At 45.8% G+C, this 71,543-nt stretch overlaps 2 protein-coding genes across 4 annotated transcripts; both read left to right on the plus strand.

Annotated features, from left to right (window-relative positions):
- Nucleotides 1-2,185: 2,185 nt before the first annotated feature.
- Nucleotides 2,186-33,567, plus strand: CADM3 (cell adhesion molecule 3). 2 transcript variants are annotated; one of them, XM_079944803.1, is made up of 10 exons: nucleotides 2,268-2,484; nucleotides 20,292-20,393; nucleotides 22,444-22,584; nucleotides 23,094-23,246; nucleotides 23,931-24,068; nucleotides 24,439-24,609; nucleotides 27,116-27,206; nucleotides 27,648-27,817; nucleotides 30,472-30,597; nucleotides 31,478-33,567. In XM_079944803.1, the coding sequence occupies exons 1-10, from the start codon at nucleotides 2,403-2,405 to the stop codon at nucleotides 31,594-31,596; spliced, it is 1,293 nt and encodes a 430-aa protein (XP_079800929.1). In that variant the 5' UTR covers nucleotides 2,268-2,402; the 3' UTR covers nucleotides 31,597-33,567. The 2 variants fall into 2 exon arrangements, with proteins under 2 accessions (XP_079800928.1, XP_079800929.1); XM_079944802.1 differs by lacking the exon at nucleotides 20,292-20,393 and having other exon boundaries at nucleotides 2,186-2,484.
- A 1,380-nt stretch (nucleotides 33,568-34,947) lies between these two features.
- ACKR1 (atypical chemokine receptor 1 (Duffy blood group)) lies at nucleotides 34,948-37,214 on the plus strand. Of its 2 annotated transcripts, none has more exons than XM_079944846.1 (2): nucleotides 34,948-35,581; nucleotides 36,185-37,214. In XM_079944846.1, the coding sequence occupies exons 1-2, from the start codon at nucleotides 35,561-35,563 to the stop codon at nucleotides 37,166-37,168; spliced, it is 1,005 nt and encodes a 334-aa protein (XP_079800972.1). In that variant the 5' UTR covers nucleotides 34,948-35,560; the 3' UTR covers nucleotides 37,169-37,214. The 2 variants fall into 2 exon arrangements, with proteins under 2 accessions (XP_079800972.1, XP_079800973.1); XM_079944847.1 differs by having other exon boundaries at nucleotides 36,197-37,214.
- Nucleotides 37,215-71,543: the final 34,329 nt, after the last annotated feature.

Below are 71,543 nucleotides of genomic sequence, written 5' to 3' on the forward strand. Positions count from 1 at the left end.
TTGGGACCTAATTCCACATCCTGCCATCCCAATCCCACCCATGCCCACTCTCATTCCCCCCAACACTAACCTGTCCTCTCTTAATCCCACTTAGATGATCTCTAAAACTTCTTCTAGCTCCAAAGATAATACTCTTTATCCATCAAGACTCTTTAACTAGGATAGCCTGATCCTTCTTCTCCGAAGCCGTATTCTCTCTTTGAAAACACACCCACTCGTTCCTTTTCTCTGAAGGACTAAACTCATGCCGACCTAATCCCACCTCTGTCGGAAGGTCCAATTTTCCCCTTGTCTCCCCTCCTGCCCCACCCCATAGTCCAGTCTCACCTCTCTCTTACATCCAGGTGTCTGTATCCCTCAACCACACTCCTCCCTCTAGCTTTGCCTCTCACAGATATCAAGGTGTCAGAGAACCCCCAGGGAGGCAGAGAACCCCAGAGCAGTAGAACGGTTTGGAGTCACTAAGATGTGTCAAGGTAGGCAAGTCAGGCAACCCAAGGTGGTCAAAAACTCTACAAATAATTCTTAATAAACACCCAGACATTCAGTAAGTGTTCAAGAGGTAGGCAGAGCTCTTCTCCCAGAAACGATAGATAAACTCCACACACAGCGAGAAGAAAAACAGAGGGGCAGCTTTCTGGCTATCCTCAAGGGTCTTCCTGGAGAATATTCTCTCTCATCCTCTCCACCAGTGACTAACATTCATACAGAGCTTTACTGATTACTAAGTACTTTCCACATCCTTGTCCTTGAGTTACTAGGTGACAGAGACATTAAGTCCATCACAAACAGCTGTGAAGCCTATCTGAGAGGAGGAAAGATTACCCAAACGTTGAAGATTAGCACAGTGAGGTACAAGCAGTTCAGAGAGGGGACTGGTCCAGGGCTTAGAAAACAGGCACCCAAATCCCTCATCTAGGGAAAAAATTGGCCTCCCAAGATTGGACGGCACTTTAAAAATCATATGATTCCTTGTGTTTTCTACTATTAATTGTCAGTATAACCTTGGGTAGATCAATTCATACCCTTTGGGTCTCAGTTGCACCTGTGTAATAAGGGATTGGACCAAATATTTTCTAAGAATCCTTATATACATAAAATTCTTTGATTCAGAGATTCTAAAATTTAGGAATGTATTCCCAAAAGCTAAGTTTGAGCAAAACTGACTCAGAAGGATCTCTTTCTGAGACGTACCAAGACTCTTCCAGAGAACTTCAATCACAAAAAAAAAAAAAAACCCAAACCCCAGGGGGCTTGGCACTCAGGAGCCAAGAGCAAGTACAGACACCCCACCTCTCTCTTTCATCTTATATCTGGCCTCAGGGGCAAGAACTGCATTAGCCACAGATGCACTGGCCCTTAAGAGGGCAGCTTCCTGAGGGTCTGTAGATCAGATCGTTCACCCAGGAATCTTACTCACTAAAATTTGAGAAGGAAGGACAAACTCCTTTGAAATATTAAGAAGAAAAATATTGGGGGTAAGGGCTGGGAGTAAAGTGGGGGAATAGGAAGGATTAAGGGGGGAAACCACTGAGTTGCTTTGTAGGCAGCTTGGTTGGGCAGAGTCTGAAGGGAAGTCACTGTTTTTAGATGGGGAGTAATTTCTTTGAGGAGGGATTGAGAGAAGTGTTGATTCCCATGGCCTGGGGGCTTGCTGGAAGATGCCTGTCAAAGGAAATTGCCTGGGGCTACAAGTTGTTACTGGGCGTATAACTAGGGGCTCATTTGGTCAGAGGAACTAGGGATGTTAGTGCTTTGGAGATTGACCAGGGTAACTGGTTACCCATGGAAGAGATGTCCCTGGGCATACTGTTGATAGGGGAACCCCAGGGCTCCTGGGGATCCCGGGTTGCCAAAGGAGGGAGGGCGGGGCTGGAGGATCTCGGGCTAGTGGGCACACCCTTGCCCAGGCGGGCAGTGGCCGATCCCGCCAGTTGGCCCAGGGCCCTGCCCGACCCCCCCCTCCCTCCCTCCACCCCAAGCCTAAGAGGGGTGGGCGGCAGGTCCCACTGCTGAGCCAGCTCTCTCCCTCTGCTCCACGCCCGAGCCGGGCTGGTGGAGCTCCCGAGGGAGAAGGTGGAAGGCACCACGACTGCGCGCAGGGGGTGCGTGAGGCGGGGGGGGGGGGGCGTGGGGAATGCGGCAACCTGTCCCCCCCGCGACCAGCCCAGCCCCCGTCACCCCCCCTCCACCTCCAACCGAATGGTTTGCTCCGAGCGCCCTATTTAATCCCCGCGACTGCAGCAGCGCCGGCTCCCTCCCGGTCCCCGCCTCGGCCCCGGGCTCCGAAGCGGCTCGGGGGCGCCCTTTCGGTCAGTGTCGTCGTCTACCCCCTCCCCAGCCCCAGCCCCTGGGGATCCAGGCTCGCCAGCGCCCAGCCAGGGAGCCGGCCGGGAAGCGCGATGGGGGCCCCTTCCGCCCTGCCCCTGCTCCTGCTTTTCGCCAGCTGCTGGGCGCCCGGCGGGGCCAACCTCTCCCAGGACGGTGAGTGAGGGAGGGGGCGGCGCCAGGGGAGGGGGGGTGGGACCGGGGCGGGGGTTCCGACCGGCTGCGGGGGCGGAGGGAGCCTGTTGGCTTTGTTTGGAAGCGGGGGTTAAAGTCGCCAGTCGCTGCTGATACCCCTGTGTCTGTCTCTGAGCGTCCGTGTCTCTGTGGATCGTGGGGTGTGCCGGGTATGCCCCCTCCTTGTACACCGTCGAGTGTGTCTGCGTGTGCAGTCGGGGTTTGGGTCTGTTATAAGCATCCCGGGGTATGGATGTGTTGATGTCCGTGTGTGTGTCTGGGTGTGCGCGTCTGTGTTGGTGTCTGGTTCTGCGTTTCTGTGTCAGTATCTGTGTGTATGTCTGTGTCAGTGTGTGTTGGGGGCGGAGTGAGATTTGTCGCTGTTTCAGTCAGGGCGTGTGTCGGGTGTTTGTGTATGTATGTCTGGAGGGGTTGGGTAGCCAGTGCAATACCCCAAACTGCTGTATGCAAACATTTCTGCTCCCCAGCCCGTCCCCACCACCGGCGGCGGAGCTCCGAGTGGGCAGGGAAGGGAGCCTGGGTGAGGCTCTTGAGGGGGGCGTGGGCAAGGAAGTGGGGGGCTTCTTCTTGGAGCAAAACAACAACACTGGGCGGAGAGGGCCCCGGGATGGCAACATCCCTAGCGGTGGCAGAAGCTGGTAAAAGAAACCCAGACGAGAGCGGAGGAGGGGGATGGGGGGGGCAGTGGGGAGAGGCTGGGCAAAGGGAAGGATGAAGGTATTTGGGGAGGAGGATGCATAGAAAACCCAAAGCTTTCCTGGGCTAAGGATTGATTTTCCAAATTTGGGGTGGGGTGTCTTGCCTAGCCCCCTTTGCTTCAGTCAGGAACTCAAACCTTCTTGGGTTTGTCACGGTAGAAAGATGAAGGAAGAGAGTGGGGGGGGGGAGAAAGGAGGCGGGGCCAGGGGTGAGGGGACTTGGGGCCCCCTCCTGCCCTGGACCGGGCTATGTAGGTCAGCTCTGTCGGGGCACCTCAGCTTTCTTAAAGGCTGCTGACGATTAATGGGGTGGCAGGGGGCAGTTTGTAGGGAGACCAGGAAGGGAGCCACAGCTTCGAGCCTCAGGTTCCCGGAGGAGGGAGGGCAGGCTGTGAAGGGACTAAAGGAATGCATCCTTCGGTCTCCTCCGCCCCTATGTGAGGCAGGCTGGGCTGGGGGAGGGGAAGAGGGACCGGGACCTCTGCAGAGCCAAGGGATGTGGGGACAGTGAAGGGGAGGGTGGTGGCTATGCCCGGCCAGATGCCAACGGAAAACAGAAAGAACCGCAGGGGAGGAGAAAGGGGAGGCGGCTCCTGGGTGATGGACCCAGTGGCCAGAAGGGATGGGCACAGGGCGGGGCGGGGGTGGAGAGGGGAGGGGTTGAAACTGGGGATGATGATGTAGAGAATTTCATCTGAAGGAAACAGGCGAAGAGCCCGGGTGCTGGAGGAATAATTGCTCCATCTCGCCTGACCTGCTCCCCTAGCCCTGTCTCCATCATGATAAAGGAGTTTCTGCTGGTATGAGGACACTGGGGATCCCCTACCTACAGCTGGCTGGCTGAGTCCTTCTACTCTGTACCCATTAACCCTCCCCAGGGGAGTTCCTGCCCAAGTCACCATAGAGACAGCAGCCCCTCCTCTCCCCTGTGTGGAATCCCCCTTCCCCAGAGGACTGTCCTGATGACCCTACTCGCTGAGGAGGTGAAGAGAGTCCTGAGGGAGGGCAGGCTAAGTGCAAGGCAAGGAGAGGCTGCTGGGTGTATGGACCACAATAACGAGTCTCTACTAAGCCTTGACTTTCAGCTGCAGCCCCTGGCCTTCCCATCCTGGTAGCTGGGTTTAAGAGAGACAAGCATGACCCAAACTGCCCCTGTTCGGCCATGGGAACTGATGGGGCCACGCTGAGACCTAAACAGAATGAAGTCATCCCAGAAAGCTGTGAGCTCAATCCTAGGATGTAAACATTGGAGAAGAGAGAAAATCCATACCCTAGCCAAGTCTTTCTTCACCAACTGCACTATTCTTTCCTGATCTTCAATTCGGGCTCCAGCCCCTACTCAGGCTTTAAGGTTTAGAGGAAGAGAAATGCTTTATCCATATATATATATATATATATATATATATATATATATATATATATATATATATATATATATATATATATATATCAGAGCAGTGGCTTGAGGGAAGAGTGGAAGGCAGTACATTTTGAATGGAGAATGTCCGGAGGAGGGGTTGAGAATTTGGCGATGGGGAGGGAGATCTGTTCCCAAGACAGAGTCAAATCAAGCATCATTTTCCTTGTAGAGCATCATCTGTGCAGACAGTGGACATATGTCTGGTTGTAATGTCTCAGGATGTACTGATGTACAAGAGGCACAACCACATGTGATCTTCTATCTAAATTAATTCTACTTCTTAGCTTCAGGATCAAAAAAGACCCACTCTGACGGGGGAGGTAGGTGCATAGATTTAATGCTCATGGGTGGTGAACCTAAGGCCATTCTGCCCAGGATCATGAAGAAGGTGTGTCTAGTACCCCTGACTTGGCCTGAGGTCCCTGGGCAGGGAGCTAGGCAGTATATGGCTTACCTGGTAACATTTGACCAAAACAAGAAGAGACGTGGTGTGAAAGTTTAAGGACAAGATATCCTAATACACGGATGCTGGAGTGGTCAAGGGTGTATGGCAGAGAGGCTATTTCCATTTAGAATGAGGAAAACAAACTTCATATGCTGCTGGGGTATACAGCTCCCTGAAGTACAGCATACATTTTTTTTTTTTAGGTTTCATAAGGCTGAACAGGGATTGAGAGGTTGGAGAAGGGCAAACAACTGTTATCTGAACCCGGCCATGAGTGCTGTGGCTAGAAACTCAGGGATGGCTTAGATATTCAGAGTTTGCCACCTGCCCCTTCCTTCTCACGTTTCTCCACTAGTATTGGTAGAAGTTGGCAGTTCCAGCTTTGGGGGATACAAGGCCTGTGAACTTAATGTATTCTGTGGTTGTCTTTCTGGTGAGCAGCTCAACATTCAACATTGCAACCAGACTTCCTTGGATTCTTCCTTTTCAAGTTATTTCCAGCACTCTGTGAGCTGATCTAGTGCAGAGACAGACAGGTGGGCAGCCTCACTTTGCTTTATACCAGGATATAGCAGTTTAACTTTGGACTGCACTGCCTCACACATGAATATCTTTCCCTTCCCAATGACCTTCTGTCCACTGCCATCCATTCTGCAGCCCCCTGGCCAGGTGCCCAGTGCAGAGATCATGCCCAGTGTGCCGGAGAAATCCAGCAGGCATTCACTCTAGAGCTGCCCACAGATCTGCTTGGCAGACCTACTCCATCCAGTTTCTGTTCCTAGTTGCAGCTGTAGCTGTTCTGTTTCTGCTCCTGTTCTCTTCCCAGTTGCAGCTGGGAACCCCTGGGAAGGAGATGCTCTCCCCTCAGACATGTGCACTTTCTGGCACAAAGAAGCTGAAACCGTCAGAGAGACACTGGTATCATACAGTCTGTCTGATGTGGGGTCCAAGCTGTGGCATGTCAGCTGCCTATCCAGCAGTTACACCAAAGATTCTGTCCTAAGCTCTCCCTAGGGCTAGGCAGCACTGTTGGTTTTAGTAGTTTCTTTTAGTACAGTGGTTTTCTCACTTTTATCTTTAAAGATGTGAAATTCCTTTATCAAATAAATAAAACAGATCCAAGGAGAATTACTCTTATTGAAACAGATAAGACCTGGAGCCCTCTCACCCTTCTTCTTGGCTTCCCCTACACTCCCCCTAATCCTTAAGGCATAGACAGAGGTTCTGCCACATACAGTTTGAAATCCTCTGCCCTAGACTAACAGTAAATGAGACAGCTCACTACCCTTAGGTGTCTTCTCTCTCTCTCTCTCTCTCTCTCTCTCTCTCTTCTTCCAGCTGAGGAGAAAAGGAGGGCCAAATCTAATTTCAAGAGCGCCTTGTTGGAGACATTCACTATTCACTTGAAGAATGACTCATAGTTCTGCAGCCATAAAATTCCACAGATGGCATCTTTTTGGTGCTCTGGTCACTTTGAAACAGGAGACTAAGTAGTTGTGCCATTGCTCTGAAAATCCTTAGATCTGATTTTGGTACCCCTTGGTATTACTACTACTTTCTTGCAGTCCAAATAATATATACAATAGAATCAAAAGCTGCTTGTCCTTAGGTCACAAAAAAATAACCTAGGAAAAGATCCTCACAGTTCTCATCAGAGAAATAATAAAACCCCTGGGGCTGTGGCTAGTCACATTCTTTGTTGTTTCCTACTCCAACAGAACCAGCCCAACAATCCCTTTTTTGTCATCTATTTCTCAGTAATGGAATTTCACTGAAGGGTGGTAATCTAGCCTCCAGGTTCTCCATGAAAGCAAGCTGTGGACTGGACCAGCTCCTTACTGACTACTGAATGAAAAAGCCAGGGTATTAGATAGTTTTGTTAATTATATTTTCTCCTTTCATTTTTCATGCTAAAAGTTAATATTTCCTGTTTAATCATCGGCCATAGGTCAACGTACTGGAACAGTTTGTTTCCTGGATAAGGTCATGTCCTAGAAGTCCATCCATAAATTCCGAGAATAGCCATCCTCATGGGAATGCTTATAAGAAATAGAGAGAAACAAACCACCAGAAAAGCAAGCCATCAGAAAAAGATTCAGGGTCTCTAAGAACTCAGTCAAATTAAGAACAAACACTCCACGTAATTGTAAAATAGAGGAGAACAAGTCTCTGGGGCCAAAGATCTGCTTCTTCCTCTAGGATCAGCAGCAGAGATGATTCTTTACAGGGTCAGAACCAGCTGATGCTCAGAGGTTTTATAACCTAAGTAAAAACCCAATCCAATCCTGTTATAACAAGGAGATCCATCCATTCTAGCACTGAGAAGTCAAGTTGTCAAGAGTCTTGAACACATGAAGCTGCTGAGATTTTTTACAAAATATAAGCTCATTAAAGCTACATAGTCTTCATGGAAGCAACAAGTACTGAAAGAGAGAACTATCTGTCCCTTTACTGAAATTCCCCTAAGTCTAAAGAGAGTGGCCAAATTTCCCAACTAACACAGAGGCCTCTAAGTCCTGAGGACAATACCCTTTTTAAGAGTCATAATCCATTCCATTTTTCTGTGTATGATCAAGACTGGACGATTCACAGCAATTTGGGGTGCCTTAGAGCACCCGGACTCTGATACACCTCATACCCTATCTGACTGTAATACACATTTTGGTTTCCTCATGCCTAGCGTGTCTCTGAGGGGACACAGGCTTTGTGGTGCTCTTTTTCCCACACTGAAAGATACTATTAATTTCATGCATAATTGGTTGTAGCAAGTCAAAACCTCTTCCACCACCACTGATACTAATGTAATTTTCATAATTACTGAGGCTTATGTTGACAAACTCAGTCTGGTGGCGGTCCTCACTTTTTAGCACAGTCTCTTGGTTGTATGTGTGGCAGGTTCAAACAGAGTACTTCAGGAGGCCTTTGAGAGCAAGTGATGTGTGTGGTGTGATCCTAGCAGAAGCCCTGATGTCTGGCTTGAGAGCTGGCTGCCTTAACCTATGATCCTGGTCGCCCTGTTCTTTGTGGAACAAACCACAGGTGCTTTGAGCTCTCCATGGTGCTAGCCCCTGACAGGGATGCTCCAGGCTCTTCTTGCTGCTCTCCGTGGTCCTGCTCCCATCCAAGCTCCTAATCTCTTTACTCTCTACACTGCAGCCCTCAGAACAGGGCTGGAACTTCCCTCCCCCTACCACAAACACACACATGATCTTGGTTATGATCCCTGACCTGCTCCACCAGAAAGAGGTAAACAAGACCTGTAGATACAGCTCTGGAGAGTCTTCATAACCACCTAATCCCCTGTAGGAAGGGGACAGAAAGAGCAAATAATACTGAGGTTGAAAAGAAGTGTGGTTTGCAGTGTTCAGGAGACTAGGACATAGAGTGACCTCAAATGGCCTCAAAAAAACTGAATGTTTTGCCATATATGGACTCATAGATTTAAAACAGAACTACAAATAGTTGTGGTTTAGATCGAGACAGCATTGCTCATACACTATAACCACATATACACTATAAATGTGGAATGCAAAATGAGTCCTACTCAGTTTATGAGCATGTACCTCTTAACACCACTCTGAGCCTGACAACCAACTCTAATTGTCCTGTCATGGTACCCATTGTTCCTGTCCCCTCAGCCTTAGCAGTAAACGTAAAGACAACATATAGGATAGGTTATCAGAATAGATAATAGAGGAATTCGATATATGAGAGGCATAGAAGGTAAATATCAAATCCCTGACTCATGTCCCTCATCATTATAACCATCTAGTACAGACTACGTGGCCTTAAATATAACCATCCTATCCCAGAGTCCAAGTCCTTGGCCAGATCTCAGGAGCTGGATCTTTAAACTCTTTTGGGGTATCTGCCAATGATCCCAATGAGAATGCTCAGCCCCTGCCAGTCTGAGACTAGACAGCCAACATGTTCCTCCCATCACATCAAAGCTACACAAGCTTCTCTTCCCCTAAATGCTGATTTCCCCACGTCAGTTTTGCATAATAGTTCATAGAATAGTTAACACTTATGAATGACCTACACCAGAGTGAGGCTGGGGAAACAGGTTTCCAGAATTAATTTCCAGGACCCCTCTTCCATTTCCTTCTTTGATACAAGGAGAAACTTCATTCCTCAAGGACAGGTAATGGAAGTGATTTATCTCCATGAGAGAGCCTTCAAGAAGACAGAATTAGGGTTATGGTAACAGCTGGAGTTTCTCCCATCTACTCATCTCCCTGAGACCCCGTTCCCATAAAGAGCAGACATGTTTCTGAAAGGATTCTAATGCAGAGACTCCAACATTGTTTTCAATATGTGTATCATTTTTCTATGTGAGCTCTTACGTCTGGGATTCTTTAGCCCTCTCATCTCTCTCCATCTTTCTCCTGGACATCTCCAGGAGAATAAGAAAGCTAAATAATAAAAAGAACTAAAATGTTGTTTTCTCTAAGGATTTATTTTTCCTTACCCCAGCTAGACCTACACTAATTGTGTATTGATTGCTAATGATAAGCACCTTTGGCTCATTTACTTCCAGTTCAGGATCAGAAAGGTCAGATGCATCACCTCACCCTAGGGAAAAAAAGAAAAAGAAATGAAGGCTGACATCTCAGCCATTTATCTCTAAGCTAGCCACTACTTAGTTCTCCATTTCCTTCATATAGTCCCAGGTGTTAGCAAAATAGAATGGAGAACTATACTTCCAATAGCAGATTTCATTGGGAAGATGCAGATCCTTGTTTCTTGTGTTCATTTTTCTTCTGGGACCTGGCTCTTTGCTTCCAATTTGGATTCTAGAATTCCAGCCAAAGCCTCAGACAGAGTAAAAAGCTCCAGAAGGTGAACTGGTTTATTGAGTCTCTGACTTAAATACCCGATACTCCTTGGAAACCCAGCAAATCTCTAATAAATACATCGATGACAAGTAACTTATGACTTAGCCTAGCCTAGGTCAGTCTTTGAAGAGCCTAGAGTCAAGTTCTCTCATTATCATAAAATGAGGGGCCCGTTTTACCATCTGCTCCTAATCATTTGTCCCTCAGCAAATGTAAACTTAACAGTGAGACAGTTATACTCACTTGTTCTTACTAGTTCTTTTTGTTTGTTTGTTTTGTTTTTGCGGTTACGCGGGCCTCTCACTGTTGTGGCCTCTCCCGTTGCGGAGCACAGGCTCCGGACGCGCAGGCTCAGCGGCCATGGCTCACGGGGCCCAGCTGCTCCGCGGCACGTGGGATCTTCCCGGACTGGGGCACGAACCCGCGTCCCCTGCATCGGCAGGCGGACTCTCAACCACTGCGCCACCAGGGAAGCCCTACTAGTTCTTACTCTAGTTCTTAAGGATGAGATATTTCCAAACACATATTATATATTCCCTCCTCTAATCTCCATCCTGTAATCTCAAACAAATATAAAAACCACCATCACTAAACCCATGGGCCTCACACATTCTCATTTATCCTCAACTGCTGCTTCATGCCAACTCTCTTCTGGTTTCCAAGCCCCGGAGTCCAGTGTCAGTGACAGATGGACTGAGCCTCAGCCCTGGGGAGAAGAGGATTCTGGCCCTCTCCTGGGGAGTTTGAGCAGGAGAGAGAGCCTGAATTCTGCTTTGGGGAGGATCTCTGAGTTTAAACCATATGGTTTGCTGGACATTAGGGATTTTGATTAATAACGGGCTTGTGAAAAGGGCTCTGTATCTGGGTCATAAGAAAATGCTATGTTTATGACCAAAAAATAATGAAAACAGGGATACAAATAGTGAAAATTGTAGTTGTCATGTGTGTAGTGAGGGACACATCCTGAAGGAGAAAAAGAGAGTCACCAGGTTGGAATATATGTGCATCTTGGGGAACAAAATCAAATGTATATCCACACTGAAGAAGAGACTCTCAAGAAGATTTAAGGAGAGGAGCTCTTTGGGTCAGAACGGAATTATTTGCCATATCGGGAACTGTGAGGTCTGCAGACTTGGAAGAATGTGTCTATCTCACAGAAGGGTTAAATTCCCAGGAAGGCCCAAAGTAAGGCCAACTGAACAACAACCTGCCGAAAAATACATTTTTAGGTGAGAAAAGTGAAGGGCAGAGACTACATCTCAGCTAGGACTGGCGGAAGAGGGGAGCCCAGAGTAGTGTGGGTGTGTAGGGCAGACCACCTTTTGCGCCATGTGGTCTTCCTGATCACTGCCCCAAACCTGTCATCCACACCCTGATTCTGATGACCCAGTGAAGAGAAACAAGTCCGTAAAATGAGAGCCGGCCAAGATGAACGCTTTCTTGCCTGACTTCTAACAAATTAAACTTTTTCACAGCATTGTTATCCCGCCACACCAAGCCATCAGCCTGAAATATCTAAAGTGCCACATTAAAGAGCAAAGAATAAGATAGAGCTTGTTGAGAAGGGAATGCATCCATGTACTCGAACAGGTATGGAGGCTCTGGAGGGTTAGGAGCAAGGCTTTGGCACCTGGTTGGAGATTCCTCAGGGAATCTGCTCTTTACTTCTCCCCAGGGTCCCTGGGCTTTCCCTCCCATTCCCAGTCCGTATTTTCTCATCGCTAAACATATTTTCCAACAAGTTAAACTGAATTATGCTTTCATTTACTCCACGCTGACTCTGTTATGTGTCCTTTCCTAAGTACTTTCCTAAGATGGGGTGATTTTTTTCCCCAGTTCTATTACATACGTGTGAAAGCAGCTAGATACATTTAGGGAAAGGGTATAAAAGTGCCTGCACTTGGTTCAAGGGACATCTGAGAGTTCAAAGTCTAGACTCCTGACTCTCTATTGCATTAGAATACAGACTCCAGGTCATACCTGTTGTGATTTCTGAGTATGTGAGCATGGTGGGAAGGGAATGAGGAGATAGGGGTAAAAGGCCACTTCTAAAATGGCTCCAGGCTGTCTTCAACTGGAGTGATTTCATGCCCTACCTTAGGGACTTGCTTGAGAAACAACTGATGAAAGTCAAAGCCCTGCACAGAACCCATGCTCCTAGCAGCCCTTACTGAGCCGATCCGTTCTGCTGTGTCTCATCACCTCCCCCCAGCCTCTTAGTACAGAACACTAGACACTTGTCTGGAGCACAGAGCCCAGTCCTAGAAGGTAGGTGCTAAGGCGAGGAAGGGGCTCTTTGGGGATTAGATCCCCTTCCTTTCTGTCTCCCAACTGCAGTTCTTACTACAACACAGTATTGGCTCCAGAGGGGCTTGTTTTTGTTGGGGGCCAGCCCAGGGCTCCCTCCCAGTGCTAATGCACCGAGAACACTGACTCAATAGCAAATCAAAGCAACAGCTGTCCCCACCTCCTTCTCTGCCACCCACTTCCCAGTCTCTGCTCCTCAGAATCTTAACTAAGTCTCTGAGAGCCCCCCCCCCAGCCTACTGCAAGCCCACTTCTGCCTCCAGATTTCTTCTCTCACTAGCTCAAGAATAAGAAAAGCTCCTCTGCATTCTTCTCTCTTCGAGTCTCTGTCTCCCACATCACAATCAGGGTAGCATCCTCCAGCTCTCCACCACACAGATGCTAGCACGCACACGTACACACGGCCTGTCCTTCTCATCACCCTTTTAACTCCTAAAGGGCATGGAAGTAGCTTCTGCCCCATGGCCTCCTCTTTGGTGAGAACCGGAATCTGCCATGAAGACCCTGACATTTGACGATGCCATTCTTCGCACCTTCAGGGACTCCTTCCTCATCTCACCCCAACTTCTGTAACCTGCCCGGCATTTAGTAGAGTTACTTCCCTTGAGATCTAGGGTCCTGGGGTTCCACACTACAACGCACAGGGAGATGGGAAGCAGGAAGAGTGGACGTCACTGGAAGTAAAGTAACACTAAATGGCAACTTAACTTCCAAATTAGCTAGTTCACAGGACTGCTATCAAATGGCAACGAGAACAGAAGACTGGGGTTGTAACCACAGCTCCCACTAGCTGCCTGTGTGACCATGCTTAAGTTTCTAAGCCTCTCTGAGCCTTGGTTCTTCATCTTTTAAATGGGAAGTTTGCGCTAGATGCTACTTAAGATTCTTGTCAACTCTAAAAGTCTATGCTTCTAAGAATCCTAGACGGGAAAATATTTTAGGAAGAATGAGGTGCAGAAAGAGAAGGCAAGGAATTACTGAACTTTGGTAATAGGGAGTCAGAAAGGACATCCAGTTCCATCCTCTGTCTAGAAGACTCAGAAAGATCTGAGGAATAACCACCTCTGGCCATTAGGGGTCAGTAGAAAATGACTAGAACATGCAAATGGACTGCAGGGTTTTAGCAAACATAGTTACTCACGGCATCTTAAACTTGTATACTTTTTTAACATTTGGATATAGGAAAACATTTGGAATAACTGGGTCTTTCTTTTCAGTGAAAAGAGGGTTAACATCAAGATGTGCTTTTTGTTTTAACCCCACCCTCACGCCCACCATAGGCAAGCTAGCCAAACTGGCCAAGTACCCTAAAGATTCCCTCCTCTTCATTCAGCCTAGAAAAGCTAAGCCCCACACCATTCCAAACCCAGGAAACAAAAGCCTTTCATTTTCAACAACTGCTTAGGATGGAACCAAAAGGTATCTGCCTTCATGCAGTAATAAACCTGTTTGAGCCCAGATCCGTCCTTTCCAAACCTAAATCTCTTGGATCATCTAACAGAATAGGATCCCTGGTTCTATAAATCTGTACCTCTTGGCCACCCTTTACCAAGCTATGAGGCTAATCAGTATAGTAGGAACTTCTTACAGGGAAGGTTCCCTTCCCCACCCTATTCACCTTTCAGTTTCACTTATATCGTGTACGCCTCCTGGGAGAGTAAAGCTACACCCAGAGAGTAGTGACTTCGGGCCCAAGAGGCTGTTGGGAGCCGGAGAGAAAGTAGATAAACAAGACTCCAGGAGGGAAAACCAGACAGCAACAGAAATAATGGAGGGAGGGAACACAAAGGAGCAAGGCCTCAGCAGCTCAAGCCAGAAAGGGTGGAGGCGCCAGCGAGCTGGAGAGAAGGCCTAGATCAGGGAGGCCGGCAGCTGAAGCGTGACTGAGCTGTGAGGCTCTGAAGTGGATGTGAGCCGGAGCATATCTGAGCTGAGCAAGGAGATCCTTTAGGGGATCCTACTGCCTGTGAGGGGACAGGGGCCTGCCCTGAAGAGCAACAGGAAAGGAAGGAAGTACACCTGAAAAGACAGACAAGCCCCCATGACAGAATAACTATTACCTCTATGGCCCCAGCTTTCTTTCGTCTGACCGCACTATAACATTGGGAATGGAAGCGAATCGGGAGCTTGGGGAGGACAAAATTAGAAAGGAACGTAGAGCAGGAAGTGAGAGAATATTTTGACACTCCTGCCCTCAGTGCCTTAGACTAGGAAACTACACAGTAACTTCCGCAGAAGTAGCATAATTCCTGGCAACCTAAGAGCAAATGTAGAAAATTGAGTTTAAAGACAGTCCTTTGTGATCACGGTGTTGTGCTCTAAAGTTACTCAGGTCAAATTAACTCCCCTCCCAAACCTTGGAATTATCTATTAAATCAGGCCTCAGATGAGACTGGTCCACTTTCCTCCAAATGCGGAAGCAGACGTTCACTGCTAAAGACAAATGTGGCTCTGCGCGTAAAGAAAAGATTAAGGCGCTGAGTTCTAATTCTGATTTCATGGCCATTCTCTTCAGTGTGTGATCGAAATACATAAAAGAATTCACTGCATAGCTAGTGTTAGGGAAGAATCAGAGTGAGATCACCTGGTCAGGGAGCCCAGTGATGGGGGTGGGTAAACCATTCTAAAAGTGGGTCCCTTTAGCACTCTGGGCCACAGCCCCCAATGTGTTTTTCCCTTGGAGATAACACTCCTCCACCCACCTGTCATGGTAGTCGTGAGGAATAACAAGTAGGCTGGGATGAAGAGTATTTTTAACTCTGGAGTTAGAGAAATGCTGAATCATCATCATCACCATCATCATCATCATCATCATCACCATCACCATCAACTCCTACTCGGGGAGTTGGTGTTTTCTATAATCTGGGAAGTGGAGTTCTGGACCCAAGCACTGGCAAGGCCAGCAGCAGTTATGCAGGGGAGCTCTGTCCCCTTGTCCCACCATCCCAAATGTGCACCTGTGACCCTGTACATGGCCCTAAGGCCCATACAATGCAGATTCCCGAAACAGACAGGGCAGGGAAGATACATAAACCAAGCAATAAGGGGTTATACTGACATATAAACTTCCTTACTAGCATCACTTAAATTGGAAACAATACATTTTTATTCATTTGAGTTACTCATTTATTTATCCAATAAATATTGAGCACTTACTATGTGTGAGGTCCTGTACTGTGGATGAAAAATGAAATCAGAGGTGCCAATGGATGCTTTAAAGGGCACATTAGTAAGTCCCTGGTTCCCACCTCTGCTACTCTTAATACGAACAATTAATCAGAAGGAAATCAGTGGGTGAAAGGGCTACTTTGTCCTTTAAAATGCTGGGAGTCTTAAAGCTACTGGAACCCATGAGTAAATAGACCAAGAATTAAGAAACCCTCCAGACAACTGAGAGCAAATAAGAAGACAATCTTAGTTCGTAGCCTAGGTGCTAGAGTGCTATGAACACGTGAGGGCATTCTGTTAGTTTTAACCAGACACGTCTATTGCTTGGTTAACTGAAGAATCATCCCAAATTATAAGGCCTTTGGGGTGAGCCCCCAAAGATAAAGATGAAGACACACCAAGAAATCCAATTAAAAATGCAATTCAGTGGATACAAATCACACCACCACCACAAGCACCCATTTCCAACTCGCTGCACTGTTATTTTTACCATATTGCAGGCTAGCGTTGTGAATTTTGTTTAGGTGAGCACCCCCAGGCCAGCAATGCAAGAAGGAATCTTTCCACCTATAACCTCTGCCCTCCCCCACCACACACACACACACACACACACACACACACACACACACACACACACACGAAGCACATGTTCCTGCAAAGGGAGGCAGTGTACTGAAGATATGCAGAAAATCTGGGCTTTGTGGTCAGAGAGATCCAAGTTTATCCCAACACTTATTGGATGCATCATATGGACAAGTTACTTAACTTTTCTGAGTCTTAGTTAGTCTCTGAGTCTTAGTTAACACATCCTTAGCATGTGCGTCATAATACCTATTAAAGGGTTACTCTGGAATAATGAATATAGAGCACCTTGCTTGGATCATGACACACAGAAGGTAATCAATAAATAGAGATTTCCACCCATCTTGTAAACTTACAGAGCTTCAGCTCCTAGATGATCTACCCTCTTCCTTGGCCCATTTCTTCCTAGCCTTTTTGGTTTGCTATTTCCTCTTCACTGGCAGATTTTGAACCTAGTTCTCACAGTTGAAGATGTTAAGCATCTTTGATTCATTTATTAAATAAATACTCATTAAGCACCTTCTAAGTGCAGTGTGCTGTATTGGGGCCAGTACCAGATACAGAGACGAATCAGATACCAACCCTACCTGCAGAATCGTTAGGAAGAAAGCGAAATTTAGGAAGAAAGCGAAACTTGCAGTACAAAAAGTAAAGAGTGATGCATAATTTAAGAAAAGTAGATAAAGTGTTGTGACTCAAAAAAAATCAGAAAGTATTTCCATCTGAGGCAATCAGGGGAGCCTTCTTGAAGGAAGTGCCACAGAAAATAGGCTTTTTAGGGCTTAGATGTGTGAAGATGGGTGAAAAGCATTATCAACAGAATGACTGTGGGAAAGGGAATGTATGCAGGAAGGGAAAGGGTTTATAGAAAGAATTCCAAACAGCGTCATATGTCTGGGATATGGGGTGAGTGAAGTAAAGAAAAGACAAAGCTGAAAGACATATTGGCATCAGACCATGCAGGATGTTATTAGCCAGGCTAATAAATCTGGATATCATCTGCAGACAATGGGAAGTCAGTGAGGGTTTCTAAGCAGGGAAACAATATGACCCATATGACTGGAGCTCTCTCTCTTTATCTGTTTTTCAATGTGACTAACCTGGGCCTCCCCTTACTAAAGGTCTTGTGGACTCAAAGTCTGCATTTCCTTCCAATGACCCTGCCTGAGCAGAACTGTCATTATTTCCACTTCAAAGTGCATGCCACCTTTTCAGAGTGCTCTTAAGTTTCCCTTTCGAGTCTGAATCCATTGAGGGAATTTATGCTGATGTCACAAACAATTGGCAAGCTCTAAATCCAAAGAACAAGGCTTTCACATTCCATTCCAGGTTATAATTTCTGCCATTTATCCATGTTTCTGTGAATAACATTATAATCGCTCATCTGCACCCAGGGGAGTGGCTCTTCGGAATTTATCATTACAGGTATACAATTTTATAAAACCAGCAAGATAACTTTCAGGCATATTAACAGACAGTTCTCAAGAGGAGACATGAGATCATAAGTACTTTGGAGAATTACAAGGTAAAGTATCACCCCCAGGAGGAAAAAAAAAACCCAGCTACTTCTTAATCAGTTTCTTAAAACACAGCAAACCGGAGTGAGTTCCTTGTAAACCTACAGAGACAATACTGTATCTCAAGCATATCCCCGATATGCCATTTATTGGAGATTATTTGTTTAGTTATCAAACCCCTCATCTAAACAATTCAGTTTAGTTTGAATGACCGACATCATCATTTCACTTATTCATCCTATTCAGAAAAAAAAAAAAAGCCAGCAAAATGCAGGAGGAGGGGAGGGATGAAAGGAATATAAGCAAGGAGAAAAGCAACTGAGAAGAAGGCAGAAAACAGCACAAATGAAATAAGGAGCAAGAGAATGAAGACTAAACCTATGCTATCTGGACAGAAGACATGCTCTGCCTGAATAAGAATGGACACAGCAGAGCGCCAGTCGTGACTGAATGAATTTTACCAGAGCCAATTAAATGCACTGAGAGCCCACTCTGGGCTAAGTGCTGAAAATACAAAGATGAAGAAGGGAAGGCTCCTTCTCTTCAGCAACTCTGAGTTTAGATGAGGAGGCTGATAACTAAACAAGTAAATTGCAGTACAATGGACTGAAATGCTACAAGAAACAGAAGCTGTTGAAAAAGCTTTGAGTGCACCACCAGCAGGAGAAAGAGGATCCTTGAGAGGGTGTTACTTGTGTGCCTTTAGGTAAGTCACTGAACCTCTCTAAACCTCATCTCTAAAAAGTGATTCTATCTGGCTGCCTCTCCCTCAAGGTTGTTTTGACATGAAATGAATTCATGATTGAAAATCCACTCTGCAAACTGAAAGCCCTATGCCAGCGTAGGAGATGGCTATTTTATCCGTTTGAGCAAAGGTCTATTTAGTGCTTACTTTGCGCGCTAGGTACCAATACTGTGGTGTGGGGCACTGACCCCTCTCTGGCTTCCACCATTCCAAGCTTCAGCACAACCAGTTTGGCTTCCCACTGTGTGTGGAAGCGCCCACAAACAGACGACCTGCAAAATACCGTGAAACACTCACCATCTTCCGGTTGCCTCCATTCTTGATGTCCACAGAAGGCAGCAGGGCGAGGGCACCCAGGGGGACTCTCTGTTGGATCTGAGCGCCCTTGTCCTCTTCCTGGCCGCCTTTCCTTCTCCCATCCTCTTGCCTCTCTTCACCAACACTTTCCTTGTTCGCTTTCTTGCCTACTTCTACCTGTTACAGATACTCTTTTTTTTTCCACTGCTTTACTCCCCCTCCCCATTTGGGCATTAGCGCTTCTCCTGTTCGGGAACAGAGTCATTTCTCAAACCTCCTGGAGCATGTCTGAGGAACAGTGGAGAGGGGAGGCCTCTCCTTGAAGGCCAGTGAACCTCTGAAGCTATCTTAGAGCCCTGTCCCGAGGCTAGGACTCTTTCTAACACCCTCTCCCTTCCCCCATCCCTCTCCCTTCCCCGGTACTCCCTTCCCTCCCTCCCCCACTCTCTCCTCTCCCTCACCCTTCTTTCCCTTTGATTCTGCAACTCTCTTCCTCGTCCCCTTTCTTCTCGTGGACCCTAAGACCACGTCCCACTTATCTTTTTAGTCTCACACCCCTGCCGCCCCGTACCCTCCCCACCTCCCCTACCCATCCTCCTCGGTCCCATCGCCCCCTTCTCGTCCTGTTCTCTCCCACTCCCCTCCCCCGCTGCCTCTGGAGCTGGCGCGCTGGGACAATTGGCGAAGTTCTGCCTGACTCCAGGCCCGGGACAAGGAGCAGTTCCGGACTCTGCTCAGCAGCCGATGACGTTACTGAATTTTGCGCGTGTGATTGGCTACTGGCTTTGCAATGGGAGATCCTGTAAAGATTCTCAGGGCCGGTTTCTTTGTCCCTCCGTCTCTCAGGTTGAGTTGGGGAAAATAGACCATGGAAACTATACAGTACTTCACAAAAGGGTTTAGGGGCTACCTACTAGGAAGAGAGCCGGTGACTCAAGTCTTGGGCGTGTGTTGTGCCAGATGAGGGAGCAGAGTCAGTGATATAAAATGGTGAGTGGGACTGAGAGTGGAGGAGGAAAGCTTGAGAGTTGTAGCACCGGATAGAAGGTAACAATCTAGGAAGGCGTGGGGTAACTTTCAACCCCAGCTGTGGTCTCTGTCTTCAGTGCTAAGGGTGTCACCATGAAACAGAGCTTTGGATTTGGAATCAGGCATTTAATTTCTAGTCTTTCTTCTTCTGTTTGTAGGACCTTGGGCAAGTCACTTCATTGTTTCCTCTCTTCAAGGTAGAAGTGATAATACCAACGTACTTATTTAACTGGTTTATTAAAAGGATTAAATGGGAACGTACTTTTTAATTATTAAACCTGTCATTATTTTAGTAGATAATTTGGAGTAGCAGAAAGAATCCCGGATCAGGAATGAAAAGTCTTGGGTTATCTTTCCTGTTTCTGTATGACCTTCGCCAAGTCACTTTTAACCCTAGTGGGCATCAGTGTCCTCACCTGTGCACTGGGAGAACTGGACCAGATGACCTCTAAGATCTCTGTTGGCTGTAACATTATGTGATTGACTGCCAAAGCTTAGCATCCTCCTTTAATTCACCCCTTCGGAGGAAGACTTCACTTCCTTTTTCAGGACTTGAGTTAATCTCCCCCTTTTGTGAGAAAGCCACCTTCTCTTAGGTACCCTGGTGAACCTGCTTTTCACAGGGGCCAGTCCTCTCCCCCATCCTCAACAATGAAAGTACAGATCCCAAACGGTAGCAGCTTACATGTAGGGCTCATCCTTCATGGAGACTCTCTCCCCAGGCTACTGGCAAGAGCAGAATTTGGAGCTGGGGACTCTGGCTCCACTCGAAGAGGCCATGAGCTCCACAGTCTGGAGCAGCCCTGACATGCTGGCCAGTCAAGGTGAGAATCCAGGCCCCCTCATCTCAATGTCCCGCAGTTCTCTCCGCCATCCTCACATCATCCCCCACTCATGTTGCTTCCACCCTGTGTTCTCAACTCCACTCATTACCACACAACTCTTCCCCATCTCCATTTGACATTTTAGTACTTAGTTCTACACCACCAACTCCTTTGGCACCTACTCCTCCTTCCTTCACTCCGGTACAGGGACCTCTGTATCCCTTACACCTTTTTCCAAAAATAAAATGATGCCAGGAGGAGTGTATTACTCAGAATAAAGAGGTTCTGGAAAGACACAATCAAGATAGAATTCTTCAAAAGGAACCAGGGAAAATGGGATTACCAGTCAAAAATCGGCATATGGCTAGCAGTAAATGATAGGTTTCCCAAACCTTTCGTTGAGATATTTAAGGAAGATATCACTTCCACCTGTATTCGGCCGGCTCGGTCTCTGGCTTGCTAACATTGAAGTCGTGGTTTTGATTCTCCAGTTAGATGATTACCTGAGGCGCATTCCAGTGAAAAGAGCACTGCCATGAGAGTCAGGATTCTAGTCCTAACTAGGGTCACTGATGGGTAGAATGATCTTAAGCAATCACTTCGCCTCCATTGCCTCATTGTCTACATCTGTAAAATGAGGGAATTGGATTCCATGATCCCTAAGGTCCCTGTCAGTTCTAATTTTTAGGATTCTAAACACTAAAACTAGCAGCAAGGCTTTGGGCTCCAATTTGGAGACAGCCACTCAGAAGCATTGGTGTTTGGTGTCAGCTCTGGCAGGTACCACCTTCACTCTTCAGGGCCCCTTCTCTGCTAGCAACGCTCATTGAATATTCCTTGGAAATGGAGCTCTGGTGACCAGGAAAGACAGGAATAAGCAGAGAGGGCAGGGGTAAGGTTGGTTCCATAGGGAGCATGGGGATTGTTTTAAATTGCTCCATCAGGGAGTGTCGGAAGTACGTTTCTTGGTTTCTGATTCAGAGGCGACAATGCTGGTTAAGTAATTTAGTACCGTAGAAGAAATTGTGTGGATGTTTCAGGAATCAGAGCTAGAATGTGTTATTTTAGCTCTGCAGGGGTCAGTGCCATCGGGTCACAGGAAGTCAGACCTGAAGATGAGGGAATCAATGTTAGGAATCAGAATCCATGCTTTGGGGAACATGGGACAACATTGGGTGGAGGAAGCAAGTGTCACACAGACTGAGGGGCTCACAGCTAGGCCTGATTAGAAGGCACGTTTAGGATTCAAATGAGTCATCCTCACGCTATCTTACTAGTCCTTCTTTTGTTTAACTTGACTAAGTAGAGAGGGATTAGAAACCATATTTCTATCACATCGAAGGGAAAACTTTAACCCATTATTCTTTAAAGTAACGTCAGGATAGTGATTTGGGTTTGTGTGTTGATTTGGGAGGCGGGTAGTACTGATACTGAAAGGACTATGTTAAGGGAGCTGATGATTGAAGGCAAGTTATTGTTGGAGGACTTGAAAAGTCTGTGTCAAAACGTTTTAGGTTTTTTTAAAAGTCTTTTTTGTTTATTTTGCAGTTTTATCAGCTACCTCTTGTGTAAACGAATGTGCAACCCACATTCTTGGGGGTTGGCCTTTTCTTCGCCTTTAGTTTGGACATTATTACAACCTCTTCTGTTCTTGCCCTTATATGCAGGTGGTGGCAAGAAGGTAAAACAGAATGACAGACTCGTATGTGTGTTTTCAAAGGTGAATGGTAGAACTCTTCTCAGAAAAGATACATGGGGAGTGGTATGTGTAGATTTGGGGTGCCTTTATCCCTCTAAATGTTTGTGGCCCTGTCAGTTCACTCAGCAAATAGTCAACAAGGGACTCTTTTTCTGTGCACTCAAAGCAAGAGGAAGTAAGGTCTGTCTTCCCCTGCCTCACCCCACCTCTGTTCCTTCCCCCATGATGTGTTAAGAGAATACAGAGACATGGGCCTTGGATGGTCTGAATTAGACGAGGTGGACTGTGGCCCAGAAATGGGTGGAGGGGCTAGTGCTGCCTTAGGAAACTAACCCAATTCTACTCCTGCAGACAGTCAGCCCTGGACATCTGATGAGACAGTGGTGGCTGGTGGCACCGTGGTGCTCAAGTGCCAAGTCAAAGATCATGAGGATTCATCCCTGCAATGGTCTAACCCTGCCCAGCAGACTCTCTACTTTGGGGAGAAGAGAGGTAGTGTCCCACGAGTTATCTGCCTCCATAGGAAACGTGGGCTAGGGAAGGGGGCTGCAGAGCTGAGAGGAAATGTCCCTGTAGTCCAGAGGCTGAGAAACGTGAAGGGATGCTATTTGGGGAAGCAACAGGTCATGGGCTCCTCAGCTGGTTCCAGGGAAACTTCATAATTACGGCTCTGACCTAGGCCATGCATGGTTTTATAGGGTCCTGGAGTGACTCACCCCAAAGGAGCCCTAAGAGACAGCTGATGTCAGTGTTGCCCCAATGTGGCCCACAAATCCAACCTACTTTTCTGAGTATCTCTGAGGCTACTGAGCCCAGTGGCCCAGGAAAGTAACTGAATAAACTAAAGACTAATCAAACTCAGGAGCAGTTTTTTTTTTTTTTCCCCCTGCCCCAAAACCACACTAGACCCTCTCTTGAAAAAAAAGCTGGCCCGGGATTGGAAGATAAAGATGAAAGTCACCAGTTAAAGCCTTGCTTCCAATTTTCCCAATTTCCCCCAGCCCTTCGAGATAATCGGATTCAGCTGGTTAGATCGACGCCCCATGAGCTCAGCATCAGCATCAGCAACGTGGCCCTGGCCGACGAGGGTGAATACACTTGCTCCATCTTCACTATGCCCGTGAGAACTGCCAAGTCCCTCGTCACCGTGCTCGGTGAGGCTCCCAAACCCCAGTGTCTCCACAGCGTGATTCCTTGCAAACAAATCTCCCTGCATGGGCCCCTGAAGCAGCCTAGAGCCAAGCAAGTCTCCAAGCATTTGGGGAAAGTTCAGCGTGCGTTTCTGTTGCAATGGAATGAAATGCAAAGAGTGCTGGGGTCTAATCTTTTCTCCTTTACTTACTGTTTGCTCTGGGACAAATCTCTTACTCTCCTTGAGCCTGACTTTCCTAACCTGTAACAAAAGGATGATGGTGTCTGTTCCACTTACCTCCCAAGATTGTGTAAGGGAAACACGAGAAGTATGTGCAGTGTATGATTATAATTTCCAAGATGAGTACCCCCGTGGTTTGCATGCTCTCATCTTGATCCTACATTTTAATTTCCTTCTTTGCTCCCCTGAGCCTCACATATATCTGTGGCCACCCAGCTGTGCTTTTGGGTTGTTGGGTCATGTATCATCTCAGGTATGGTAAATCTCCCACCACCATATCTCCTCCCCCTGGGGTGGTCTTTCTCTTATCAAAGAGAAAGATAATTTCTCTAGCCTTCTACCCAGCATAAACCAAACTAGAACTCAGATATCCTAACCCTCAGAGAGTCTACCTCGGCAGGGAGAGATGAGGTGTGACCTCAGGGTGCTTCTCTTTCCTATCCTGGCCATCCCCTATCCATGGCAGGAATCCCACAGAAGCCCATAATCACTGGCTACAAGTCATCGTTACGGGAAAAGGATACAACTACCCTAAACTGTCAGTCTTCTGGGAGCAAACCTGCAGCCCAGCTCACCTGGAGGAAGGGTGACCAAGAGCTTCATGGTAAGTTCCTCCTGCTTTGGGGGTGACAGAAGGAAGTGGTGCTGGGACAGCGGGGAGAAGAGAGGGAGTGAGGGGCACATGTCTATATGCCTGTGTATGTGCACATAAGGCATGGTGTGGAAGAAGAAAGGGGGATGACAGATATTCTGTGTACAGTCGTGTGTGTGTGTGTGTGTGTGTGTGTGTGCGCGCGCTCGTCAGGGACTCCATCCTCCTTGTGTGTACATATCCATTTCACAACTTCCTAAGTCTGCCTAAGTTGAGACGCACCATCTGTATGTCTACAGTGGGGCCCACACAATCTCTGCATGTTAGGGCTCACTCTGTGTCTATGTGTGTGTGCGAGTGTGTGTCTGTTTCTGCTCTCTAGGGGAACCAACCCGAATACAGGAAGATCCCAATGGCAAAACCTTCACCGTGAGCAGCTCAGTCACCTTCCAGGTCACCCGGGAGGACGATGGGGCAGACATTGTATGCTCTGTGAACCACGAATCTCTCAAGGGAGCTGACAGATCCACTGCTCAACGCATCGAAGTTTTATGTATGTCATGGGCTTGTGAGTGAAGAGGATCTGGTGTGAGATGGGGAGTGGGGAAGAGAAACGTGCGGGTTACTGCATATGAAGGACCAGGCACAGATAAGTAAATAGGTGAAAAAAAATAAGACAAGAATTGCCGGGGTGAGGCCAAGGGTCAGCAAACTTTTTCTATGAATGGCCCAATAGTCAACATTTTAGGTTTTGAGGGCCATGTGGTCTCTGTCTCAACTACTTAACTCTGCAGTTGCTGCAGGAATGTAGCCATAGATCACATGTAAACAAATGAACGTAGCTGTGTTCCAATAAGTCTTTATTTACAGAATGTAGCTGGCAGGATTTGGCCCGATAGGTAAATTTACCATCTCCTGGGCTAGGCCAGTGTTATGCACCTAGATTGTAAATTGTAGCAGTAACTGTAGCAAATCGAGAATTAGAAGACAGATTCTAGTCTGCCCTTCACCGCTTACTAGCTGAGTGATGTTAAGGAAATTACCCCACTGAGCTTGGTTCTTTATTTGCTAAATGAGAAGATGGACATGGAATCACAAAGGCTTCTTCTTGGTCTAACATACTATGAGTTCAAGAAAAGAGGTGGCAGGAAAACATGCTCTCTCTGTCTGGCATCATTATTCCCAGATTTCTCCCTACAGTACCCCCCACTAGTGTGCCCCAGGTCTATGATTTTTCTTGAGATTCTGACCTGAAATGGCCACTGTCAAAATCACTACTCCCAACCTTTCCAAGGATCCTCATCCCTCTATGGAATCTGCCTTGAATATGAGTGGGAAACGACCCACTCACCTGAGGAAATTGACAAATTTTCAAAAAGAACTTTTCTGAGTAGAAAAGTCAAGGGGAGGGCTTCCCTGGTGGCGCAGTGGTTGAGAGTCAGCCTGCCGATGCAGGGGACACGGGTTCGTGCCCCAGTCCGGGAAGATCCCACATGCCGCGGAGCGGCTGGGCCCATGAGCCATGGCCGCTGAGCCTGCGCGTCTGGAGCCTGTGCTCTGCAACGGGAGAGGCCACAACAGTGAGAGGCCCGCGTACCGCAAAAAAAAAAAAAAAAAAAAAAAAAAAAAAAGTCAAGGGGAAAAAAATAAAGTAGAAAGGGAGAAGATAATGAGTTATAAAAGAATGTACTTCTTGTCCTAACTTATCTAAAGGCTGGGTGTTTTTCTAAAATGACTCAAACCTTTCATCTCTTCCTTATGGAAAATCCAGGCCTGACTTCAATGCTCTTTAAATCAATTGCTAGACCCATTGCTGAAACTTGACCATGAGGTAGGTTTGGGGTGGTGTCACTGTCCGTTTAGCAGACTCTCAATCTGGAAACAGACAACCTGGATTCTAGCCACAGTGAGCCACTGCTTACTAGCTTTGTCACTTTCACCAAAGCATTCAATCTCGTAGCGGTCCCTTCTTACTTCAGTGAATTTTCATGAGGGTAAAAGAAACACTATATAATGAAAGAACTTTGTAAACTTCAAAGTTCTGTATTGCTATAAGGTGTTTCTCTGATAACTAGTTCTGAATGTAAAGCCCCTGGCCTTGGTCTCCTTGTCCAGGGCCTGGTCCCTGGCCAGGGCTAAAGAAGGCCCTCCCCTGTCTGAGCCCCAAAGACTCCTTCATTAGGTACTGGACCATCTGGCAGTTACTCTCCAGGGATCATTTTGGCCCAACTGTGATCAGCAGTCAGTCAACAAATGCTATACTACAGGTGCTGCACTAGAGGCTTCTCTGGCTGTGAGGCCTTGGAACACCCGTTCTCTCACCTGGCCTGATTCTCTTCGTCCCGTTTGATTGGACTGAAACATGTTCATTAACCGGATGTTCAGGTTGGCTCTTTCCTTAGGGGAAGCTCGGCCTCTTTATCTGTTGTTCTAAACCGGCATCTGGTTGTATTGTTCTGTGCGGCCATCTGGACCCAGCCTCCTAAGCAGCCCTTCGGCATCGGTGGCAGATGCCATCATTCCTTCCCAGAACCCATCTATATTGTGTCAGGGCCTTTTTTGCAGCCAAAATATGACCTCCATCTCTTGCTGTTTCAAAGCTCTCACTTCATTTTTGGACCAGCTACTAAAAATGATGTTCTGCATTAAAGCATTGCCTCCCATTTAAGCTCCCTTGCAGAGAGGATGGAGAGGTTGTGAACTCAATCAGTGATCAAATTCAAGTTTATTTGTTCCCTCAGAAATATGTATTAAGTTCCATTTATGTGCTAGGCACAGATGATCCAGTGATCTCTCTTCTCAGCTCTCTGTTAAGACACCCCTTGGGTCCCCAGCAAGGACAGACCTTCCATAATCCTACCTCTGCAAGGTTGCCATGTGACTCCCTCACACATCCAACAGCAAGAGTGGTCTTTGCTCACAGAGGTTGGGGGGTGGTCTTTGTTCACAGCCTCTTGGGCTCCTAGGCCTTTAGGGGTGGCGGCTGAAATGCATACCTGGATGATTCTGAGATCGAGGTGACCTTGAGTTTCACGTTGACCCCATTTCCTTCTCCACAGACACACCAACAGCGAAGATTAGGCCAGACCCTCCGCATCCCCGCGAGGGCCAGAAGCTGTTGCTCCACTGCGAGGGGCGTGGCAACCCCGCGTAAGGAGATCCACTTCCTGGATTGTAATGCACCTCTACAGACGGAGACTTTGCCTGAAGTCTTCCCATCTCCTTCGTACTGTCTGAGCCTCTCGTTTTCCCTGACACTGTCTAACAACACCCAAACTCTGACTGCTTCTCCTGCAAAGCAGCAGAAGTGGGGAGGGGCCGCCCCCTGGCTGAGCCTCTGAGGTTCCTGTAAGGAACCAAGTCACAGTTAGATATGAGCTAGGCAATCTTCCTCGTCCCCAGACTGAACCCCAAGGAGTCCCTCTCCTCCTGCCTCTGAGCAGCTCAGTGTCTCTGGCCCCTATAACTGCTCAAGCCTTCATCAAACTGTCCTTGACTTCCTTGCTCCCAGTTTTGTTTTGTTTTGTTTTGTCCTTCTTTAGCTCCCTGCCCTACTCTTTTCTGAACCCTTCGATTTCTCTGCCTCAACAGCCCCCAGCAGTACCTATGGGAGAAGGAGGGCAGTGTGCCACCGCTAAAGATGACCCAGGAGAGCGCCCTGATCTTCCCCTTCCTCAACAAGAGTGACAGCGGCACCTATGGCTGCACAGCCACCAGCAACATGGGCAGCTACAAGGCTTACTACACCCTCAATGTGAACGGTGAGCCCTCCGCAGCTCTCCTCCAGCAAACTCCTTCTCCTCCCCTCTAACATCTGGTGCCCCGGTCTTTCCATCTCCCGATAGCATCCCCAGACCATAGTTGGGAGTGGGCTAGTAGGGCAACAGCCCACCACCAGAGGGCCCGAGGACTTAGGCTCCAGGTCCATTCTAGAATGTGGAATAAGGAAAAACCAGTGGAATGGTGGACTTTCATCTGCCTTTGTTTAGCAGTGGTGACCCAGGCAACACCATCCTCCAGCCCCTGCACTCACCTGGCAACAAGAATAAGAATTCTGTGTGTAGAGGCCCCCGAGCTGCTCAAGTGTGAGTGTAGATGCGTCTCCCTTTGCAACAGGCTGTCCTCAGAGTTGCTTCTCCTGTGACTAGTACAGGATACATGCTGCTGCTGTCATCTCCTTTTCTGCAGACCTTGGACCCCTTATACAGAATTCAGGTGGAAAATAGAGCTAAGTTCATACTGTGCTGAGAGACAGTCAGAATCTTTTCTCAGATGCCATATTTTCTAGAGAGACTAGATGATGCTCCTTCTCTGAAGTTCTTCCCAAAGGTGTGACCACACAATCCAGCTTCAGGAGAAGTGATAGGCTAGGACAGAGGCCTCTTTATGCAGAGTTGGCAGGAGGTTTTTTGAAGACCCCAACAGCAGTGGGGTCCTGCCAGAAAGCCTTCATAAGCCTTTCCTCAGAACAGGGGAAATGCATCGTCAGGGGAACATCAGAGACTCCCTTATGTGAAATGCCCATTAAAGCAGTGTAGGGATAGCAGCCAGGCCTCCCAGGAATAAGAGATCGGAGATCTTGGGACCAAAGTGTCTAGATGGGGAGATTCCAACTCCAGGAGCAGACCTCAGCATGTGGGAGCTGCCTCAGCACAACAAACAAAGCTATTGTAGGGTGCCAGGAGCGAGGACAATGCACTGAGGTTCTGTGTCTGCCCCCAGATCTCTGACGATGATTGGCAGTGAGAGAAAATTCCTGTGCCCTTGTGGTTGGTTTCTTGCTGATCCCCCGCCACCCTGTGCTAGAAAGCGCCGTCCTGTTTGACTGCATCTTCTGCCAGTGCTGACGCCTGGTGGTAGAATGAGTTACTGCATCTCCTTCCAGAAATCATCCTAAACCGAGTTGACTCCCAACTACCTGGAGTGAAATTAAATGGAGCTCTACCTAGAGACAGTGACATGTAATTGATGACCCCAGAGTTCATTTTGGTCGTGCAGACCTATGCTCTTCTAGGGAATTTACATTCCCATAGCCTCTGGGATAATTATCCAGGACTGATTTTTAATGTGGATTGTGTCTCACATTCTCCCAGGGACTGGGGGAGAGGGGAGAGAAAAGGAAGAACAGTGGATAACCTCACTGTGCTCCCTCCAGATTACAACATCACACCCACCCCTCCTATCATAGAGCCCCGCGGACCCTCTTCTCCCTCCCTCCCAAGCAGAGCATAAAAACCAGAGCATAAGTTTTTTTTTTTCCAAATAAGGCAGAGACAGGCAAGGAACTAAAAAGCTGGTCCAGTCAAGGCTGAGGAGACAGAAGGTAGGAGAGACAAAATGTATGAGGAGTCAATGAGGCATCAAGGCTCAAGCTGAGTCTATGAAACAACAGTAGCTCTCCCAGGGGTGGGAGAGCCGCAACGAGAGCTCATGTAATTTGGGACACATCAGAACTGTGCCCTGGGCCCGTGCACTGTCTCCTGAGATCTGCGGAACCCTGACTAAGGCTGCGGCTCTCCTTCACATGCCTGGCCAAGCCTGTGCTTGGGAATCTATCCTCTATCGATGCTGCTATGGAGGACAGGTTCTCTATATCCAGTGGCCGAGACCTTGCCATCATGGGAGGAAGCAGTTCAGTCTTTGTCCTTCCCACAAACCTCTGGTTGGTGGGGAAGTGAAGATGGAGTCCCAGACCTCTCTGATGAGACCTGCTGGAGGATTGCATCTTGCTGGAACTCTAAGTTCCCCTGCCAAGAAGGAACACTGTTCTTTATACAGGGAGTCACAGCCCATCGTCTTTTGTAAGGTGCTCTCAAAGTGCCTATTCCTGGCTCCATCAGTTTTTCACTTCTCCTTCCCTATCTGATATCAGGACAATGGGTGAATATGGTGAGAAGCCCCCCTAGAAAGGCCAGCTCAGAATATAAATCAGACGGGAGAGTATGAGGGCATGGGTGATAGGGAAGAAATACTCTGCTAACCCAGAAATTGAAAGAAAGAGAGAGACACACCACACACACAGACACACCACACACACAGACACACCACACACACACACACACACACACACACACACACACACACACAGAACAAGAGATGATTTAGACATTAAAGTGATGATCTTTGACCAAGGTCAAGCTTCAGGTTCAAGAACTCAACTTAAGAGGTTGAGTGTGAGCAGATGTATCTATTTATTCATGATTGCATTCTTTTAAAGCAATTACTATGTTCCAGATAGTCTGTAAGAAACTAGGTACAAAAGAAGACATATCCCTTTTTGCTGGAAGATGCCACTCCATTCTCCTGATGTTAGTCCATGTTGTCTGCTGTGTAAGATGACCCATGGCCAGGTCAGAAATGCTGTGAGATAAAAGTTCTTCCCACATCTGACTGTGTGCATCCCACCTCCCTCCAGATCCCAGTCCGGTGCCCTCATCCTCCAGCACCTACCACGCCATCATTGGTGGGATCGTAGCTTTCATCGTCTTCCTGCTGCTCGTCCTGCTTATCTTCCTTGGCCACTACTTGATCCGGCACAAAGGTCAGAGGCATGAGGGAAGCATCAGGAGGGATTGGGAGTGGGTAGGGAGATCAGTGAAGGGAAGGCTGCAGGAAGGGCCTTTGGAGACTCAGTCAGCCCCTTGGAGAGTTTGAGGAAGAAAGAACACAGCCAACCCTGTGATAACTGAGCACCTCCAACCCCACAGTAGAGCCTGATCCCTTGGTGGCCATCCAAGTAAAATCAAACCTTCCCACTCAGTCAGCTGCTGCTCCTGTGCCTCTCTGCCTCCAGGGTCTCCTGCCATAAGACAGAGAACTGCCGAAACTCTGCCTCTTCTTCCCATTCCTTCCTGCACTTTCCTCCTTTCTGTTCAGCCTCATGTTTTTTTGTCCTTTGGTCTCCCTGTGCTTTGTCCTCACACCACCCCTTTACTTTTCTCTCCTCTCCTGTATCCCTGCCATCTCTCCCTCCCCTCTTCTCACATGCCTTCCTCTCAGACCTCCCCCTCTGTTATTCCTTCTAGCCAGCAGCTGGACTTACGTGGACTGGGCAAATGCTAGCCAGATCTTAGGTTCGTTGTCATGGAGCTGACCTAGCAGTTTCCCTATCACCACCTTACATGCACACGCACCTTACATATACACACACATATACACATACACACACCATTTTTTTTTTGGCCTGTATTATAGATCAGACTCTAGTTAAAGGCAGGATTCGTTAATTCTTGGGGGTGTGGTCAGGTGACGGATGTTGGCAGCAAGATGCAAATTAGGGCGGGTGGGGAGGAAGAATAAAGCTCTAGGCAGGAGAAAAATTACAGAAGCAAGGTGTGGGTGGGTGGTGGGAAAGTGGACAGAGGGGCTTCAGAGGTTTGGAAGCTGCTCCTAAAAGAAGGAGCATCTCTCTCTCTCCCCAGGAACCTACCTGACACACGAGGCGAAAGGCTCTGACGATGCCCCAGATGCAGACACAGCCATCATCAACGCAGAAGGCGGGCAGTCGGGCGGGGACGACAAGAAGGAATATTTCATCTAGGGGCAGCCCCCCAGGGACCCCGTGGGGACTGCTGGGGTCATCACCAACCTGGACTTGTACAGAGCGACCCCAGGGCCGCCCCTCCCGCTTGCTCCCCAGCCCCCCCCCACCCCCCTGTACAGAATGTCTGCTTTGGGTGCGGTTTTGTACTCGGTTTGGAATGGGGAGGGAGGAGGGCGGGGGGAGGGAGGGTTGCCCTCAGCCCTTTCCGTGGCTTCTCTGCGTTTGGGTTATTATTATTTTTGTAACAATCCCAAATCAAATCCGTCTCCAGGCTGGAGGGGCAGGGGGTCCTGGGGTGAGGAAAGCAAACAACAACAAAAAAAACAAAAACAAAATAAAAAAGAACCCAGAGTGTTAGGAGGAGAATGAGGAAAGGGTAAGGGCAGGAAAGAAGCGGGGTCAGTTTGGTGGGGGGCTCTCACCAGCCCTCCATCTTCTGCAGCAGGGGCTCTTCCCGGACTTCTCCAGGGACGGGGAGGTTGTGACCAGGAGCTGGAGGTGGCTTTTCCTCTGTTAGTCGCACACCTCGAGCTCTGGACACAGGAGCAGGTACCACCTGACACCACTTCTCCACCCCAACAGGAAAGGAGTGAACGGCGGTCCCCGAGGGGATGTGACCTGCAGGTGGCATGCAGCCACACGTGCGGGGGGGGGGGGGCAGGGCTTCCCCATGGGGGAGGACACAGGTCCTTGCAGGAGGGGCAGATTTGGAGAGGAAGGATGGCGGAGATGGCTCCCCACAATGAACGAAGCCAGGCCCTTTTCCCAGGAACCGCCCTTGTCGGGGGGAGGGGGGGGGGGAATAGCAGAGCAAGGCTGCCCCTCCTTGCTCCAGCAGCTGTGGGAGAGGCACTGCTCTGGGCCCTAAACTGCATCCGCTTCCCCGCCGAGGGGCCCTTCACTCTCACCCGAGCCCCTGGCCTGTTGCACGGCAACCACTCATCTTATGGCCTTGCTCAGCAACTCCTCCCCGTCTTGTGCTGCCCTGTGGCCCTTCCTGTTCCCGAAGCTGTCCCTAGTCCTCCCTCCCTCCCTCAGCAGCCAGGCAGACATAACAACAAAAATACTAAAAGGAGCTTCTCTGCACTGAGCTGTTTCCTGCCCAAACGAAGGGAATAATGTGAGTGCGTGTCTGTGTGTGTCTGTGCACATATGTGTGTGAGTGAGAGGCAGAGGGGCTCCTGGGCATGTGGGCGGGCTGTGGGAGGACGGCTCCTGTAAAGGAGGGCTTTGGGAGCTGACGGTCCCTAGGCAGGCTGTGTACCTCACCTGGGACGCTGCTCCATCCTGGTATTTTCCATGCCATCCCCAGCGCCCATCTGTCATGGAGAAAACAGTCCCAGCGTGTGTTTTTGCTCAGTCGTCCACCTCATCTCTCCCTAAATCACAGGGCATTCAACCCCCGCCTCCATTTCCCCTCTCACAGCCAAGGAGTCAGTGCCACAGCCTTTGCTATGCATCCCCCAGGCCTCTCCCTGGCGCTGACCCTGGAATGACCACTGTCACTTCTTGTTCCCATAGTCTGTACCCGGCGCGTTGAGGGCTGGGAGTGATGCTGCCTGTCTCCTTCCCATCTCCACCCCTGCTTTTGATTTTCTGTCTTACTTGTGGCCGAGCCGGTTGCCGTGGAGACGAGACTGCTCGCCCTCCCCGCCAGCCGGCCGCCCTGCCTCAGACCCAGGGTGCCCCTGGGCACTGCTCTGCCCCTCCTCCAGCATGTCCTCCTGCCCTGACAACCCAGGGGCGTGCGAAGTGGGGGCAGCTGCAGCCAGCAGATCTGCCACCCCTTTCCGTTCAGGTAATACCGTTGTGAATCTTCCAGCCGCTGGTTAGAGCCCGGGGTCCCCTCCTCTTACAGCAGCAAGGCAGCCTAGGGCCCCAGGCCTGTGGGCTCCCTGCCTCCCAGCACTCGCTTTTGGGAAAATGACTTTTCCTCTTCGAGCTGAACCACTCTGTCCATATTACACAGAAGCCATATTTGTACGGGGGGAGGGGGAGGGGCCGTTGTGCTGTGTGTGTGTGTGTCTGTCGGTGGGGGGGGGGGCGGGGCAGGGAGCAGGGAGGGCATCGTGTATCTTTATAATCTTTCTAACTCTCCTGTGCTAATCTCAGAGGGGCCACCCTCAATATATCTGGATTATCCGTGTCCTTCGGCTGCCTCCTTCTTGCCGCCCTTGCTCCTGTTGGGATGCGTGTGTGTAAGGGCTGTTCTGCTGGTCCCCCCGCACGTGGCGCCTCCAGGGGTGGCGTGTGCCTTGCCGTGCTGCTCGCCCCAGGGCATCTTGTATGGAATGGATATAACTCTCCAAGGGAGAGAAGTGTGTTCATCCCCTTTGGCCAGGTCCTTTCACTCCACAGCACCTGACTGCTCCCCATGTCCTGTGCCAGGCTGTGCTGGAGAAGAAGACCTCCCCAACACCATTCCGGGACTACTTCAGCAGACCCCCCAAACTCCCTTTCTAGCCCACCTCATGTTGAACCTGAAACTGAAGCTAGAGTCCTGGGAGAAAGGGGACCGTCTTAGCAAGATGGCCATCCCTCTGCACCTTTGCTTCCACCTCCAGGCGGCGCTGTGTGAGTGGGAAAGACCACTGGTCAGAACTGACTACCACATCCCGCGCTTTCTTGGACAAATGAAACAGTGTCGCCTAACCAACCCTGTTTATCTCATCGTTCCAGCTCGGACACTCCATGACTCACCCCTCCCAATGTCCAGGCTAAGTGTCCCCAAGTGAGGAAATAAAATGCATGGTAGGGGTGGAGGGAACAAAAGAGCAGAGATCACGTGAAAGCAGTGGGATGATGGGGAGAGGGGGTACCAAGGAGCAGAGGTGTCGGTTTAGGGGCATCCTCCTGCAGGGTGCACGCCTTTTCTCCCTGTGCCAACTGGAGAGAAATAGCTCTCCCCCGCCACAAGAAACGTTACATCTTGCTAAGATGCCAGGCCAGTGTAGCATTTCCAGAGCTTTTATGTCCCCCAACAGAAATATGAATAGAGATTACCCCATAGGCAACAGTCCCATATTAAAATATGCTGTCCCATTGTCCCCCAGAGCCTGCTTTAACTTGTCACGTCATGTGTTCTGCTCGCTATGGAAGATGCATTCGCTGTGCCCATAGGTGGCTGGGCAAGTGCCCAGTCGCTCCCTGAAGTAGCTTCATTATGCAACCTTGACAGCTGCCCCCAAGCCCTCCCTCCTCGCACACTGAAACACCCAGACCTGGAGATAGCAGTACACACACCAAGACACCTGCCTAAAACCTAGCACTAAGATATGATACACAGGGTACACAGCCACACACACAGACGAGAACAGATAAGTAAGTACATTCCTACACCCAGATGGATACACAAAGAGCCCCTGCTCGCACACATGTAGCTCAGGCTGCCAGCATCACGTGGATCCAGCCACAAGCACCACTAACACCCCCTCCCACAAACACGTCCCTTTTGAACTATCTTTCCTTGGATCAAGTTCAAGGGGACAGAGAAGCAGTGAGAGCCATCAGCTGCCCTTTCCCTCCAACTTCCCAGCACATCTCTTATCTCTGTCTCACACTTCACCTCTGGCCCCCTCTTCCTTCCTTGTGCTTGAAGAATCCCTTTATGCTGGGAACCCCCTGGCTTCTCCACCTTCAGTAAGTCTCCCTTTCCATCTTCGGGAAAATACCCACCTTCTGGTCCCCACCTTTTTCCTTTCCTGAGCGCAGGTCCCCACCAACGGAATCCACCCTCAAAACAGGAAGCCCTGGGCCAGGGCCTCAAGTGGTCCTGAGGTTCAGGAAGGCAGTGGGCGTGGGGTAAAGGCTTCCTGAATGCATCCCCATCCTGCACTGCCCGCCCCATAGCCCTGCCCAGAGCCGATGGCCTTCATTAGTCCCTGGCACTTATCTGGGAACCACAGCCACTGACAGAACTATCCCAGCCCATCTCTCTGCCTGCCCTGAGCCCAGCAGTGTCATGGGGAACTGTCTGCACCCGGTGAGTGTGGGTCTGAGCCCACAGTCCCTCCCTCTCTGCCCCCCCACTCCTTCTGTCTGCCCCTCGGGTCTGTATACCTCTATCCTTCTCTCATCTCTTGTCCCTTCCCTCGTTTTCCTTCTCCCCTTTTTACCTCAGTGTCCTAGGTCCTCCTCATTCATCTTTGTCTGTTCCATCCAGACCTCCCCCCTCCCCGCTCTCCCAGTCCTGTCCACTCCCCTTCCCTTGTTTTTCTTTTCTTTTTTTTTTTAAAGATTTTTTTTGACGCGGACCATTTTTTAAACTCTTTATTGAATTTGTTACAATATTGCTTCTGTTTTATGTTTTGGTTTTTTGGCCGCGAGGCATGTGGGATTTTAGCTCCCCGACCAGGGATCGAACCCGCACCCCCTGCACTGGACCACCAGGGGAGGCCCTTTCCTTGCTTTTCTACGACTCTTTGCTCCTCTTGAGTCGCCCTGCCTTGTCCTCTCCCGCCATCCCCACTCCATCCGGCTCTTCCAGCCCCCACTTCCCCACTGTCTCTCTCTCCCCACCTCTTGCTCTCAGTTCCCAGGATACCCTTCAGTGAGGTAACTAGATGTTCTGATTGCCCCTTCTGAGAATGTCCTCCAGGTGGCTGATGACAACTCTACTAAACTGGCCGCTGAAGACAAGATTTGGAGTGAATTTCTTGAGATGTATGATGCAGACTATAACTTCACCGATGTGGAAGCAGCTGCGCCCTGCCACTCCTGTATCCTGCTCGACGACTCCTCGCTGCCCTTCTTCATCCTCGCCAGCGTCCTGGGCATCCTGATTAGTGGAGCTGTCCTCTACGCGTTTCTCAGACCTCTGTTCCCCCGTCAGGTCTACCAGAACTGGTCTATCCTGGTGCAGTTGGCTGTGGGCAGTGCTCTCTTCAGCATTATGGTGCCCGTCCTGGCACGGGGGCTGAGTGGGGCCCTCATCGCCTCCCTGTGCCACCTAGCTCACTTGGTCTCGTATGGCTCAGCCTTTGCCCAAGCTCTGCTGATAGGGTGCCATGCCTGCCTGGGCCCCAAACTGGGTAGAGGTCACGTCCCAGGCCTCAGGCTGCGGATCAGTGTGGGACTTTGGGGAGTGGCTGCCCTATTGTCACTGCCAATCACGCTGGGCAGTGACACTTCCCATGGACTCTGCACAGTGACCTTCAGCGGGGAATGGGAAATTTTGCGGTACATACATGCTGCAGCCTGTTTTGCCATCTTCGTCTTGTTGCCACTGGGTTTGTTGGGAGCCAAGGGGCTGAAGAAGGCATTGGGCAGGGGGCCATGTCCCTGGGTTGATATCCTATATGTCTGGTTCATTTTCTGGTGGCCTCAGGGCATGGTTCTGGGATTGGACTCCCTGGTGAGGTCCAGGGCCATGGTGGTGTCAACATGTCTGGCCCAGCAGACCCTGGACGTGCTGCTGGACCTGGCAGAAGCCCTGACCATATTGCACTGTGTGGCTACACCCCTGCTCCTCGCCCAGGTCTGCTACCAGGCCATTCAAACTTCTCTGCCCTCCCTGCCCCTCTCAGCAACACAGTCTTCTCATCTGGACATCCTTGGATGCAAATCCTAGCTCTCTTCCCACCTGTCAACTTGAATTAAAGTGTACGCTGTTTTTATGAAGCTGGTGGTTTCTTGTTTTGTCTGGGGATGTAGAAGAGAGGGAGGAGAATGGAGAGAGAGAGAGAGAGAGAGAGAGAGAGAGAGATTTCACAGCAGACTTTCCTGGCAGTGTCTGGCTGGCCTGGGGAGAAAATGAATGATGTGCAAATATCCTCGGGGCACACAGATGTTCTCTTGAAGTGTGGGGTTACCGCCATCTCAAGGGGGAAGAGCAGGGGGATCAGACTATGAGGAGAGCAGCTAAACCTAAACTAGAAGAGATGGCTTAGCTAGTAAAGAAAGAAGAGAAGCTGTTGCAGAAAGCAAATGAAATCAGAGTAGAAGCCAGAGAGAGAAAAACAGAGAAGACTGAAGATGAGGCCAGAGCATGACTCCACCTCCCGGCTCAGCCTGTCCAGCCTTCCTCCCTGCCGTCTGTCTCCCTGTTGGCTTTGCTTAGAGATCGGGAAGGTGGAGAGAAGCATCCTGAGGGACCTTGCTTAGTCCAGGGAACAAATCAAGATAATTCTAAAGCCACTTCCCAGGAGTCATCTCTCCCAGGTTTATTTCTCAGCATAATCCTCATCCCTGTGTGTGTGTGTGCATGTGTGCATCTGTCTGTCCTCAATCTGTTAGAACCCACATCCACGTTAGATGAATGCATGTAATAACAGATGTCTACGTGTATACTTGCCTCTCCGTCAGTGTCTGATTTGCATTTGTGTATGCTCCGATCTCTCTCAGGCCTCTCCCTTCACCTCATTCTGTTCTCCTTCCTTGTTCTCAGGATATGGAATCAGGATTTGTAATTCACTCCTTACCAAATGAGTTTTCCTTACTCCGGTTTCTGTATCTAGTCTTCTCCGTGAAGGATGTGTAGAGGGAACTAAACAAACCAAGAAGTTGTGAAGCCTGAGATACTTAATGGGGAAGGGCCTGATCTGGCTGGGTCATCTTCTTGGATGCCAAGAATTTGGATCCCAAATTTCCCTTTCAAACACCTTTCAGCTCTCAAAATAAACCTTTTTTTGTTTGCTACACAAACATACCCTTCCGCTTTCCACGCTGTACCCTTTCACTCTGGGCGCCCCCCCCGCCCCCCCTTTCTCTGGATGCTTAGTCATGATCCTGAGGGCTATTTCTCAGCCAAGTTCAGGTGATGATGGGAAGGACCATGAATAAGCCCCACTTCATAAGGGGAACAACTTCTACTTGCACCAACAAATTCACCGTCTACCCAAGATGCCACACACACACAAATGAGTTTCTCCCTCCAACCCAGTTAAAAAGCTGGGGAGACTTGAGAGGTACCTTATATCTGTCTGAATCTAGGTATGGTCTTTCGTTTTTCAAAGATGTGCTATAGGGCTTCCCTGGTGGTGCAGTGGTTGAGAGTCCGCCAGCCGATGCAGGGGACACGGGTTCGTGCCCCGGTCCGGGAAGATCCCACATGCCGCGGAGCGGCTGGGCCCGTGAGCCATGGCCGCTGAGCCTGCGCGTCCGGAGCCTGTGCTCCGCAACGGGAGAGGCCACAACAGTGAGGGGCCCGCGTACCTCAAAAAAAAAAAAAAAAAAAAAGATGTGCTATAACTGGTTTCTCCCCTAAACCGTTTCTGCTTGACTCTGGACTTTGGAGCTAAGTAGGAGAGTGCAGGAGAGGAGCAGAGGTGAGTTAGAGCATCCTAGGCTTGGGGAATTTTCCTGGGTGGGTGCAGTGACAAATCCTCTCAGTCCCCCACCTCCTGTCTCTTAGCAACCACCAGCTTAGCTGCCGATTGGTGTAACCTAAATTGAAAGGCGGGATTTAGGGACCTATTGAGAGGCGGGAGACATTCTGAAACAGAAAGGAAGGCAGAGAAAATGAAGAAAAAAGACATAATTTACAAACCTAAATTATGCTAAGGTCTCCAACCACAGTTTATGCATGTGTCCCAGTGTTCTCTTTTTTTCTTACTCCCTTTCCCGCCTATTCTCGTAGTTTGCCCCCTCCAGCACCTGACCACTCTCAATCCTTCAGACATTGGCCAACTCCTTTACAAGCTATTGGATTCAGAGGCTGACCTAGTTAAGGGGGAGGAGAGGGCATTTTCGACTTGCTGAATCTTCCAGTGTCAACCTGATGCAAGGGAGGCTTAATTTAAGACCACTGGGGTTGTCTTATCTACACCCCAAGCCATGCCTCCAGATAGAAATCCCTCTTTGCTCAGTCCTGTTAGAGAGACCCTCAGATAGCTCCACAGCTCTCACATCTTTCACAAAAGAAAGGCAGAGGCAGAAGCCTGCAGCTGATAAGAGGTCAGGATGGGTTGGAGACGCCTCCCCATGGCTATCTCCTCCCCATTCCATCTCCACAGCTTTGCCCCAGTCCCCTAGGGGGCTGGCCTTTCCCCGTGTTATCTACACTGCATTTGGAGAGTTCCTCTGTAAGTCTAACCCTGGCCTCAGTCATTTCTTTAAGGTTTTCCTGGGGTCCTGTCACACCAGTCCATTTAACCCACTGAATGCCACCAACCACTCCCAAACTAGTCTAACTCTGGCATGTTTTCTGAAACCCTTCAGGAATACAAATCCTATTTCCTTTGAACCCTTCAGAATTTAATCTCAGGGAAGGCAGAGACTTTAGCTGTGTATGAGTTATTGGGTCTAAAGAAAAATACCCTCTCAGAAAGATGACAGCCAGGGAGCAAGCTCTTGGGAGCACTCCACGCCCTGGGTAGGGTCAGTCTGCACTGCTTCTTTATGGAGAGAGACTTATTTCCTAAGGGAAGGTGGAAGATCACATGGACGCCCATAGTTCATTGATTTCAAACTGCAGCTCCTCCCAAAGGATTTAGGAAGCAAATACCTGGTCCTCACACCCTTTTATCTACTCCTATTTGTGTAAACCCCCAGCTCCTTCATCACCTTCCTCCAGAAACCACCCTCAGAGAATTCTGATTGAAAACTTCACTGGAGTTTCAAACCCCATTCACTGCCAACTCTAATTGCCAGGGATTTGCTTGAAAACCACTGTATGCTATCCAATTACTCTCTGGGCACAAGAAGAATCGCAGTTTTAATTAACAATAGCGCACCTTGCAGACGAATGTGACTGTTTAGGTTAATAAACAAGTCCAAGCCCTTCCAAATCATCTCTGCACATCTTCTAATGATTTGGGCAGGAGAGGCGTGGGGCACGCGGGGTGTGCGGGGCGGTTAGAAGTCCATTCAGCCAAAATGTGTGTCAGCTTTCATCTTCCCTATAACTATCTGGTGGAGGGAAGAGAGAATCTCCAGGAGAAAGGGGTCCTTGAAAAAAATTGACTTAGGGAAATTTAGGGGCATAGTATTGGGGGGATTTTAGGCATCTTTACATCACCCTTAGACTTTTAGAAACCTTTTAGACACAGTTGTAGAAACAAGAGAAAGAGGTCCTTGTAATGCTCAAATATCTCTGATTCATTGTCCAGTTGTTTGCAAATTTGATGTCTTCCATGAGATCCCCAAAATTCCTAACCCTGCCATTTCTCCCCATATTTTGGGGTATGTTCCTACCATATTTGGGGGACACTTAGATGTTGTTTACTCCCTAAGATGTCACAGATAATGTCCCAAGTTCCACCCTTGACCTCCTCAAGGATCATTCTTTGTACTTTTTCTCCTGGGTAATTCTCTGCATCCTGGAAGAATTCACTGCATGTGGCTCCAAACTGGATGTTTCTGAAGGGCCTGGGCCTTCTCTTCTCCCTCTACATCAGGTATCATCAACGTATGGGGGAGGGGAGATCGCAGGTCTCTTGGAAAATCTGATGAACGTTGTGAAGTCTCTTTTCAGGAAAATATAATATTACAGCCCAAATTTGGTATTTAGTTCTCCCCTGCTGTACCCAGAGCTAAACTCACATGCTTTTGCACTGCCTGTTGGGACTTCCATAAGTCTCCTCCCTGCTCACTAAGCCAGAGGCCCAGTGACCCAGGGGACTTTCTGTTCTTTGAATGGGCAAGTCCTTTTTCCACTCTAAGAGTCTTTGCCCTTGACATCTCTTCTGCCCAGAATGTTCTTTCCTGTGCTTTTTGTGACTGACACCTTCCCATACTTGAGATCTCAATGCGAATCTCGCCTCCTCCAAGAATGACCTTCCCTGACATCCAATGGGCTATAGCCCCCGGCCACCTCACGCACCCACTGATTCCCCACCAATTCACCTGAGATGTTTCCAGTGTACCGTGTATCACACATTGAAATCGTCTCTTTCTTCATTTGTCTGCTTACCAGCTTATTTCTAATCTACCCTTCCTCCCCCACCACTAGAAAACTAGCACCAAGAGTGCGAGAACTTTTCCCCTTTTGTGACTGGAGCATAGTCAGAGCTCAGTAAACATGTGCTAAATATGGGAATTAGTTAATTTTATATGAATAAAGCATGATCCCCACCCCGGAGGGTTTATAGTCCCATGGGGAAGAGGAACAAGTAAGCAAAGAATTAGCACAGAAGAACTTCCAGAAAACGGAACTCCTCTCCCTAAGTCCTATAGGCCATCTCTCCCGCACCATGCAAGCATCTGGGGGCTGAAGAGACTGGAGGGCTGTCAGCACACGATTTCTGGGAACCTGATTTCTGGATGAACTTTCAGGTGGCGGAAGCTGGGGGACTTCACCACTTCAGTTCCCCAGCCATGTCGGAGGAATAATGCGTGCTTTCCTTTGGGACAAAGCTGCGAGCTTTGGACAGCAGGGGAGAGCTGGGAAGGGCTGTCATTCTTCATCTTTATTTGCGGAAAAGTGAGTCCCAGGAGACTCACCAGAGTTCTGGGAGACAGTTTTCCATTGGCTCAGAACCAAATTTGGAGCCTAGCCACCTCCTCACATTTCATCACACTCAGCGGGAGAGCCCACACCCTCCTTGGATCTAAAAGTCATTTCCGTCTCCTTGATGATTTTTTTCTTCTCTGTTCTCCCTCCTCCTCTTCTTTAGTTCCAGCTTAGCGCCCCTGCCCCCTAGCCCTTCCCAACCTCTGAACTCTGGTTCCTTCTTTCCCATTCTGGCCCCTGTAGCCAGAATATGGCATTCATCTCTCTGCAGTTCTAGGTACTTGGTCGGGTTAACCCTTTAAGGCACTTAAGGGTGTATAATTCATTTCATTTAAAGGATGTATTGAGTGCCTTCTAAGTTCAAGACACCGTGAGAGGTCCCAGAAGACACAGAAGTGAATCAGACACAATTCTGGACATCAGCATCTCTCTGGACTCATCTGGTCCCCTCCTGTCCCCTTCCTTCCTTGGTTCGCAGGCTTTCCCAAGCCTCTCCCTAATAACCCTGGACATATCCAGATCCCAGGACACACTGGAAATCTACAAGGCCCTCTGTCACGTAGACCGCTCTGTCCAGCCCTCTGTTTCACAGCTACAGACCCTTAGCAAACCATAAAGCCCCTGGCCAATGGGTAGTTCTGTCTCTCTGTCACATCCAGAATGTTCTTTATGTACAGATACAGAGAAGATACAAGAATAAAGGACATTTTTCCTTTCACACTCTTATAAGGTAGATGTGGTGGATTCTGGAAGCCAGTGCAGTGAAGGCCAATTACTCAGAAAAGAGGGGATGGGTGTGGAGCATTGGAAAAGGAAGCTGTTTACAAATCAGTTGGCCCTTTTCTGTCTGTGACCTGAGAAAGAAGTGAGGAAGAAGTGGACTCTCTTGACTATCAGCCTGGAAGCTTCCAAAAATATGACCATGTTTCTCCTCCTCTACACCTACTCCTTCAGGCCCCAGAAGAGAGCTGCTCACTTCACATTCTTGACTGATTGACAGGGAGATCTATGGAAACTCTGGAAGTGTGAAAGGAGTAAGTTGGAGGGAAGGTCACTGAGATAGAAAAAACTTTTGCAGAAATTAAATAAAGTTTGAGAGATTAATACAAAACGTGTGTTTTAAAAAATCAGTTGCATATGGGCTTCCCTGGTGGCGCAGTGGTTGAGAGTCCGCCTGCCGATGCAGGGGATGCAGGTTCGTGCCCCGGTCTGGGAGGATCCCACATGCCGCAGAGCGGCTGGGCCCCTGAGCCATGGCCGCTGAGCCTGCACGTCCGGAGCCTGTGCTCCGCAATGGGAGAGGCCACAGCAGTGAGAGGCCCGCGTACCGCAAGAAAAAAAAAAAAAATCAGTTGCATAAAAGCAGGATGGAAGAGGCCTGGCTCAACAAAAGTTCTTATGAAAAAAAAAAAAAATTTAGAGGTTTCGCTTGGGCACAGGCTAAAGATGATTCAATAGTGTGTGTAGCAGACTGAAAAGCTAATGCAGACTCCAGCTGCATTAAGAGATGTGGTGTACAGGACAAGGGAGGGCACTACACTGTCCTCTCCTGCCCAGGACAGGCCATTTGGGGAATAAACGGCTCAGCTCTGGGTACCAAATGTTGGCCACTAACAAATCAGAGGTCTTCCAAGGGGTGTTGCCAAAATGATGCCACTCCAGAGACCATGCCTCTTCTATAAGCAGGGGCTGGAAGAGCAGGGTTGAGTGTGGGTGGGGCATTGACACTGGAAAAATGTAGAAAAATACACAGCTATCTTTGTATAACTGAAGAGTTGTCCTTGAGAGAAGCATTAAACATATATGTAGCTGGAGCTTTAGAACTAGAAACACGGGATGTGGAGAAATAACAGAGATTGATTTTGACTGAATGTTAGGAAAGGCTTTCCTCAACAAGATTGCAGTTTACAGGGATGGGCTGTGGCATTTTTTTTTTTTTGATAATGTAAAAAAATAATACACACACACACACACACACACACACACACACACTATGTGCTCTATACTGCTCTGTGTTCTTGTTTCACAGTGATGGGCATAGAGGATGAGGGCCTTGCTTTTGTCAATTTTAGAGACCATAAGAGAGGCAGAGATTAGACACTAAACACACAGATAAATTACAAATGCTGTTATAAGAGAAAAGAACTGGTGCCATGGAAAAGAATAAGAGGATAGAACTGATTTGAGTCAGGATTTCACAGTAACAGAAAGGACTCAAGCTGAGGCTGGACAGTAACAAATCATCAGAATATAGTCGAGGGATATCCCATGCTTTGGGATAGAGCCAGGACAAGTCCAGCAGCTTTTTCCCAAATTGGCAGTGCGTCAGAATCTCCCGGGAAGCGATTTTTTTCAACAGCCCTTGACTCAAGTCAGGATATTCTGAACCCGAATAGTTGGGACTAGAAGACTCTGAAAACCCTAAGGTGATATGTTAAATGAAAGAGCTATAGACTAAAATGCATAGTCTTTGATTCTGGTGTCTGGGTCTCACTTGTGACCATTTTAATCTCTTTGCTTGGATCCTCGAATTAAAGTCCTCTGGCTCAGAGCTGGGATGCTTTGGTCTCTTCCAGACCTGGTTTGTAGAACAATAAAGGGATTCTTAGCCAGATATGCACCTGACCTGAATTTTTCCAGGCGGTGGGTACCATTCCAGGCACCAGCTGCTGCAGAAAAATTGTAGCTGGTGCCTGGGGTCCCTCTAGTGGTCAGAAATTATCACTTCGGCTCCACTTCTCCAGACCCCCGTTTAGCCAGAGAATTATTTTCTGACACAGGCTCTATGATGATGAGGAGCCTTACGAAAATAAAGCAGAGAAGCCTAAACACATATTTTAGAAAGTTATTCACTAGAATTAACGTTAATAAATAGAAATGGTAAAACTAAGAAATCGCTTACCAAATTCCTCCTGCCCCTTGCCATGTCTTAGATGATCTCAATTTAGGTAACTTCTAAAAACCAGAGTTGACAACTCCCCAGGACACCAGGCCATCAATTAGGGACTCCACGGGTCCTTTCAATTCCCTGGGAACATACAAAATATGAGAAATGGGTATTTGGATAGAGCATTGGGTTGAGTTGGGAGACAGGGATCATGGCATTCTGAAACATGTCATTTACCAGCTTTTCGAGGTTTAGTTTTCCCACCTGAGAAAAGGCAGGTAATGACATTGGCCTGCCTAGCTTACAGATCTGACATAAAGATTAAATGAACTGGCAGATGTGGAAGCTGTAAAATGAGTTACAGCTAGGAGGAAATACAATGCAATTAGTATTAAAGTTTGCCAGGCAGGCAATTGGTTAAATTGTCCATTGCCTTCTGGGCAATTCCCCTGAAACGTTTTTACAAAGGCAATAGTACATAGAACTAGCTGGACTGCTGAGACTCACCTCCACCTCTGTCCTTCTGTCTCCACTTAACCCTGTGACCAAAGGGCTAACAGAATCTGTCTGAGACAGTTTAATAGGAAGCTCCCAGGAAGTGTGCCTTTAAAAGAGAGGCTGAGCCGGTGGGGATGATGGTGGTGGTAATAATAGGGACTGTTACAGGCATCTTGCTGGCATTTGGGCTGGCTTTTGCTGCATTACAGTATTATTTAGGGCAGAGCACAAAGTGTTCCTGGACTGCCAAAAAGTGATATCACCTAAATGCCGTTTATGATACCCAACCTTTCCCCAGGGACCCTAAAATGGCCACATTCCAGCTCTTCTCACATGTTCTCTCCTATAGTTTCTGTCCCTTGGAATATGGCATCTTTTGGAGGCTCCTTACTGTGGGAGAACTTGCCTGCTCAGCAGCCCACGGTGAGCTTCCCCCAACTCTTTGGGAAAGATTAATGCTACATATTCTACACCCTTGCCACTCAAAGTGTGGGTCAAGATTCACAATATTGGCAAGACCTGGGAGCTTGTAGTAAATGCAGACTCTCAGGCTCCACCCCAGAACCGCGGCTGAATCAGAATCTGCACTTTAACAAGATCCCAGGTGATTTGTTGGCTCATGGAAGTCTGGGGAGCACCGCACAATTTGTTGGATATTCAACCTGGGCTCTGTTTTCATCCAGCATCCCCCATCTACCACCCCACCCCCAGCAGGTAGGAGACCTGGTTCCCTGAACCTTTCACTTCTCCAGTCTCCCTGCCTTCCAGACTCCACTCCAAAATTCAGGAATTATCATGCAGGGCGGGGTCGGGGGGGAGGTCCTGCACAGACTGTTTCCATGCTTTAGACAAAGTGAGATAAAAACCACACCCAGGTTCCTTCCCAGGCTCCCTCTGCCCCAGAAGGATAGATCTTCCTCAAGTCTTGCCCCAAATGGCACAGGTTTGAGGGCTGTGGGGCAATGGGGAATACAGTCTTTCTACCTTTATTTTCTCCTCTTACTCTGGGTGAGCGGGATCTCTAGGAAGGGCAACAGTGGGAAACTGTCAGTAAGTCAGATATGAGGTAAGAGAGGATAAGAAGTGACCACGTGTTGATGGGGTTGCCAGCCACAGAATGGAAAAGGATCACTCCCTCTAGGTAGTGAGGGGACCGCACAGGGTCACACCATACACAGAGGCAGGGCACACTTGCCTGTGGGCACAGCCACACATCACATTCCCATTCCAGATGCTGTCTGGGCACCATGCCCTTTAGGCAAAGGCCGTGCTGCCCCATCCTCACTGGCCAGGGCTTGTCTGCATTTGGTGGCACAGACGTAACTCCAGCAGGCTGTCTCGGATCTACTGAGAGTGTCGGGGATGGGACAGGATGGTGTGGGGAAGGCCTCATAGTCTAATCCCTGCCACCCATGTCCACTCTGCTGATTCCCGAAATGACTGCTGTTAGAAAGCTCTCTCTCACTGGTAAACATTGTCCTCAACCGGGTTCCTCTTTTAACATATATATTCCCTTAAGAGGGGCAACGAATTAAGAAACAGACACTAAGTGCAAGTTAATTTATCAGAAATGTTGCTGCAAGGAGGGTCGAGGGCAACAGCAGAAAATCAGGCAGCTGAGGAGAAACAAAGAACCAAATGCAAGGAGGAGCAGAGGTGGGGGAGCCCAGATAGACTCTCCCAGCCTCACAATTGTGCCAAGGAGTAGCTCTGGTCCACGGTGTAGGATGTGGGCTGGGATTACACAGATCCAGCTCCTTGGAGCAAGTGGAGGAACTAGCATTTCCAGCCTTCTGATGGGCCCACCATCCTAGAGGAAAGCCAAGCTTTAGCTTGGCACCTACAGTCCTCCCTAAGCTTCCCCTAACCCACCTCTCCAGCCTCGCCAAGCATCCTGAGTTCCAGACATGACGCACAGCTCCCCAAAATCAAATCACCTTCTCTCGGGACCCCATGCCTTTGCATGGGAATGCTCCATTGGACTGAAAAGCTCTCTACATCTCCCCTTTGTCTGGTCAATGCCTAAACTTGTCTTTCAAGATTTGACTCAAGTGTCCCCTAACCTGTAACTATCCTCTTTATCCTCATAGGTTGGGTTGGTGAATTAAGTGCACCTATTCTGTGCTCCCAAAGCATCTTGGGCACAATAGTTACTTTACCCTGTGTTATTTAGTCTCTGTCCCTGTGTGTTGCTGCCACTAGACTAGGTGTCTTAAGAACAGAGTCTATGGCTTCCTTATCTTTCAATTTCTATAACCCAGCCCAGTACTGGACACAAAGTATGCATTTTATTTTATTTTATTTATTTATTTATTTATTTATTTATTTATTTTTTTTGCGGTACGCGGACCTCTCACCGTTGTGGCCTCTCCCGTTGCGGAGCACAGGCTCCGGATGCGCAGGCTCAGCAGCCATGGCCCATGGGCCCAGCCGCTCCGCGCCACGTGGGATCTTCCCAGACCGGGGCCCGAACCCGTGTTCCCTGCATTGGCAGGCGGACTCTCAACCACTGCGCCACCAGGGAAGCCCCAAAGTATGCATTTTAAATGTGAAATGTCTGTTGTGTGTATTAATGCATGTACGGAGGACAGAGGTTAAGTACCAAAAGGGAATATCTAATCAGAAATTATGCAACTTGTTCAAGCATAAATGGTTAGGAACCAGAAAAATCTAAGATTTGAACCCGGGTCTGTGCTTCAGAATGACTTCAACTTTAAAGCCCTTGCTTCTTCCTCTCTTGCATCCAGCTGGTGATGAGTCATCACAGCACAGCCCTGTAGCTATATTTTCCATCAGCGATTCCAGACATTCAGATCTGACCTTCTGGGAGGGACCTTAAAGTGAATCAGGTTCTGCCTTCTTGTTTTCTAGCTGATGGTTGAGTCTCAGGGGTATAGAATGTTTCCTTTTTATTCTGGTACTGAGAGCAACATGATAATGTTGTCATATTATCACATAATGGTCTGGGCCAGGTTGGGATGGGAGGGGCTGGGGAATGAGGAAGGGGCCAGAGAACACAAAGCCCATCTTCTCCAGATCAGATCACACTGAAGCAAAGCAATATATATTGATTGATCAAGAGCTACGTGCCCAAATCTCAAATCCCAAATCCCAGCTATGGGAAAAAGGTGGCCTAGAGAACAAAGAATATGTTTATCCAGCCACCCCTGCCCCCCAGCCCAGGGAGAACTGGGCAGAATATATCACTTAGAGCCCACTTCCTTCTGGCTTCACCACAAGGGTCACATCCAGATGTAGAAACTAGTTAAGAGGGTCTCTCATTTGGGTTCATTTGCATACATTTGCAAGAATGCATAGTTCATTCTTAGGCAATTTTCAAGTAAATATGATTATTGCCACCTTCAGGTTGTCATGGATAGATTTTGCTCTTCTCACTTTCCTTCTCATCTGTTCACAATCCCCGAGCCTTGACACCGGGTGACTGTGTACAGGTGTTGTGGGAAGGGCAGTGCTGACAGGGGGACAGGAACATCCAGCTCCAGCTTGGTGGCAGAGAGAGGGGCAGCAAGGGCAGCTCCAGCAGCCTCTCCTGAGTCCCTGTCCTCAGGACAAGCTGGGGGAGGCTGCTCAGTCACATCTGCTGTGCTCAGACGAAGATAACAACTATGCCGATTGGACGTTCTTGGCAAGTTACATGGTTTCTCACTGTTCTGGTGGCAGTGCAATACAATAAAACCCTTTCTGTACACAGGACAGTGGGCACATCATGAACATTATGTGAATATAAACTGTGAAGTCAACCATCGGGCTCTTGGTCCCTTTAGAATCTTTCCTCTTCACCATATTATCCCAAGTCCTCTCCCCTTTTCTCAGAGAACCAGCCTTTCCCACTATTTGGCTCACAGTGGGTTCTTCCCAACAGCCTTTTAACAGTGCAGAGGCTCAAAAAGACCCAGAAGGGAGTCTATTTGGTCTTTCAGGCTGCAAGGCAGGCAGCTGGTGCTGCTTGGAGAACACAGGAAATAAAGGACAGGGTCCTTGCTGTTCTCCTTGGCATGGGAGGAGAGTTTGAGAAGCAATAGAACATCAGGACTTTCCTCCTTTGAGTTGGTAAGTCAGAGAAAAGACTCTCCTTGCTGGTGATTTCTGTGAAATTGAATACTCAGACAGCATATAAGTGAAATGAGAGAACTGTTTCACCAATTTCATAGATTCAACATTCTCCTATACTAATTTGCTGATCAGCTAATCAACAAATATCTTCTGTGCACCTCAGGAAGGTATTTATTAAATACCTACAGTAGGTATTTAATAAATACTTCTAATTTTTTTGAATGCAGTAGAGGTACTGTGCTAACATCAATCATGGGATTTGGAAGCTAAAATGTACACACCCTGCCATCTAGTAACTCAGAGTCTAGGATGATATTTGAAATACTTTGTTTGTATTTAATAACAAAACATGTAATATTGTCGTTGAGAGCAGAGGCATTGAAGGCAGAGACCAAAGTTCAATTCACAGCTGTGTGACCTGGGATAAGTCACAGAACTTCTCTGAGTCGGTCTCCATTGAAAGTGGACCAGCAACTACCGATGACATAGGGTTATTTAGAGGATTAAGTTGCCTGACATGTAAAGAACTTAACACATTTCTCGGCACTGAGAATGCTTTCAGGATGTTAGCTAAAATATAAGAAAGGCATAATTAGGTAACAAAATGTATGATTTGGAGGTGTACAATTTTTGGAATTAGAAAGAACCTTAAAAACCCTCTAATCCAATGTTTCCCAAATAATGGGCTGTGGACTGTTGCCAATTTGTGACAAATTTTTTACCAGTCTACAGCAAAATGAGAAAACAAAGAAAGCAATGTAACAGTAGACTATTCTCTCTGTGTTCAGTTTCCTTTTTTTAACGAGCTGATAAAAGGCAGATGGTAAGAGTGTTAATCCTATGTCGGTCCTCCATTTATTATCACTGTTGTTGTTGTTGTTGCTGTTTTGTTCATGAAATTTAAACCTGAGGACCACTATGGTATCAGACCAAACTCCAACCAGTAGCATAACCTTATAAGCCAATCTCTGGGTTCCATTTGAACACTTCAAGGATCAGGGTGCCACCCTGCTGGGAAATTCCTTTGCCTTTGGATCCCAGATAGAGATAAGAGAACAAATATAACCCCTGTTCTACACAACTGCCCTTCAGATGATTGAAGACAGCAACCACGAAGGAGTCTGGGATAGTGGGCAGAGCTTTTGGTGTAAACTAATTTCCAATTCTACAAGAGTGTTGGGTTCCTCCTCTAACCTTCTTATCAAATAGGCCAGGAGCATCTACTGCTGAAGAATATTGTGCGGATCAAGGAAGATAATGCACCTGAAAGCACTTTCCGAATGGTGATGTACCATGCAAATGTTACATCTATAGTCACAGGGGGCCCCATTTCCATCAGGAGATCTTCGTACAGCACAGCATCTACTCTTTACCATCAGCTTTTCCTCCTCTGGACATGGATGGAATGGTTGATGAATGCTTCCCACAGAATAGTCTGCCCAGAACTGAGCAAAATCTAGTCAACTATATGGAATGAAATGAGACAAAGAGCTGAATTGGGTGGTCTTTAGGGTCCTGGGTTCCATGCCTATCACCCCTTTACCCCTCCTGACAGGGGAATCCTGTATGCCATCACAGCACAAATGGGTCTTGTTTCCTTTCTGGCCAGCTAAAATCCCCAGAATCCAGGACAGCTATTATTTTGGAGCAACGAGAAACTTTTTCCTTTTTATTTTGGCTTCCATATTACAACCATGTTTAATCTACCTTTTCCGACTTAAAAAAATCCTCGCTTCAAATTAAATGGCAACAAAAGAAGAGTTTAATAAGACTGCTTTTCCTCTGACATCTGTTCCCATTTTGTCTCCTCCATTAAGTCTATATTTCCTTCTTCTTCCTGTTACATGAGTATCCCCTTTAAAAGCCATATCAAATTATTATTTTGCCAAAGACCTATGCATTCTGCTCTTGAACCTGCCTACAATGGCCTGAGAAGAGTTGTGAAGTAGATAAAAGTAGAGCATAGGGGTGAAGAGTGCCGACTCCGGAGCCAGCTTGCTTGGATTCAAATCCCAACTTTTTGGTGTTCTGACCCTGGGTCAGTAATTTAATCACTTTGTTTTCTTAGAACCTTCCTCTGTAAAAGCAAGATAAATTTTACACCTACTTCATATTGTTCTTCCAAGGAATCCATGAGTTGATATATGTAAAGTGCTTAGAACAATACTTGGCACAACAGCAAATCCTCAGTAAATATTGGGCATTAATATTATTACTGTCTTTATAGGACCACGTGAACTTTTGGATTTGTTATGAGTTACACATTCTTCCTTATATCTTTTGTGCAGGGCTTTATTCAATCTGAGCTCATCAAAGAACTCTTTATGAAGCCCCATGGGTTTTGTTAGCTGCCTTCTCCTTTTTTTATCAGGATGACTCATGGTTATATTATTTGAATTTCATTTCTTAGAAGTGCCCATCCCATTAGAGAGTGGAGCTCCATTCTTATTTTGCATCATGGATCATAAGATTGTAATCCTTTGCTCTGAACTTTCAAAAATCTGCTCTCTTGGTGTCTGGGGTACACTGATTTGAATATTTGAACAAATGTATTCATATAATGCTTCCCAAAAGGTATTGAGGTGGTTGCCATATTTTATTATAATAAGAGGATACCCTATCATTTATTATTAGTTTTCAGAAATGCCATAGTCACTTTCCCCCAGTTTCCTACAACATATACATCATGATCCAGGTCTTTCTTACTGGTCATAATTAAGTCCTGAGTAGCAGTTCCCCCTCATTGCTTTTTCTACCTACTGAGAGATTAAGTTGTCAGCAAGGCAAGGGAAGAATTCATCAGCTGTTCTGCATGAGACCTCCAGCAGATGTCCTGCTAGCTGAAGTCCCTCATCACCACTAGATCTTGCTTCTCTGCCAATTTTTGCCATTCGGAGAAAAGAGGTTAGAAAGATATCTATATGCCATTTGCACAAGGACCTGCCTCATCTCCTCTGTAAGAATGAAAGTTCCCATAAGACTTCCTATTCTAAGCACCCTTCATGCATTCCTAAGACTCTGCTAGATTTATTTATTTTTTTTCATCAGCTCTTCTCCAGACTTTAGGATTTTTCCTCGACATGGAGCTTCTTTGGAAGAAGTATCTGTTAAATACCCCTTTGGTATCTGACTCTGTGCTCTGTGGGTCAGAGCCCCCGCCACCCCTCCACAAAGTGTATATCTCATCCAGAACCCTGCAGAGAATGTAAGATACCTGGGCTCCTGGTGGACTTCTTATCATAGGCCTCTGACTGATGCTGAATCATCACAGCTAGCCATTCAGCTGATCTGATGGTTGTTGGTTAGCTAAATGTATTTTTATGTGTCTCCCTTCTTCATAGTAATTCTTGGTGTCTCAGCTACCCCTCTTATCAGGAAGAGATCATCATTCATAGCAGTAATAATCAATGTTAAATGGGAGGTAAGTTCCTTGAGGGCAGGGGCCAGCTCTCTGATTTACTCCAATTAGCAAAGGAGGTCAGTGAAACAACAACAATCATTTATTGAGCATCTACTATGTGTCAGACACGTGTTGGGATAAAGAATACAAATAAGACATGTTCGTCTTATCTCAGAAACTCATAGACATTATGGAGATAGGCATATAAACAGATTATTGCAACACAGTGCAATAAGTGCAACGAGAGAGATATTGTTCTGCCTATTAAGGGACACAGAGGAGAGGCACCCAGCCCAGCGGGAGGGGAGGGGAGAAAATACTGCTTGTTAGAGTGACTTCTGGTCAGTGGTGATGTTGAACTAAGTCTCAAAACTTAGCAAAATGCCCTGTTGTAAATAAATGTCACCAATTTCTTTCTAACTAGAGAGATAATATTGTGGCACAAAATAAACACCTTCTTGCCCTCATTGGGAAAATGATCAACCTTTGGGTTTAAAGACTGGACAGGAAAAATTGCCAGATGGCCCAGATCATAACCTGCTAAATAGGCTTTTAAGAAAATGTATGGGTCCTGATGGGTCAACACCCCTATTATGTAAAGATGGTGGAATCACCCCTTGTTGGAGAAGATCTGAGAGAAAGGGTGAGAGGACCTGGGGGAGACACAGGAGAGAAAAGTGTCAGGGTCCTAAGTCCCTGAGAGAGCAATTTATAGAGGCAAGATACTGGGCCAGGAAAGGCCAGGGTTGGTGGACAAGAGAGCAGGCTGCCTGGATGTAGCACCTACATAGAGGACCACTCCAGCAGTGGCTGCTGGGGACAATCCTCCTGCAAGGGTAGCTGGCCATCTACATCTAGAGCCCTGACCATTCTTGCTCTCTGGGTACTCAGAGTCACTGCATGCAATCTGTCTCTGCCTCAGAGAGGCCATCCACAGTTCTTCAGTCAATGCAGTACATCCAGCAATACTGAGGATTCTCACCCAAGCAAAGCTCTTGGACACTTCAAATCTTTAGAAACTCTCTGATCACTTAAGGAGGGGGTGAAAGGATTGCTTTGAATTTTCCTCTGTCACAGTCCATTGGGTGAGGAGTTCAAGAACCTGTACTCAGTTGATGGTTGGAAGCAACCTGGAGAGAGTGAAATGGATACCTCTGTTACCTAAGGGCAGATAAAGACTAGCTAGGTGAGAAGAGTGGGGAGGTGAGGATCCAGGCAGAAGGGAGGAGGACTGAGCTGGCACAGGGAGGAATGACATCATGGTCTGAGCAGAGAATGGCAAGCAGGTGTGTGTTACTGTAGCACCCAGTGGGAGGCAGGGAGTGACAGGGAGGTAGAGAGGGCTAGACTATGGGGAACTTCGTAGAACAAGTTAGGGAGCATACATTTTATCCTATTGACAGTGTGGACTCATGAAAAGATTTTGAGCAGAGAAATGAGATGATATGGTTTGTTTTTAAGATATCAGAGACAAATCACTTTGGAGATTGTATAGAAAGCTGCTATAATCGGCTGGATAAGAGTTAAGATGACCTGAACTAAGAAAGTGATGGTAGGGGTCGGGGGAAGGGGATAGATCTGAGGAATATCTAGGCAGTAAAATCAGCAGGACCAGGTAGGAGAGAAGGTAGAGGAAGGAGACGGAGTAGTCGAGGATGATGTCTGGGTCTGCAGTAGTTTGGGTGAAAAAACATTTGCAGTGTCTGTCACGTAATGGGTGTTTGATAAATATTGATATAAATACAGTGCACTGTCATGATGATGGCTTTTTCTGTCATTAGTACTGAGTGTTACTAAAATGAACACAATAGGAAGTCAAGAGATTCAGATTCTAGTCTCAGTTCACCCACTGTGTGATCCTGAGAAAGTCACACTGTATTTTCTATAAAATGAAAGGTTTTCACCAGATAAATTCTGAACTCCTTTCCGTCTTTGACTTTTCTGGCAAAATATTGTGGACCAATATTGAAAACAGATCACAATTTATGACAATGTTTTCATACGTAAATGTGCTCCAAATTTCCAACAACTAACAAAAAGTGAAATTTTGGAGAAGCCTTCTAATTTAAGTGCTGCCAGGACTCTCTTATATCATTTCCTTTTTTCTCCCTCAGGTATAATTTCTTCATGAAGATAAGTCTTTGCCCATCCAAAAAATTTTAAGAGACTATGACATATGTTTTGGATCCCCTATAACATCTGGTAAAGTGCCAGGGATATTTTCACCACTCAAAATTGACTAGAGCTGAATTAAATTGTGTCTTTCTGCAGGGGTTTGATTCTGATCCCAAATACTTCAATCGCTCAAGTATACCTTCATTCATTCATGCCTCCATCCATTCAATCAACAGATACTGATAGAGTACGCAATCAGGTATAAAAAGAATAAGGCAGCAACAGTTTACTCAACGAGTGAGCAGTGTAGCAGAGCAGATAAGACATGTGTGCAGGATTCCATAACATGTGCTGGGAAGTGAATGATGCCAAATGGAAGAGGTGCAGATAAAGTGATGTGGCTATTAAAAGAAGAGATTAATTACTTCCAGTGAGAAGGAAGTAAAGGCAGCAGTCTTTGGGAGGTTCTATATGTACAGGTTTGTGCCCCACACAGAAAGCTTTATAGTTACTAGCCTTGTTTGAAGGTTCTCAAGCTGAGAACTTTGAGATGGCTGGTGGAGCACTGTGGGGTACTGTCTGACCTACCAGGCAGATTCTGCTGGAGTAAAGCTCATCAGACCAGTGAATGGTCAAACTCCAGCCCTTAGTTTCACAGGGAAGCAGTGTGTAGAGAGATCACTGGATTGGAAACTAGAGTGCTTCGGGTCCGCTCTCATCTCTAGACACTTCTGCATTGGGTGACCTTTGGCAATCAGTCAAGCTTGTCTTGACCTCCAGCTGCTTCTTCTGAATGGTCCCTGGGAATGCCTCTTCAGCCTTGTGAAGAACAAGGGACATGATAATAATAATAACATTGTAGCTAATGGTCACTGAGTGTTTGCTATGGGCTGTGCAACTGTCTGAAGCACTTTAAAGTATTAATTTATTTAATCTTCACAGTAACCCTACAAAGTAGGTATTTTTGTATTCCTTTTGTATAGCTGATATCACTGAGGCACCAGGAACTGTTCCAAGGTCATGCAACTAGGAAGTAGTAGAGAAGGTATCAAGACCAGGCAGCGTGGCTCCTGAGCCACCACTCTTTTATGATTATGCCCTATTGCCTGTCTTCTAGCCTGACAGCACTTTGTAAACTATAATATGATATTCAATGTGAACCATAATATTGTTCACAAGAAGTAGGCTAATCAGTCCAGACTAAAGGTAAATAGAGGTAGCAATATAAACAGAAAAAGATGCATATTACATACATGCATATCTCAGAGATATTATAGGCTCCGGACCACCACAATAGAGGAAATACCGCAATAAAGAGAGTCACAATTTTTTGGTTTCCCAGTGCATATAAAAGTTATTTTTATATCATATTGTAGTCTATTAAATGTGCAATAACATTGTCTTTTAAAAATGTATATACCTTAATTACAAAATACTTTATTGCTAAAAAATGTTAACCATCATCTGAGCCTTCAGAATCATAATCTTTTTGCAATAGTAACATCAGAGATCACTGATTACAGATCACCATAACAAATAAAAGAATAATGGAATGGACATATATACACTACCAAATATAAAATAGATAGCTAGTGGGAAACAGCCGCATGGCACAAGGAGATCAGCTCGGTGTTTTGTGACCACCTAGAGGGGTGGGATAGGAAGGGTGGGAGGGAGACAAAAGAGGGAGGGGATATGGGGATATATGTATAGGTGTAGCTGATTCACTTTGTTATAAAGCAGAAACTAACACACCATTGTAAAGCAATTATACTCCAATAAAGATGTTAAAAAAAAAGAATAATGAAAACGTTTGAAATATTGCAAGAATTACCAAAATGTGATACAGAGACACAGAGTAAGCAAATACTATTGGAAAAATGGGGCCAATAGACTTGCTCGACACAGGGCTGCCACAAAGCTTTGGTTTGTAAAAAATGCAGTATATGAGAAGCACAATAAAGCAAAACGCCATAAAACGAGGTTTGCATATAAATATTAAGAAGTGGAACTAGGACTTCTCTGGTGGCACAGTGGTTAAGAATCCACCTGCCAATGCAGGGGACATGGGTTCAATCCCTGGTCCGGGAAGATCCCACATGCTGCGGAGCAACTAAGCCTGTGTGCCACAACTACTGAGCCTGTGCTCTAGAACCCACGAGCCACAACTACTGAAGCTCACGCACCTAGAGCCTGTGCTCTGCAATTAGAGAAGCCACCGCAATGAGAAGCCTGCACACCACAACGAAGAGTAACCCCCACTCGCTGCAACTAGAGAAAAGCCCACACACAGCAATGAAGACCCAACGGAGTCAAAAATAAATAAATTAATTAATTAATTAAAAAAAAAGAAGTGGGACTGGTGCTCTTATCCTAGATTTGTGGTAGGTTGCTCTACTCAGCAGATAAAATTATAAATGATTATAATTTACCCAATCTCTTAGCCCTTGAAAGTCATGCAGTGATTATCTAGCCCAGCCTTTTCATTGAATGTTTAAAGATATGCTCAGAAATTTAAGTGCCTTGACTAAGGTCACACAGTTGGCAAAGCAGAGAACATAAAGCTATTTAGCAATTGTAGAATTCAGAATTTAAGCAGTGGAATGTTCTTAAAAGCTAACTTTAAAAAAATAAATTTTTAAACAATAGCTATATTAAAATAGAATTCACATACCATACAGTTCACCCATTTAAAGTCTATAATTCAGTGGGTTTTGGTATATTCACAGAGTAGTGAAACAATCACCACAATCAATTTTAAAACACTTTCACCACTTCAGAAAGAAGCTCCATACCCTTTAGGTGTCATCTCCCAGCACTGCCTGTGCCCCTAGTCTTAATCATGAATCTACTTTTTGTCCCTATATATTTGTCCATTCCATGCATTACATATAAATAGCATCTTACAATAGGTAGCATTTGTGATTGGTTTCTTTCACCAGCATGCTTTTAAGATTCCTCCCCATTGTAGCATGAATTATTACTTCCTTCTTTTTTATGGCCAAGTAATATTCCATTGTATGGATATACCCACGATTTGTTTGTTTGTTTGTTTTGTTGTTGTTGTTGTTTGTGACCACTTAGAGGGGTAGGGTAGGGAGGGTGGGAGGGAGATGCAAGAGGGAGGGGATATGGGGATATATGTATACAAATAGCTGATTCACTTTGTTATACAGCATAAACTAACATGACATTGTAAAGCAATGACATTGTAAAGCAATAAAGATGTTTAAAAAAAAAGTTAACGCTTTAAAAGTTTCTGTTGATTGGTAAATTGACCTTCTCTTGTTAAGGTATATTTCTCAATAATTGAACAATCGAACTGCATCTTTAAGTCAATGCTAGAGACGTACACTCTTCATTTCAGTGCTTCTTGTAGAAGGTAACAAAGTAGAACCTTACTGCTCCATTTGTATTATATCACTTGCCTTACGACATAGAAAGTCTGCAAATTCACCTTCTTTCACATTCACAGCATTTAGAGGTGGCTACTTTCTCCAAGTGTATAAGAAGCAATTCCATCTACTATGGGTGGATTATTGTTTTTCTGTCATAGTCATTCAAAGGGTTTGTTTTTTGTTTAGACTAGGAAATTTGAGCCTCTTACCAGGGCCACTTTGAATGCTCTTCACTTTGGGAGCAAGGACACTTCTTTTTTATTCACTGGGTTCCATGGTTCTGCTACTTTGGTCTCTGGCAAGTGGTTGAAGCCAATCTGATAAAATGTAAGCTATGGTCCTGGCTGATAGTGACTTTCTGTGTGATTCCTATAAGATGTGTGTTTCAACAAGAGCTTTCACAAACGGAATTTAGGTTTCCAGGACAGAGCCCCAATAGAGGTGAAACCCTGGGGAGGGGTTTGTAAAACAGAACAACAATAAATGAAAACTAGTAATAAAAACATAAGCAAAACTGCTGCTTATGGAATGCTTGATCTGTGCCAGAAATGTGGATTCTGAATGGGATTTCCTTAAATGTTCTTTGAGAGAATCAAATAGAAATCAGACAATTTTCTTTCTGACTTTAATTATTTTCTGTTTATAAAGTGTCTTTATATGCAACCCAGGAGAAAAAACTGGTCCCATAAGAACCAATCTGGGACTGGGTCCCATAAGGCATTTTCTCAAGGAGTTTTGAGTTGGAGAGAAAGGAGACTTTTATCTTTGGGTGGATCAGAGGAAACAGAGGCTTAAATGTTTCTTACAGAAGCCAAAAATTAAGTTGAGAAGCAACATTTTATTCATTAATCAATGAATCAACCCCATAAATAAATATTTATTATGCATTTTTAAAATCTGAGGCCTGGAGAAAGATTTATTCAAAAGAGGATCAAGCTTCCTATGTGAACTAGAGGCTCTCCTGGCTCAGTCCCACATTCGCCTCAGAGCAGGGAGGTATTGGTGTTTGCCCACTAGTGCCTGGGCCGTGGGCCCCTCTCCACACAGAGAGAGCCATAACAAGGGCATGGAGAAACAATCTTAGTTCAGTGGTAAGGCTCAGGCCCACAGCTACGATTAGGTCGAGGCATAACATTTTGACCACTGCTCAGTGACCCCAAGTTCAGGGTGTTGGCACAGAAACAGGCGGCGTCCATCTGGACTGGTGAAAGCACATGATCTGTGAACATGTGATAGTGCGGGTGCCCAGAGCAGCTCCCAAACAGCAGGCTCTGTGGCCACTTTTGCTGCTGAGTACATTTCCACCGCCACCACCACAGAAGGCAAGAGTGAGTGGTTCCTCCGAAGATCATGCCCCAGAACCCACATCCTTTCCCCTTCCCCTCTGCTCTGCCCCTCCCTCACAGCTCTTTCAGACTACAGAGATGCTTTATGGGGATACGTGCAGAGCTCTCAGGGTATAAACTACGTCTGGGTGAATCCTTATAAGCATAGTTTTATTACTTCCGCGTGGCATTTGCTGACTTTTGTTCTCCCCCTGCCCAGCCCAGGGTCTAGAGTTATTTTCCTTGCTTCCCTGGGTCACTGAGGAACCAATGTCCTTTCTGTCTTGCCCTCAGGTCCACACCTCATTTCGAAGCCGAAGCTATCACCCTAAGTGCTAGATTTTGGGCTGGGGAGTCCATCATTTCTACCCCTAGATTTCACAGGACAAGTTGATAAATGGCACATGTTTGAGAAAGCCCAGGGGTCTGGCAAACACGCTATGTGTTAACTCCTGATTAGATGAGAAAGATAACCGTGCAAAAGGGAGGTGACCAGTATTCATGACCTTTCATTGGTTGCGTCTTGCCTAATATGTTGGTTAAATGTGGGGCGCATTATGAAATGGTGAGGTATGGAGAGGTTAGAGACAGGAAAAGCGAGGGCCTGGAACCACATAACTGATTCATTTTAAAATACTTATTAAGGACCTCTGTATTAATACCAACAACAGCAGCAACAGGCATTTCTGAGCGCTTCATCTGTGCCAGTCATTATGCTAAACACTTTCTATGGATTACCTAGTTTGATCTTCACAATGACTATATGAGATAGGAATGATTATTATCCCCATTTAAAGATAATGAAATCAAGAGTTATGGAAATTAGGTGGCTTGCCACTGCTTGGAGCCTATATGTGGTTGATCCAGGACTGGAACCTCAGTAGTCTGACTTCAAAGCCCATGTATGTGCTTAATATCAGGTATGAGGTCATGTGCTTTGTGCTGGGCATTCAAAAAAATGAAAGAGTAAGGCTACTTCCATTCACAAGAAGTTTACAGTTTGTGCAGAAAAACAAATGAATGAATATTATATGTGAAGATAAGGGCCATGATACATGCATAACTTGTTCCTGTGATAGAACATCACTGGACCTTTTGCTTCCTGCCTCTTTCCCCTTTTGGCCAACTTGTAAATGAATACAAAATTAATCTTCCTAAGGAATTGGATTTTTATAATTATAAAACTACAGTAAGCCTAAACCCTCCTCAACTGGAACCTGTTTCAGAAAGAACTGAAAGGACTAAGAAAGTTTACTCTGGAAAGAGAGGAGACTCAAGGAGAACACAGTAGTTATTTTTACAGGCTGAAGGAGTTATCTTATGGGGAAGCAAGTAATCAATGGTCCAAGTAATTCCCCAACATATGTCCATAGACCAGTAGCCTAGAGAACCTACCATGTGCCAGGGACTATGCTTGGTTCTGGGGATATTAAAAGAAAATCCTAAGAATCCTAAGTATAAAAGGCAAACCTGAAAACTATGAAATATTAAACTAAGTGGTTTTCAGACACTAGGAAAATAAGTAAATGGGAAGAAATTGTGGCAAAGAGAATCATGGAACTATGAAGAGAAAGGCAAGAAACAACTGCATCTAGGGCATCTAAAACAAACAAACGTTTTGGGGGGGTTATTTATTTGTTTATTTTGGTTTTTTTTTTTTAATGGTGATTCAGTATAAAGGGGATGGACAGTTTAGTCTTTGGAGTCAGTCCTCCCAGGCTCCAAATCCTGCTTCAGTTTTCCCACTATCTTGGGCAAGACACTGAAACTTTGTGAGCAGATATTTCCTCACTTGTAATCATGAGAATAATAACTCACATCTCAAAGACATTAATTAAAACATGGAGGATGTGATAAATGTTTCCACATGTGGGAAAAAAACAGTAAGTCATTGTTAGCTTCATTCACTCTTTTATTCAATGTCACAGAGACTTGAATGGGGAAGTCATGTTGAAAATGCTAAAGTGAAGAACATAAAAGAACAAAACCAGAAGCCAGATGGGAGGAAGATTGTGTATTATTTGGAACATTTCGGCGATAAATGATGGAAATTTAACCTGAATTAGGTAATTTTTTTTAAAAAGACAAGTATAAAAGAATGTAATTGTTTATACAACTCAAAAATCCACAGTAGGTGAGGATGGATCCAGGGGCTCAAATGATGTCATCAGTTGTCCTCTTAATCTCTTTATTCTTCTGTGTGGGTTTTTTCTCAGGTAGCTATTGTTTAGTTTGTAGAAAAAAATAGCTGGTGGCATCTTTAGGCTTACATGGCCCTTAGTGCTTATAAGTTTGAAGCAGAGAAATCTCAAAGATTGTATTAATCTCTGAAAACAAAACTGTCCCTGCTGGGACCATGTGCCCATCTCTGAACTAATCATCACGTGTGGAGTGGGGAAGGCAACTCTGATGGCCAAGCATGGTTGTGTGATCCCATCTCTTCCAAGGCTGTCTTTGGTGAATAATCCAGGTTGGTCATTCAGAAAATTCTATCCTCTGAACCCAGCCCAGGGTGGGGAGTTACAGTTTCTGGAAAATCAGAATTTTATTACCAAATGGAGGAGAAAAAGATAAGGAAAAAAACAAACAAAAAAAACAATGGCATAACTGGAAAAAAGATTGAAATTCACGATATATAATAAGGCTATTGATGTTATAGCTGACAGTTGAGGTAAAGCCAAAAAGAGTATGGCTGCTCATCACCAATGCTAATAAGCTAAACAATATTTAAGACAACTGCTAGTGTCAGTAACATTCTGACTCTGGCAAAGGGATCCTGCCCTACACCTCATATTTTAGAGGGACTCATATCATAAACATAGCCCAAAATGGACTTATTAAAAAACACAGTGGTGCTTCTACCCTGAAGATCTAGTGTCCAGTGATAGCCTAAGGACATAGAACCCTTATAACTAACATGTTTTACTCCCCCAGAGAAATGCTGATCCACACCTCTTGCCCTTTGTCCTCAAAATAAAAAGCAGTTGTGTCCAAATACCATTAAGTTGGTGGGTTGTGGCACTATGAGGTGGATACCACCTAGCATGAGAAGAGGTTTGAATGGCAGGAGCGCTTCAGACAGAAAAAAACAAATGAATTAACTTGTCAAACTTGTCCTCTCTGAAAATATGAATGCAGGAAGTTCTTGTATAAAAAATTATGATTTCCCAGTAGTGCCCAACTGTTTATTTTGTTGCTTCTCTTTGCATACCAATTTGTAGTTACACAGAGACGCACCGACTAGCCCAGGTTGCACATGGCAGATGAAAAATGCTTTGCATGTTAAACAATTTACATTACTCTTAAGTTTAGACATCTGCAGCTAGCATAATATGCATAATATTTGGAGGAGTTGAGGAAGATGGAGGAAGAGTAGGACGCGGAGATCACCTTCCTCCCCACACATACATCAGAAATATATCTACACATGGAACTGCTCCTATAGAACACCCACTGAACGCTGGCAGAAGACCTCAGACCTCCCAAAAGGCAAGAAACTCCCCCACGTATCTGGGTAGGGCAGAAGAAAAAAGAAAAAACAGAGACAAAAGAACAGGGACGGGACCTGCACCAGTGGGAGGGAGCTGTGAAGGAGGAAAAGTTTCCACACGCTAGGAGCCCCTTCGCGGGCGGAGACTGCAGGTGGAGGAGGAGGGGAGCTTCGGGGCCGCGGAGGAGAACACAGCAACAGGGGTGCGGAGGGCAAAGCGAAGAGATTCCCGCACAGAGGATCAGTGCCGACCAGCACTCTTGAGCCCGAGAGGTTTGTCTGCTCACCCACCGGGGCGGGCGGGGCTGGGAGCTGAGGCTTGGGCTTCGGTCGGAGCGCAGGGAGAGGACTGGTGTTGGCAGCGTGAACACAGCCTGCAGGGGGTTAGTGCACCACGGCTAGTCGGGAGGGAGTCCGGGAAAAGGTCTGGAGCTGCCGAAGAGGCAACAGACTTTTTCTTCCCTCTTTGTTTCCTGGTGCACGAGGAGAGGGGATTAAGAGCGCTGCTTAAAGGAGCTCCAGAGATGGGCGCGAGCTGCAGCTAATAGCGCGGACCCCAGAGACGGGCATGAGACGCTAAGGCTGCTGCTGCCGCCACCAAGAAGCCTGTGTGAGAGCATAGGTCACTATCCAAACCCCGCTTCCGGGGAGCCTGTGCAGCCCGCCACTGCCAGGGTCCCGGGATCCAGGGACAACTTCTGCGGGAAATCGCACGGCGTGCCTCAGGCTGGTGCAACGTCACGCCGGCCTCTGCCGTGGCAGGCTCACCCCACATCCGTACGCCTCCCTCCCCGCGGCCTGAGTGAGCCAGAGCCCCCGAATCAGCTCGTCCTTTAACCCCCTCCTGTCTGAGCGAAGAACAGACGCCCTCAGGCGACCTACACGCAGAGGCGGGGCCAAATCCAAAGCTGAGCCGCGGGAGCTGTGCAAACAAAGAAGAGAAAGGGAAATCTCTCCTAACAGCCTCAGGAGCAGCAGGTTAAATCTCCACAGTCAAACTGATGAACCCTGCATCTGTGGAATACCTGAAGAGACAACGAATCATCCCAAATTGAGGAGGTGGACTTTGGGAGCAAGATAGATTATTTTTTCCTCTTTTCCTCTTTTTCTGAGTGTGTATGTGTATGCTTCTGTGTCAGATTTTGTCTGTAAAGCTTTGCTTTCACCATTTGTCCTAGGGTTCTGTCCGTCCATTTTTTTTTTTTACTTAAATTTTTTTCTTAATAATTATTTATTATTTTAATAACTTTATTTTATTTTATCTTACGTTATTTTATTTTATTTTATCCTCTTTCTTCCTTTCTTTCTACTTCTTCTCCCTTTTATTCTGAGCCGTGTGGATGGAAGGCTCTTGGTGCTCCAGCCAGGAGTCAGTGCTGTGCCTCTGAGGTGGGAGAACCAACTTCAGAACACTGGTCCACAAGAGACCTCCCAGCTCCACGTAATATCAAACGGCGAAAATCTCCCAGAGATCTCCATCTCAACGCCAAGACCCAGCTTCACTCAACGACCAGCAAGCTACAGTGCTGGACACCCTATGCCAAACAACTAGCAAGACAGGAACACAACCCCATCCATTAGCAGAGAGCCTGCCTAAAATCATAATAAGGCCACAGACACCCCAAAACACACCACCAGACGTGGACCTGCCAACCAGAAAGACAAGATCCAGCCTCATCCACCAGAACACAGGCGCTAGGCCCCTCCATCAGGAAGCCTACACAACCCACTGAACCAACTTTAGCCACTGGGAAGAGACACCAAAAACAACAGGAACTAGGAACCTGTAGCCTGCAAAAAGGATACCCCAAACACAGTAAGATAAGCAAAATGAGAAGACAGAAAAACACACATCAGATGAAGGAGCAAGGTGGAAACCCACCAGAACTAACAAATGAAGAGGAAATAGGCAGTCTACCTGAAAAAGATTTCAGAATAATGATAGTAAAGATGACCCAAAATCTTGGAAATACAATAGAGAAAATGCAAAAAACATTTAACTAGGACCTAGAAGAACTAAAGAGCAAACAAGCAACGATGAACAACACAATAAATGAAATTAAAAATACTCTAGAAGGGATCAATAGCAGAATAACTGACGCAGAAGAATGGACACGTGACCTGGAAGATAAAATAGTGGAAATAAGTACTGCAGAGCAGAATAAAGAACAAAGAATGAAAAGAAATGAGGACAGTCTCAGAGACCTCTGGGACAACATTAAACGCACCAACATTCGAATTATAGGGGTCCCAGAAGAAGAAGAGAAAAAGAAAGGTACTGAGAAAATATTTGAAGAAATTATAGTTGAAAACTTCCCTAATATGGGAAAAGAAATAGTTAATCAAGTCCAGGAAGCACAGAGAGTCCCATACAGGATAAATCCAAGGAGAAACATGCCAAGACACATATTAATCAAACTATCAAAAATTAAATACAAAGAAAACATATTAAAAGCAGCAAGGGAAAAACAGCAAATAACACACAAGGGAATCCCCATTAGGTTAACAGCTGATCTTTCAGCAGAAACTCTGTAAGCCAGATGTGTGTGGCAGGACATATTTAAAGGGATGAAGGAGAAAAACCTACAACCAAGATTACTTTATCCAGCAAGGATCTCATTCAGATTTGATGGAGAAATTAAAACCTTTACAGACAAGCAAAAGCTGAGAGAGTTCAGCACCAGCAAACCAGCTTTACAACAAATGCTAAAGGAACTTCTCTAGGCAAGAAACACAAGAGAAGGAAAAGACCTACAATAACAAACCCAAAACTATTAAGAAAATGGGAATAGGAACATACATATCGATAGTTACCTTAAATGTAAATGGATTAAATGCTCCCACCAAAGTACACAGACTGGATGAATGGATACAAAAACAAGACCCATATATATGCTGTCTACAAGACACCCACTTCAGACCTAGGGACACATACAGACTGAAAGTGAGGGGATGGAAAACGATATTCCATGCAAACAGAAATCAAAAGAAATCTGGAGTAGCAATTCTCATATCAGAGAAAATACACTTTAAAATAAAGACTATTAAAAGAGACAAAGAGGACACTATATAATGATCAAGGGATTGATCCAAGAAGAAGATATAACAATTGTAAATATTTATGCACCCAACATAGGAGCACCTCAATACATAAGGCAAACACTAACAGCCATAAAAGGGGAAAACGACAGTAACACAATCACAGTAGGGGACTTTAACACCCCAATTTCACCAGTGGACAGATCATCCAAAATGAAAATAAATAAGGAAACACAAGCTTTAAACGATACATTAAACGAGATAGACTTAATTGATATTTATAGGCCATTCCATCCAAAAACAACAGAATACATATTTTACTCAAGTGCTCATGGAACATTCTCCAGGATAGATCATATCTTGGGTCACAAATCAAGCCTTGGTAAATTTAAGTAAATTGAAATCATATCGAGTATCTTTTCTGACCACAACGCTATGAGACTAGATATCAATTACAGGAAAAAATCTGTAAAAAATACAAACACATAGAGGCTAAAAAGTACACTACTTAATAACCAAGAGATCACTGAAGAAATCAAAGAGGAAATCAAAAAATACCTAGAAACAAATGACAATGGAGACATGACGACCCAAAACCTATGGGATGCAGCAAAAGCAGTTCTAAGAGGGAAGTTTATAGCAACACAATCCTACCTTAAGAAACAGGAAACATCTCAAAAAAACAACCTAACCTTGCACCTAAAGCAATTAGAGAAAGAAGAATAAAAAAACCCCAAAGTTAGCAGAAGGAAAGAAATCATAAAGATCAGATCAGAAATAAATGGCAAAGAAATGAAGGAAACGATAGCAAAGATCAATAAAACTAAAAGCTGGTTCTTTGAGAAGATAAACAAAATTGATAAACCATTAGCCAGACTCATCAAGAAAAGAAGAGAGAAGACTGAAATCAATAAAATTAGAAATGAAAAAGAAGTCACAACTGACACTGCAGAAATACAAAGGATCACGAGAGATTACTACAAGCAACTCTATGCCAATAAAATGGACACCTGGAAGAAATGGACAAATTCTTAGAAATGCACAACCTGCTGAGACTAAACCAGGAAGAAATAGAAAATATGAACAGACCAATCACAAGCACTGAAATTGAAACTGTGATTAAAAATCTTCCAAAAAACAAAAGCCCAGGACCAGATGGCTTCACAGGTGAATTGTAACAAACATTTAGAGAAGAGCTAACACCTATCCTTCTCAAACTCTTCCAAAATATAGCAGAGGGAGGAACACTCCCAAACTCATTCTACGAAGCCACCATCACCCTGATACAAAAATCAGACAAAGATGTCACAAAGAAAGAAAACAACAGGCCAATATCACTAATAGACATAGATGCAAAAATCCTCAATAAAATACTAGCCAGAAGAAAAACAAAACCACCAAAATACTAGCAAACAGAATCCAACAGCTCATTGAAAGGATCATACACCATGATCAAGTGGGGTTTATTCCAGGAATGCAAGGATTCTTCAATATACACAAATCAATCAACATGATACACAATATTAACAAAGTGAAGGAGAAAAACCATATGATCATCTCAGTAGATGCAGAGAAAGTTTTTGACAAAATTCAACATCCATTTATGATAAAAACCATGCAGAAAGTAGGCATACAGGGAACTTTGCTTAACATAATAAAGGTCATTTATGACAAACCCACAGCCGACATCGTTCTCAATGGTGAAAAACTGAAACCATATCCACTAAGATCAGGAACAAGACAAGGTTGCCCACTCTCACCACTACTATTCAACATAGTTTTGGAAATTTTAGCCACAGCAATCAGAGAAGAAAAAGCAATAAAAGGAATCCAAATCGGAAAAGAAGAAGTAAAGCTGTCACTCTTTGAAGATGACATGATACTATACATAGAGAATCCTAAAGATGCTACCAGAAAACTACTAGAGCTAATCAATGAGTTTGGTAAAGTAGCAGGATACAAAATTAAGGCACAGAAATCTCTGGCATTCTTATACACTAATGATGAAAAATTTGAAAGTGAAATTAACAAAACACTCCCATTTACCATTGCAACAAAAAGAATAAAATATCTAGGAATAAACCTACCTAAGGAGACAAAAGACCTGTATGCAGAAAATTATAAGACACTAATGAAAGTAATTAAAGATGATACAAATAGATGGAGAGATATACAATATTTCTGGATTGGAAGAATCAACATTGTGAAAATGACTCTACTACCCAAAGCAATCTACAGATTCAATGCAATCCCTATCAAACTACCACTGGCATTTTTCACAGAACTAGAACAAAATATTTCACAATTTGTATGGAAACACAAAAGACCCGAATAGCCAAAGCAATCTTGAGAACTAAAAATGGAGCTGGAGGAATCAGGCTCCCTGACTTCAGACAATACTACAAAGCTACAGTAATCAAGACATTATGGTACTGGAACAAAAACAGAAATATAGATCAATAGAACAGGATAGAAAGCCCAGAGCTAAACCCATGCACATATGGTCACCTTATCTTTGATAAAGGAGGCAAGAATATACAGTGGAGAAAAGTCAGCCTCTTCAATAAGTGGTGCTGGGAAAACTGGACAGGTACATGTAAAAGTATGAAATTAGAACACTCACTAACACCATATACAAAAATAAACTCAAAATGGATTAAAGATCTAAATGTAAGACCAGACACTATAAAACTCTTAGAGGAAAACATAGGCAGAACACTCTATGACATAAATCAGAGCAAGATCTTTTTTGACCCACCTCCTAGAGAAATGGAAATAAAACAAAAATAAACAAATGGGACCTAATGAATCTTAAAAGCTTTTGCACAGCAAAGGAAACCATAAACAAGATGAAAAGACAAACCTCAGAATCGGAGAAAATATTTGCAAATGAAGCAACTGACAAAGGATTAATCTCCAAGATTTACAAATAGCTCATGCAGCTCAATAACAAAAAAACCAAACAACCCAATCCAAAAATGGTCAGAAGACCTAAATAGACATTTCTCCAAAGAAAATATACAGATTGCCAACAAACACATGAAAGGATGCTCAAACCCAATCCAAAAATGGGCAGAAGACCTAAATAGACATTTCTCCAAAGAAAATATACAGATTGCCAACAAACACATGAAAGGATGCTCAACATCATTAATCTTTAGAGAAATTCAAATCAAAACTTCAATGAGATATCATCTCACACTGGTCAGATTGGCCATCATAAAAAAAGTAGAAACAATAAACGCTGGAGTGGGTGTGGAGAAAAGGGAACCCTCTTGCACTGTTGGTGGGAATGTAAATTGATACAGCCACTATGGAGAACAGTATGGAGGTTCCTTAAAAAACTAAAAATAAAACTACCATATGACCCAGCAATCCCACTACTGGGCATATATCCTGAGAAAACCATAATTCAAAAAGAGTCATGTACCAAAATGTTCATTGCAGCTCTATTTACAATAGCCAGGACATGGAAGCAACCTATGTGTCCATCAACAGATGAATGGATAAAGAAGTGTGGCACATATATACAATGGAATATTACTCAGCCATTAAAAGAAACGAAATTGAATTATTTGTAGTGAGGTGGATGGAACTAGAGTCTGTCATACAGAGTGAAGTAAGTCAGAAAGAAAAAAACATATACCGTATGCTAACACATATATATGGAATCTAAGAAAAAAAAAAAAAAAGGTCATGAAGCACCTAGGGGTAATATGGGAATAAAGACACAGACCTACTAGAGCATGAACTTGCAGATATGGGGAGGGGGAATGGTAACCTGTGACAAAATGAGAGAGTGGCATGGACATATATACACTACCAAACGTAAAATAGATAGCTAGTGGGAAGCAGCTGCATAGCACAGGGAGATCAACTAGGTGGTTTGTGACCACCTAGAGGGGTGGGATAGGGAGGGTGGGAGGGAGGCAGACGCAAGAGGGAAGAGATATGGGGACATATGTATATGTATAACTGATTCACTTTTTTATAAAGCAGAAACTGAGACTTTATTGTAAAGCAATTATACTCCAATAAAGATGTTAAAAAAACATATGCATAATATCTAGAAAGCAAGGCACTTATTCTTTACATTGGCAGATAAATAGACACTGAACTCTAGAATTGTAAATAGTTTTATTTTTATAAAGGTATTTAATATGATTTAAATAAAGTTTCTTCTATTAGATAAACTTTCAGCTTAAAATAAGTTTAATGAAAAATCTTATATTTCTTTTCCTTTGGGAAATATTTTTATAGAGGATTAACCATCTAAGTCTTATCAGAAGCAGGAATTCTTATTTTTGCCAGATATGGAGCAGAATTTATACCAAAAGACTGGACAGAGCTTTTAGAAAGGTAGTTTTTTTTTTCCATTTTTTAAATCTTTTTATTTTATATTGGAGTATAGCTGATTAACAATGTTGTGATGGTTTCAGGTGCACAGCAAAGTGACTCAGCCATACATATACATGTATTTATTCTCCCCCAAACTCCCCTCCCACCCAGGCTGCTGCAGAAAAATCTTATATTTATCAATTATCATTCATATTTGCCTTTTAACTTTAACATATTTAAATACTGTAGAAGAATATGACTTTCTTGAAAACATGAAAGTTATTCTGTTTGGAAAATCTTCTACATTTACTTTAATCTGCATTTTTGTTGAAAATATGTTCAAATCTTTTACAGTTTGAAGGAAGACATTTAAAATATTTTTAGGTCAATGAGAACGAGTACAAGTCAAAGTGTGATAAATAAGAATTAAGAAATTTGAAAATGTCCACCAACAGTTGACTGGATAAAGAGAAGATGTGAGATACACACACACATACAATGGAATATTACTTCGCCATGAGAAATAAGGAAATTCTACCATTTTTGACAACTTGGATGAAACTTGAGGGCATTATTCTAAGTGAAATAAGCCAGACAGAGAGACAAATACTGTATATCACTTATACGTGGAATCTAAAAAAAACAAACTCATGAAAATAGAAAACAGATTAGTGGTTGCTAGGGGCTGGGGGTTGGGGGAAATGGGGAGGTATTGGATAAAGGGTACAAACTTGCATTTATAAGATGAATAAGTTCTAGGGAATCTAATGTATAATGTGGTGATTATAGTTAATAATGCTGTATTATATACTTGAAAGTTGCTAAGAGATTAGATCTTAAATGTTCTCACCACAAAAAAGAAATGGTAATTATATGACAAGATGGAGGTGTTAGCCAATGCTATAGTGGTATCATTTTGCAATATATAAATGTATCAAATTAATGTGTTATACACCTTAAACTCACACAATGTTATATGTTGATTATATC

Source organism: Stenella coeruleoalba (assembly GCF_951394435.1).
Source record: "Stenella coeruleoalba genome assembly, chromosome: 1".
NCBI lineage: Eukaryota > Metazoa > Chordata > Mammalia > Artiodactyla > Delphinidae > Stenella > Stenella coeruleoalba.

Excerpts from the sequence above, each read along its gene's own strand:
- CADM3 (XM_079944803.1), top strand. The coding sequence starts at position 2,403 with ATGGGGGCCCCTTCCGCCCTGCCCCTGCTCCTGCTTTTCGCCAGCTGC. Across the intron at positions 20,394-22,443 it reads TGACATGCTGGCCAGTCAAG|ACAGTCAGCCCTGGACATCT; the intron begins GTGAGAATCCAG and ends CTACTCCTGCAG. Across the intron at positions 27,207-27,647 it reads GAGGGGCGTGGCAACCCCGC|CCCCCAGCAGTACCTATGGG; the intron begins GTAAGGAGATCC and ends CTGCCTCAACAG.
- ACKR1 (XM_079944846.1), top strand. The coding sequence starts at position 35,561 with ATGGGGAACTGTCTGCACCCG. Across the intron at positions 35,582-36,184 it reads TGGGGAACTGTCTGCACCCG|AATGTCCTCCAGGTGGCTGA; the intron begins GTGAGTGTGGGT and ends GCCCCTTCTGAG.